Raw genomic sequence first — 72,089 nt, forward strand, 5'->3', positions numbered from 1 at the left:
TGCTGATGGCGGTTCCGCCGTGGGTTCCGGCTGTGGGTATTTTATACCCAACAATACCCATAGAGATCGGATACGTGTGCGGCTGCTGAGCATCATGAAGAACCAACTACCATAAATTTCAGATGTGATGATCTACTATCCATGCTCAAGTATATAGAGTTTTGAACTCAATTTATAATTTAGATATGATCTAATATAACAAAGATAAGATCTATATTTACTGAAATTTAGATTTCAAATTTACGTATATGCATATTAATTTATATTATAGATTCTGTATGATAGTTTTATATTTGATCTATACATGTATTGTAGATTAAATTATTTAATCTATGTATGTTCCACTGTAAAATTTTAAAAATACATGCACAAAACCATCACGCTTCCCTTTAGTGTGATAATGAAAAGAAGTTTTCATGAGATTCACGATTGAACTCAAGCTAATTAAGTCAGGTATACTACGGATGCTTAGGATTTGACGAGCTTTCATGACCTGCATCCTATCAGGACTCTCGATAGAAGAACTGAATCACACGTTAACTACATCTAGATATTCTACCTTCAATTCTGCTAAATTTTTACTATATATTGATAAATGTCACTGATAGATAACGAGAACTCACTTGGATTATTTTGAATCGATGATCCTTGATGGATGTGAGTTGGAATTGTTCCAACCCATTGAAAAGAGTTTCAATAATATTATAATGAAGATCATGATACGTTTCACTACCAGACAGAATTGAACCTATAGGATCACACACAAAAGGGGTTGATTAAGTTATTTGATTGGATCAAAATCAAATTATCAATTGGATTGATGATTTGGATTAATTTGTAAAAATTACAAATTTAGCAACTGCTAATTGTTGGCATTAGGGACTTAATTACAAATGTTGCAACATAAATTGGCCTAATTAAATTATGGATCAGGTTTTAATTAATTTAAATTAGATTTAATTTAATTAAATTTTACTTAATTTAAGGTTAATTAGGTTTAATAATCTAAGTTAGATTTAGATTTCAATCCTGATTAGATTAGGATTGACAGTCTTTTCGAATTAAATTCGAATCGAGTTCGAATTGGATTCAAACCAAACATAAATTGATCCTGAACCTCACCTAATTGGATTAGGTTAAGAGGATCTTAATTTGACTGAGATTCTCTCTCCTATTCAGCATGGGAAAGAGGAGGAGGCGGCACCCTTCTCCTAGCATGCGCAAAGAAGGAGGCACGCCAATAGTTGACACCCCCTCCATCCGAGTTTCTCTCTCTCTTTATTAATTTTGGAAAATAATCAATTCCCATCTGATTAAGAATCTGATTGAGAATTTTTTTCTAATGATTTTCTTTTTATTTTGGTGTGGAGATCGAGGAGGAATTGGATTCCTCCTAGGGTTTGGGCATGGGACTCCTTTGTGGCCGCCCACCCTTGCACCTATAAGAGGGGCATTCCACCTCTTGGATGCCCCAACCAACTATTCCATCAGGTTTCCATGGTAAAAAGGAGAGAAAATCAGAGAGAAATAAGAGAGAAAAAGGAAAAAAAAGAAAGAAGAGAAGAACAAGAGAAAGGGTTCTCTTCTAACATCTTCTTTGAGGTCCTGTGCGAAGGTGTTCGTGCAGTCTTCTTCTATGATGAGATTCAATCCTGAGGAATAGATCTGAAAGAGGCTAGCACCTCAGTGATCAAGAAAGCTTCAGACTCGTCTTAACTTTGTGTGGATATCTATAGAGACCAGACACGTCTGTGGCTACAAATAGAATCAGGATTTCATCCAAATCCAACTTGCAAGTGGATAGTGATCTCAATGTAAGATTTTTAATCCTCTTAATTTCTATTTTTAGATCTATAAATTTGATTTTATTATGCATGTTAGATCCTTTTTAGATGATATTAGATGTGATCTAGGGCATGCAATAGATTAAAATTTTAATCTATACCTTTCGTTGTATTTTCATGAGATGAAAAAAATTCTGCATATAAATCACCTAAATCCAACACAGATTTCAAATTGATATAGAATTCTCTTACTAGATTGGGATAGGTTAAAATGTCAAGTGAACACAAGAATTTCCAATCTAAATTTTTAATTTTTTACCCAAATGAGAAACCCTCTGTGTCCAAAAATTAAAAATCCACCTTTCTCCCTATGTGTACAACCCTTGATGAAGAAGTGAATCTAGAAAGGGTTACCTACGGGTGAGAAGGTGTTGAACGAGGCAGAGAGAGAGCTAGAACAAGCTGGAAAGGTTGGCCTAGATCATTTCTTCACTTAGAGTGTCGTTCATGGTCGGGAGGAGGAGATCGAGATGAGCTAGGGCTCGAGGGTTCTGCACGGGAGCCATGAAGATCAAATCCATCAAAAATTGAGTGAAAAATAGAGTGAAAAGAGTCGATTTAGGTGGAAGTAGGGTTTGAATGGATTTTTGGCTCGAAAGATAGAGGACAAAATGAATAGGACATTGAGTCATCTTAGGTTAAAAGTCCCATCCCCGATATAGGGTTCGACTCCAGTAAAACTGGGGTTGGCTCCTCACAAAACTGTTTCATTTTTTTATTGAGACCTCGAGTCGATTCTCCTATTTCAAGAGTCGACTCCTCGAAACAGAAAATAATTCAAAAAATTTCAAATCAGAAAAATTTGATCAAATTGAATGAAAATTAATTTGCAATCAAGTTGAGGATCGAGATTGACATTGAAATTAAGTTGGGGGATAAAAAATCAGTCAATTAGGGGCAAGATAATCAATTAAATTAGGGATATCAAATAAAAAAGAATCTAGATAATAGCTTTATAAATTTAGATTTAACTAGAGAGTTTTCAAATCCTTAGAGGTTCAAGATAGGATGTAATACAAACTAATTAACATAAGCATACAATCTTTTATGAAAGAATGTCTTATCTTGATATTTTTTTGAATCATGCTATTTTTATTATATTCCAATAGTTACATGTCTTATGAAAATGTCAAAGGTTGTTTAGTGAGATTTTTATTCAAATAGTTTCAGACACAAACAAACTTAACTAGATTCTTCAAATATTTCGCAAGATGTGGTGGATTAAAAGAATAATTGAACTTTAAGGTAAAGCTTATACTCGTAGTAATCAAAATAACATAAAGACTTATGAGAGCATAGAGATCAATATATTAAATAGTCAAGTTATAGAATGAAATCATAGCGAGCACTGAAAGGTCATCAAAATCAATGTAAAATTAATTTAGTAAATAATGATGGTATGATGTAGAGAAAAATTTAGCTTTTATTAAACATCATCATACATCCTTTTTCATTCCAAAACATCCATCTGTGAAGATTTTTCTCTTTTTATTTTATTGGATGCTTGGCATATCCGTAAAAATTATTTTATAATTTTTAATACCTAAGCCATCTTGGATTCATTGGAGTTAGTTGAAGAAACTTTTCCACTGCATGCATCGGATCCCGATCAAAATTTATTGCAGCAGAAGGGATCCGATTCGACATGCCCATGTATGAGATCGCATCTCATACATCTAGATCGGGATCATGATTTTAAGATCAAAATATGAAATATAAAAATAGAAAATAATATAATGATGAAGATCATATCTTCACCTTTGCATGGATAACAATTCACCATGATTGATGATCGTGATAAATCTTGAGTTTCTTCATAAAGCAGCACACGTATCCGACCTTTATAGATATCCATTTGGGATCGATCTGGAATTATCCTCTTCAATTTGATCTTTCATCTCCATGACAGATCTGCATGCACTTTGATTAACGATCAACTCTTGATCCTGATCATCTGGATCAACTGTTGATCCTGGATAATTGGATCAACACTTGATCCTAGATCTGATTTTTCTCTTCCCTTGCTTAGATCTGGATCTCCTCTTCCATGGTATAGATCTACATTAAGATGTAGATTAGCCCTCAACCCTTGAGATATGGAAGAGAGGACACCCAAGAACCTGGAAAGCCCAACTCGTTGGATGTGAGAACCAGATCTGCCCAACTCTTAGACATGTAAGAGAAAGAGAGAGAGAGAGAGAGAAAGAGAGAGAAAGAAGGAGGCCTTTAAGACATCTTGTGTGAGAGAGAAGGGGGGCACCAATCTTATTGGCGTGACATGGGGTGTTGAGACTTGGGATGGAATGAGAAAAGGGAGGCACCAATATTATTTGCATGAGATAATTTTTTCCCCATCATAAGAGATCTCATCTTTTAAGATTTAAATAGCTAAGGAGTCCTAGGGCTTTAAGGGTTTGACCAGTTAATTCCTTAAAGTAGAAGGACTCTGCTTCTCAAAATTAGGGTGCCACCTATTTTGTTTACATGCTAAAAATAAGAGCTAGTGCATGCCCCTTGGATCTTATCCAAAGGAGGCATGCGCCTCCTCCCTTTTGAAAAACCCTAATGCCCTTATCCAGTGGGTGTGCGCCCCTGGATCTCATCCAGAAGGGGGTGCATGCCTTTTCTCTTTTCTCCACGGTAATTTAAGGTGGGGTGCCAACTTTTGGCACCCCTACTTTCCAATTTATTCTACGCCCAAAAAGGTTATTTGCTTACCATGTATTCCACACCAAATAAGTCAAGGATAAGTCCTCATCCTTATCCAAAAGTGTATGCAATTGACTTGGTCAAAATCCCTGTCCAATAGGAAGTCCAAGTCCAAAGAGAAATTGGGTTTAATCATGTGCTAGCATGATTTCCTAAACCCAATAGGATTTCATCAAATCCAAATCCACTTGGAACTTTACAAGCCTAATTGATCAATCCTAGATCAAATCTCTTATTTGTGTGATCCCATAAGTTTAATTCTGTCGGATAGTGAGATATATTGTGATCTCTATCATCAATATCATTGAAACATCTTTCAATGAATTAGAACAATTTCAATTCAATCAATTAAAAATTATTGATCATCAAAATGATTCTTATTGGTTTCACAATCCACCAGTGACACCTAGTAGTATATAGTGACAATCCAGTAGAATTGAATAATGAATCTCTAGGTACAACTATCATGGGATTCGATCTTTCTGTCGTGAGTTTTGATAAGAAAGAAGTTATGGATAACTCATCAAATCTCATCACTTGTCAAATGTAATATTCAATCGATTTGAGTTTATATATAAAATCTTATGGAAACTCTTTTCCATCATTCACACTACCATGACCATGGATTTCTGAACTCAATCTCATAAATAATATAGGACTACTCCTTATCTATCAAGATCGATAGATCCCATCTAGGTACGCACCCTACTCCTACAGTGAACCTATTGCAGCCAACGTCTACTATAAAAATCGATATGGCTAAGGATCATATTTATATGTAGTCAAACTACAGCTTGTAGTCACCGTCCACTATAAGGATCGATATGGCTAGGGACCGTATTTATATATAGTCAAACTACAGCAACCCCACTGTGAGTAGTTGAGATACCGTAGCTCTGAAGACTGCTCATACCACTATAGCATCGAGTATATCACAACCAAGTAGATAGATATCCATGTGACTACTCGTGTTGGTCATGCTCGGTATTATTATTTTTTAACAATCACCTACACTCTCACTTCAGTGTCCACACACCGTAGATTCGAGACTCATCTATCCAGAGAAAAGTGATCTGTGCATCAATCTAATCGGATCAATCACCATCCTTGTGATAATCCATCGATTGAGAGTATTTAAAAATTAATCACCAATAACATATGTCTCAAATTCTCAACTCTTGAGAATAGTGTCATCATCTTATTAATTCATTGGACGATTCATAGACACATGTCAACATGAATGTAAAATTAGTTTAATTTTATTTATTCAATTATAAAATTATGTCATTAGAAAAATTATATGTGCCAGCCAACTTGGCTTCTAGAGCATACATCTAACATTAGTATACTTGATTTCTTTTAGAATCTAAATTTGTTTGATCAAAGTACGGCCAACTCTTTTAATATTATATTTAAAAATTTTATATCCTATTTTATTATATTTGAAGGAAACTATAAAATTATTTTTAGGTGAAGTCCTTGTACATATTTTTAACAAATTTTTATTTTCTCATTGAATTATAGCCTGACTTTATCGAAAATGACTTTTTGAGCATTCAAAATTAATTGAAGTTTTTGTGAATCATTTATGAATTTTTCAAGCATAGGCTTTAATATTTTAATCTTTTTTTTAAGATTATCATTTTCTTGCATAAGAGATTCTTCAGATTTAAAAAAAAAATTTCTCAATTAATACTTTTTTTTTAGTTCTTCTTTTTCCATCGATATTTTGTTCTTTTCTTTAGTAAAAAATATATTTCTTAATTTTTTTAGCCTTATCTTTTTATATTCATCCATCAAATCATTAAAGGCTTCAAATGACTCATCAAATATAAATTCAAAATAATTTTTATGATATACCTCATCATCTATGGCCATGAGACACAAATTTACCGTATCATCTTCCTTATCCAAACTAGAGATGTCACTATCTCTCCAAATGCCTAACATTGTATTCTTTTTGCTTCTTTTATGTTTCTTCTTGAGTAGAGGGCAATCCAGCTTGTAGTGTCTCCTTTTATAATACTTGTAGCAAGTGATATTTTTTTTTATTTTCTTTCTTTTTCAACCATTTCTTCATGAGAAACTTTTTGAATTTTCTTATAAGTAGCATCATGTCCTTATCTTCATCTTCACTCTCTTCTTCTTTATCATTTTTCTCTGACTCATCACTTTCTTCTATATTTGCCATTAACTTGAAGGTGATAGTCTTCTTCTTTTTTATCTCTTCCTCCTCCACCATTTGAGCCATGTTCAACTCATGAGTCATGAGTGAACCAATAAACTCCTTCATTGAAAGCTTAGTAAGATCCTTTGCTTTTTGTATGGCTATCATTTTTTATTTTTCATTCTTTTAGAAAACATCTCAAAACCTTGTAAACAAGTTTATGATTAGTATAGATTTTGTCAAGATCATTTAAAGTATTAATTATATCAATAAATTTGGTAAATATATCAGAAATTGACTCATGTTGTTCCATTTTAAATATTTCATACTTGTGAGCAAGCAAATTAATTTTGGACTCCTTAACTTGGCTTACTCCCTCATGAGTAATTTTTAATTTATCTCAAATTTTTTAACTGATATACAAGTTGATATTCTATTGAATTCTTATACATTCAATAAGCAATAAAGTACATTGATGACTAGCATTTAATTGAGCTATTTTTTTTATCACTTTTATCCCAATCTTTTTTTTGTTTAGAAAGAGACACTCCAATTACTTTAATAGTGGGTGTGTATAGTTCTCTAATTATGACTCTCCACATGTCATAATCTAAAGCTTGTATAAAAATTATCATTCTAACTTTTTAAAAAGTATAATTTGTGCCATTGAAGAATGGTGGTCTTGATGTAGATTGACCTTTGGTAAATGAGAAACCAATCAAAGTTTTCATGATCTTTCGCTTTAGACTATTAGGTCAACAACAAATAACAGAGTACCCACTCTAATACCAACTGTTGTCCAGATAGATAGCAATCTAAGAGGGGAGATGAATTGGATTCTTTAAAAATTTTAACTAAATCAAAGTCTAAACGCATATGTGCTTCAAATTAAGGCTATCTTAAGTGATTATCGGGTGTATACAATGAGTTGCATCAAAATTAAGATATAAATGAGATAATGCAAGAATAAGAATAATACAAAATAAGTATTAAAAGTAAGAAAATAAACACAATAATGCACCACATAAATATGGTAAAATTTATAGTGGCTTGATGCCATCCTGTATCTACATCCACTCTCCAAGAGCTCTTTAGAAATTTTACTATAATCCTCTTGATTGCAGTATTTTTGTTTTATCCAAGATCACAAGCAAATCTAGTTGATTTTTTAGGATCATCAATCATAACCTATATACAATTATTTTTTAGATTTACAATCAATCCAGTTAATTTTACGAGCTCACCAATCAAAATCTAACAAGTCTAATTCTAGACTTGGACAGGCCTAATCTTCAAGTTTCTTTTCTATAAAGAAATTTATAACGAAATCAAAATATAAAAATTAATTTTTAATTCAAAATAAAATAAAAAAATAAAATTATTTTATGTATGAAAAAGAGGTTGAAAGGTTGCTCTTTTGAGGCTTGATCACTCTTTTTTGAAGCTTGAGAGGATGTAGATGATATTGGAGAAGACCACTCTTTGAAAACTCTCAATTCTGTGTACTTAATCTTCTCTTTTGTTTTCTAATAGTATTCAATAACCTCACTTGGAATGGAGTGTTTCCCCTTTAATCTTCCTTAATCTTGCTTCCCAAATAATTCTCTAGCCTTTAATAGTCTTGGAGTTGGCTGGAGAATGAGTTCTAACAATTGAGAGGCTTGGACTGATCGTTGAAGATGTTACAGAAAACTAGCCGTTATACTATTCTTATGCTTGGGATTGACTCTAATTTCATTGGGGTTGACTTTATCTGCCTTCGAGTTGACTCGACCACTGCAGGAGTTGACTCGACTATAAAGACAGAAAAATAGCTTTCTGTCTTCTGAGAAAACCAACTCGTCCTATTCTCGAGTTGACTTGTCTGCGTGCCAATCCTATTCCAATATACCAAAGTCAATTCTTCTTCACCAGGAGTTCACTCCTCTTGGTTAAACTTGTGAAATCTTGATTTTTGAGGTACTTTGGTTGGGCAACTTGAGAGGATTTCTTTCAAAGTTGATTTTTTCAATATAAGTATTTAGAAAATCTTACATCCATTCTTGAAATATATGATTAGTATCATTTATATTCAATATTTTAGAATCATTAAAATCAATCATAGGGTCAATATTTGTGGCTGTTCACAATAGCTCAATAGATATTTCAAAACTCAACTACTCCTATCTAACTCTCATCCCAAAGAAACAAGACAATCTATTAGTGAGAGACTACAGACTAATTAGCCTCATCAATGGAGCTATCTAGATACTATCAAAGGCTCTAAGTTTTAGACTTTCTAAATACATCGATGATGTCATTTCTCAGTCGCAAACTATTTTCATCAAAGGAAGAAACATCTATGACAGCTATCTCATGGCCATTGAGATCTTAACCCAATGTAAGAAAAGAAAGCTTAAAGGTCTTATCTACAAATTAGATTATGAGAAGGCTTTTGATAGAATAGATTGGAATTTTCTCATATCCCTTTTGAAAGCTCACAATTTTGGCCTTCGATGGATCTCTTGGATTCAAAATTTCTTCAAATAAGCAAAACAGCTATTCTAATTAATGGAGAACCATCCAGATGGATCTAAATCCATAAAGGCCTCAAGCAGGGTGACCCTTTGTCCCCTTTCTCATTCATAATCATAATAGATATCTTGGCCCAACTGATAGAAAAGGCAAGTTCAAATCAATTGATTCAAGGAATTAGAACTGAAGACTATATGAGAAATATCCATTATCTTCAATATATAGACGACACCCTGATCTTCTGTAATGTGAAGAAGTCCTATGCTAACAATCTCAAATTCATCCTATACAACTTTGAAATTTTAACTAGAATGAAGATAAACTTTGACAAAAACACTCATATCAATGGAATTAGAAACAGACAGAAGCAAAGTATTTGTAAAATTAATGGGATATCAGCTAGCTAATCGTCTAATCAAGTATCTAAGTTTTCCACTCCAACACAGAAAATTAAAGAAATCTGATTAGTGCTTCCTAGAGGAAAGCGAAAAAATAGCTGGCTGGAAAGGTAAGTTTCTATCCATGGCAAGAAGAATAACATTGGTTAATGCTGCTTTTGGTGCTATCCCCTCATACTGGATGTCCACACTCGCGTTGCCTGGTAAAGTAATTAAAAGGATAGAGAGAAAAGGAAGAGAGTTCCTTTCATGAGGAGACAAGGTCTGTAAGGGTGGTCACTGTCTAGCAAAATAGTCTATAGTCTGCTAACAAAATCATTTGGTGGGCTTGGGGTGATCAACCTGCACCTCTTCAACAAGTGTATGCTCATGAAGTGGTGGTGGAGGTACTTCAATCAGCAACATAGATCATGGAGAAAATTGATCCAAGGTATTCATTACAAAAATTCAACACCAAGCCAAGTCTCTACATTGAATACCAGACTGTCAACTGTTTGAAAAAGTATTGAATCAACCAAACGATGGTTCTTCTAAAGTATCAACTTCAAACTAGGAAATGGTGAGCAAATTAGCTTCTATAATGACCTTTGGATCTCAAGCACTCCACTGGAAAAGCTCTTTTTATTGCTGTATTCACTGTCGATAACAAATGACACCATGATTGCCGACATCCTCCCCATGATAAAGCTACAAACTAGTAGCACTTTCTTTTGAGTCGAAGAGGAGTGGTGGAACTGGAACAATTAAAAGTGTCATGCAAAATATATCTCTTGTAGATACTGAAGATAGCATTACCTGGAAGTGGAACACTTCAAAAAGCTATCCAATTAAAAATAGCTATAGATTCTTCAGCCATGGTGGAGTGATATCCCACTTTGCTAGATTAAACTGGAAGTTGTTACTCTTTGAAATCAAAAGTGTTCAAGCGGTTATACATTTCATAATAAAATTCTAACAAAGGGGAACATGAGATGAAGAAAATGAAATATCTCGATGTTATGTGCTCTTTATGGAGTGGCTAAAGAAATAGTGGATTATATTTTCATCGTATGCCCATATGCACCAATAATATAGCAGGAAATATAAAAGCAACTATAAACAATATCACCCCCATGTTCTATGGTAGAGATGTGGAGCAATTGGAGACCATGGAAAAAGTCCATTACACCTGATGCTTGGGATGACTTTTGCACTACAATCACCTTGTCAATTTGAAAGGAAAGAAACAATAGTGTCTTCCGATGGGAAGCAAGTTCACCATGATATAGTCTTAGGAAGGTAGTACTCACAATCCAAAGTTGGATAGTAGTTTATAGTGGTGCACTGAAACTAGATATCAACAAACTGATACAAGCCTTTAGAGCTCCAACCGAACATCAACAGAGGAAGTGAGTTTCTAGAAGGATAAGTTCCTATTGTCAATAGATTCCCCACCTGTCGGTGTGATGCAGTAATAATCACAAATCGTAGCTGTTCCATTGGTTTCAATAAGGATGTCAAGTGTTCATAAGTTGCTGGAAAATTTCAAGTGAACACTTCCAGTAAGAGCATCGTCATCCCCAAGGGCCATCACCCTTGGTACTTGTAACATAATGTAAATAGTCTTCTAATAAATTTGAGGTGGTTGGATTCAACCTCCCAACATTTCCATCAAAAGAGAAAAATTACTATAGATATCCTTGGGCATTCACTTCGAAGCAACATGTGCTTAAGCTAATGTCTGTGATTTCAACGGATCTTCAACTAACTAATCTACCCCCTGTACTTCAATTTGGCCTCAAATTGGTCAATAACCCGACATAGTCTACCTTTAGTTGATCAATTGCATACTTATTGCACTCAATCAAATCCTATTTTATCAATCGACTAGTTTTCCTCAATTTCAACCCCAAACTTTCTCGTCTAATTAATCATATATCACTTTCCTCCAAAACACGGTTTGTTGTCTCACCAACCTAATTCTAACCTTAATTGAGCAAAATTCTCCCTAATTCCACTAACTTTTCTTGAATAGTCTAGCTCGAGTAACTCAATTTAGCCTAGTTTACTAACTCCTATCCAATTCTTCTAACATTGGCCTTCATTTCCAACTTCTCTCCATCATAATTAGAGTCCCACGAGCCCAATTAGACTTTATCTTATTCAATGTGATCAAAATCCTACACATGCAAGTATATTAGACCCAACCTGATTCAATCATGAGCCTAATTTAGGCTACTTTTGGAATAGCATCAAACGAACTTAGATTGGGCTCAAATTTAAACCATGATCTCCCCTCATGCTTAGGTCTCCTAGATTTTATGTCACAATTTTAAACATCTCTATCCTCTCAGTCAAAATCATCTTAAAAATCCTAAAAAATCTACTTGAAAATGCAAAAAGAGTGAAAATATTAAATAAATCTAAAATTTTAGACTCTCTCCCTTCAAAACTAAATTGGAAAGAAGAGTTCTTAACTCTCATATCTTGGAGAGAGCATCTAAACCATCCAACTTCAAAATTTTCAACACTTCGCCCATGACTCTTTATACACCAATCAATGATGCCACTTGGCATAATTTTAAATCCTTCTCCAAATTCAAAAATTCAAATTCCAGCCATTGATCCTCCTTTCACAATCTATGCGAATAGACCCCAAGAGAAGAGACTTGGATCCCATTCTTGGATCCTATTCTTTTCCTTTTCTCCTTAGCTTTAGTATCTCTACACTTTTCATTTTCCTCATTTTCTCTAGGTCTAGGGCTATTCAAAATTTAATGAAACATGTAATAATATGAAATTGAAAAATATATACATTTTAACCAAACATAGAGCAGGTTGTAGAATGTCTACAACAATAAACAGCTTTTTTTTTTTTTTTTTGGAGAAACCAGGAGAAAGAGAGGCTCTTTCTCTGAAAAAAAGTGCTATATATTAAAGTTGAAACAGAAGTAAATTAGGGCCTAGTGTGCATGCATAGAACTTAGACCCCGTTATATAGGCAAGTCCTATCAAACAGAAGATGGAAAGTAAGTAAAAAAAATTGAGGGACCCAAGGGGAGAAAGAGAGTGATTTCAAAGTTATGTTATATTCGACAGACAGCACAAAGAGATGCTTGGATTTTGCCTACCGAACGTGCCCCTATTGAAACGAATTTTCAAATGCAAACAGAGTAATAAAGATGAGTCAGCTGAAGCGCTAGTTGTTGCACCCTAGGATTTGAGGAAATGGATGTCCAGCTCCAGAAGGTAAATACTGTGAGTCGTGCTGTACCTAGGGGAATGGTAGCTTGGAAGTAGAAGATACGAAGATTACGCTCCTTCCATGAACACCAAGAAGCAGTGGCTAGTAAACATTCTATAGCCGAAAACCTGCTACTTATTGCCTTCTGATGTCGCCATGAATCCTAGCAAGCCTTGGTGTATTAGGGAGTGCTAGGAGGTTTAGGTTGGTGAAAATGATAGACCAAAAATCTTTAGTGAAATTGCATTGCAATAGAAGATGATCTGTAAACTCTTTGTTTTCACCACATAGTGGACATCTTCTTCCCACAAAGATGTCCTTTTTGCTAAGGTTAACTGCCGTCAGGATTTTATCATGGTAACAAACCATGCGAAAAGCTTAGCTTTTTCTGAAATCAGGAGCTTCCAAATAAAGTAGCTGAAGCGGAAAATCACACCACCATGCATAAAGAACTTATAGCATTGACTTACTTGATATGAACCACTGATATTTCATTTCCAAACCCATTCATCAAGTTCTGGTGAACGAGGCCCATAAAACAGTGAAGTGCTCTCCGAGCTAGGAAGCTCGTTAGGTATGTGAAGTTTGACTCAAGGTTACGCTAGAGAAACCCTGCAACTGAAATGTTCTGATTTTAGGCAAAGTAGAACAGGCTCGGATAGGAGATGTTTAAAGAGTTATCTCCAATCCAGTGATCACGCCAGAATAGAATGAGGCCTTCGTTGCGCAACCTCGACCGAAAGTATAGTTTAAACAGTCTGAATAAAGTAAGAATGCTTCTCCAAAATGGCGAGGCAATTCTAATCAGATAACTTGATGGCCCCAGGGGTAAATTTTTTAAGTAATAGATGGCAGTAATTAGCTTGCACCATGGCTTTTGGTGATCATTAAAGTATCTCCACCACCATTTAAGCAAGAGGGCCTAGTTGACAGTGGAGAGATCCTTGACACCCAAACCTCCATAATATTTTGGCCTACAGACCTGGTTCCAGTTAAGCAAGTGCCTGATGTTACTTTCTATATAGTGTGTGTCTCAAATGAATTTCCGACATAGATGATTAATCTCTCGAATGATCGTTGAGAGAAGTTTAAGCACCGACATCCAGAAGATTGGCATGGCATGTATCACTAAGTTGGTCAAGATTAGTCTACCTGCAAGGTTAAGGGTCTTCTGTTTCTACCCACACAGCTTCTTGGATATCTTTTTAGCAAGGAAAGATCAGTCTTGCTTGGTCAGTTTAGAGCGATGAAGAGGGATACCCAGATAACGAGTGGGAAACTTAGACTACAACATTAAACAGCTTGAAGCCTCTCATTGTATCTTCTAAGCCATATGAGAATATAACTATCTAAACTAGAAACCAAATTATGGGGTTTACTATACCCTTCATCCTTATGCAAATAACCATTGCCATAACCATCAGGTGTCATTCCAATTATTTGGTGGGCTCTATGAATCCTTCTGAACAATCCACTCAGATATAAGTACATATTCTCATACAAATAAACAAAAATAAACTGTAAGTCTTTGAATTTCAAATGCCAAAAGTAAGATTACGAAATTTTTCATGTCTGGATCTTAAAGAATTTAACATAACAATCTAATTGAACTATGGGTGAGGCTTCCAGTGGCCTAAATTAACAGAGAATGATACAGGGGATGGAATTCAGAGAATGTTTGCAAGTTGACAGCAAGAATAGTAGCAGGGAACTAAAGCTTTGAGTATTTGTTCTATGATTCAACTCGAGACACTAAGAAGATACAAACCAAGTAGTCAAGGGGAACCGACTTCCTTGGTGGTTCCTTATAATGATTCTCAATTTAATTTAGGATCCATCCATGTCTTATTGCTCTTGTTATGTTTATACTAGATGCTCTTCTTTTGGCAACAATCATTTTGATTTCTCTCCAGCCCTGTACACAAACCACCTTTGATCTCACATTGTTCCGGGGATAGCATTTCGATATAGGTCAAAATTCAAATTATTTGAACCAAGGTTCGGCATCGTAATACTAAATCTCGTATTAGTATCATATTAATATTATGCTATTATAATATCGATACACAATACAATATGGAACGGCAAGACATACTAAACATCGGTACAATATAAACCGACGAGACATATCAAATATTAGTATGATAGGAGATGGTATATCAATTCGATACCAATATGATATGATAATGCCTGATATAATATGGTACTGATCAGTACAAACCTTTATTTGAACTCTTTATGTGTGTTAGACTCTAATACTAAACTTTATTATCTCAGCTAATTGCGCATATGCTTCCATTCCTCGCTATATTTCTTTTAACAAGCAAAAGCATAGTGAGAAAGGAAAACTTGTCTAGAAATAACGAAGTATTACAGGAGAGTTGAAGTACTTCTATATATATATTGTTTCATTTTGCTTTATTCTTGTCCTGGGCAATGCTGAAGTCAGATCTTATCCGATGAAAAGGAATTCAGCGAGGCCTGTATCTCTTCTAATGTTCTCCCTTTAGTCTCTGGTACTAGCCTTTCCACAAATAGAACAGTAAGACCACAAATGCTTGCAAAAAGGAAGAAGGTACCTGTACAAGTTAAAATTTCCTATCAAAAATAATTTGGAGGCAAAAGATGTTGTTATTTTAGCTAATAAGTAATAGGCTGTTATCACCTGCTGAGCTCCAAGTTATGAGAAAGTTGAAAGTGTATGAGATAATCCAGGAACCAAGCCAATTAACTAAGGTCACAAGGCTTCCTGCAGAACCTTTCATATTGATTGGAAATATCTGAATCCAAAATCATTTGATCGTTAACCAAATAATTAGAGGTTTTTCTGAGGTAATTTTTCATTCAGTGATTTTTTTCATTTTTTTATTGTGATCACTTACCTCAGACATTATAACCCATGGTATTGCACCCAACCCCAAAGAGAAAGATCCCGTGAATACCTGATCTCAGATATAATACAAACTAAGATCAGCACTTTAGATGCATGCATGATCAGAAAAGTTTATCAACTAAGGATAATCCAAGTACTGGAATACCAGCATGCCTGTCAAAGCCAGCGCAATATTTATCTCCTTTGGCCATTCATGTTCCTTTACCACAAGAAATTAGCATAAGTTGATTAAGGTCTTTGCAACAAATATCCATGAATAATATCCACCTACCTGTAATGAGAACGACATTGCAACAAGGAAACAACCAACACATGTTCCTGCTGCAGAAACCTGGAATCAATAGCAGTTACCAACAATAACTTAAATTGTCAAATACTCAAAAAACATAACTTGTATTTTTCCTACCATTAGAATTGGTCTTCTTCCGGATTTATCCAAAAGAAAAACACCTAATGCAGTCATAGGAACCTGCAAGACAGCATATGTTTTATACTGGTATTTTTTGAAGAAACAAAATTCAATTATGAATTTAAAGCAATGACCTGAACTATGACCATTGCTATAGTTCCAGTGTTCCCCGATGAGAAACCTGATATAAATAACAACAATTGAGATTTTCATGAATAGTTTGAAAAAATTTAGGAAAATATACAGCCCACTACCTGCAGAAACAAATATTTGACTGGCATAAAAGCAAACTGCATTAACTCCAGTGAACTGCTGGAATACCATCAATCCAACTCCAACCTGGTGCCCAAATAAAATTATTTGTGGAGACGCTACATACAAGTAGTTGAAAAGCTAACCACTTTCATATTGAAGTTTAGGGATGCTTACAATAACAGAGTGAAGGTATTTCTTCTGAAACAAGTCCAGCATTCTGGCCTGTGGAAGGGATTGAAGGCTCTCTGTAAACTCCTGTATAAGTTATGTGAGGTCAGTCATATCATACATAAACTTTTGTCTTCATAGTTAATCAATTTATTCCTGGGGATGAGCATTCAGTACTTTGATCTCCTCTGCTTCTTGAGAAATATCAGTATCCTTCCCCCTGAGACTCTGCAGTGCTGCTTCAAACTTATCATGATGACCAACCTTAGCCTGAATGATGAATAAAGTTTAGGGTTCAACTTTATTTATTGTGTATTCAAAATATTGATATTGAATCTATCTCCTTTCTCTAACATACGGTTAACCGTGCTGATTCTGAAATCTTTCTATGGGGTTAGTTTTCGAATCAGATAATCAAAGGGATTAACAATGCCAAAATGTTATACCGAATTATCCATCCATAACCAGATATTCTTGTGGATGTGTTGATGGATGCAGGAGCATCTTGGCATATGTGGATGAATATTGATCACATGCTATGAAACAAATGTTGGAAGTTCAATGTTTTGAAATTGTTTGATTTTTTGGCATATTAGTGTCACTAACATGAAGGTACAAATCTTTATTCATTTTTAAAAAAAGGAGTCAAGGTCCATTGATCTATAAAATCTAGAATTGTCACATTCTAGAGGGATACAAGAGAGAAGTCTTATTGGTCAAAAGGTCAAACAATCATGCCAAATCATTAAAGAACAAAATGGTTTAGAATATTCCATGCTCCTTATAATGCTTTAAATCAGACTAAATTACCATTGTCCATAAGATTTAAACTTTCATGAATCTGATGCAAGAACTAAGGATCCATCTGAAACCTGTCTCAGAAGCCAAATGTAAAGCCCAGTTTATTAGCCAGGCTCAACAAGATAAATGTCACGTATGATTGATTCAATCATAATAAGAGGCTGACAGAAAAAGCAGAGCTGCAGAAGGGCCTAACCGAGGAAATAAATCTTGAAAGCTTGCTGACATGAGGCTGATATAATCCAGTGTGGCAAAAAATTGAAATATTTATAGTTAATGGAGAAAGCCCAGCATCTCCCGTTTAATAAGAAAAGCCTATGTGACTGGACTTCTTCAACCATAGATGAGTGCATTCTGTAGCTAGAGTTAAATTGTCCTTTATAGGCGACTTTTTAGACCCCCGATGCCACTGGAAAAAAAAGCTCCCTATGTGTATCCTTCACCACTCTTTCTCCATGTACGATGCATTGCTCAGCTTCCACATCTTTTCAGAATTAATCAAAGATGCCATCACATTCTAACCCATTGCAAGATTGAATCATGACAGGTTCAACTCCATCCCCCTCCCTAACATCCCCAAGGCCTCAATTCGCCCCAATATCATCCATTTCTATAATGACCCAAGACCTCGCCCCAAAAGCTAGTAGGAAGGTATTACTTAAATTGCTTGGCTCTATATAAGTATCCAAGATCTACTTAGTATATAACTAATGTGAGCCTAAACACATGCCTATATAGGTCCTTACATACTCCCTCTATTCAGGCCCTAGCATTTTCACCAATTTGAGGGTCCAAATCCGTCCAAATTTCATTCAAATCCAATTACAAGTGATGCGTAGTCGTTGATAGCACCAAAAATAACTCTACTCACTACGTAGGTAGGATGAGTCGAGATCGTATCCTCAGGGATCTTGGGCTAAGTTGAGATTGCAAGATAAAAGAAAGAAATGTTGTTTTTGATTTAGAAAATAAATTATCTTAAAATTAAGGTAATTAGAAAATAAAGAACTTGGGAGTTTTGAATCACTTTGCACTAGCAGAGTTGTATCTCTTTTTTTTTTTTTTTTTTAATTAAATGGATGCGATTAATCTTAGGAAAAATACCTATCTTTCCTCGGCACGCTCCGTACCCGTAGATCACGGCGCGTCTCCGGAAAGTATTGGGTAAATAACTCTTCTTTCCTCGGCACGCCCCGTATCCGTAGATCACGGCGCTTCTCCGGAAAGTAAAAGCTATTCCTAATATTAATCTAACAAGAAAGCATAAATAAAAACATATAAATGAGAGCAATTAAAGAACTCATGACAATTTAAATAAAAAACATAATCTTTATTGCATATAAAGAAATACAGGAAAGTTTAGAACAATAAACCATTTCTGTGTCGTTACAAAATTTCTTCTCCACTCCCGAGACTGCCAGCCTAGCTGCTCATGAAGTAGTCCCTTTCTATTCCTCTATGCAAGGCTCTAGAAGAATTTCTGGGCTCTCCTCTAATGGGAGTACAAAAGCCTTTTTATAGGTATTAGGAGGGAGGAGTTTTACATGGTTTTTCGATGTGGGACTAAAAAAAAAAAAATACAAATTTTTTTCACTTGAGGTATTTCCAAATAAAAAATTTTTCCTTTAATTTGCTCGCCACTGTATCTGCGGTGCGCGCCTGCTTGCGTCCTGCCCGCCCGTATCCACGCTCACCCGCACGCCCACGAGCTCACGCCGCGTCCATTCCTCACGCGTTCCACGTCCTGCCCGCGTCCTGCCCGCGTCTGCGTCCCGCGTCACCTTTCTTTTGTTTTGAATTCACGTGAAACCGCCCAGAGCCTTTGAATTCACGTGAAACCTTTTTTTGTATATTCCAAAAAGAAACAAAAGTTTCTTCATAATGACATCTATATCCTTTTTGGATTCCTTGCATAGTATCTTCATTTTCTATAATACCGGATGCGTCTTTCTTTTATTTTAATTTTATTTTAAGTCCAATTTTCTTCAAACTTGAGTCTTTTTGATCTATGAATCGGACTTTTTTTGTATCGGCGATCACCTTTCCTGTAAAACATAGAAAGAAACATCAAATTCTTAATAAATAAGATAAATTAAATATAATTTTTTAATTTAAAATACTTAAATTAAGTGTTTATCACACCCCCCAACTTGAATTTTGCTCGTCCTCGAGTAAAATAGATATATCAGCATTGTGTACCGACTTGATTTTGAATAAAAAGTAGGTTAGGCATCCCAAAAGGTAGATGATACTTGGTCAGACCATTAAAGAGATATTTCATTGGATTATCAATTTGACCCAATTAGTGGCTGAGTATTAACTAAAGAAATTTCAGAGCTTTTCTTTCACCAACTCTCCACTTTACTCTTTAAATCCTCTAACTTAATGGAAAAGAGGTTTATTATCTTCTTGCAATTTAGTCCCCTTAATATATATATATTTTATTATTATTATTATTATTATTTTATTTTTATTTTTTTTAACATTGCCTACCTTTTTACGCGAACCACAACGCTTACTTAGGCGAAAGAGCCCGGTTACTCAGTAGGAGACCAATGTTGTTTTTTCTTTCTTTTTTTTTTTTATATATATAAATTTTAAGGAGAATTTTTTTTGCATACCTCAATCTTTCCACCCAATTTCTCATGAAGCAGATTTTTTATTGAGATCAGTAAGAAGAAGGTTGTAAAATCACTCCTAAAATTTGATCTAGTTTAAACCCTACCATTCATTGGGTTTTCTTAATAATTTATTCCTCAGTATCTCTAAAATTATCTTGACCGTTAATCATTCATTTATTAGGATGCCTAATTGACTCTTAATCAAAATTTGAATACACAAAACTAATTATTTCTGACCATACTCGAGGATTTGATTAATTTTCCCCTCCCTCAACTTAATCTACATTGTCCTCAATGGAGTAGAAAAACAAAGAAAATAAAAGGAGAGAGTGCACCTGGGATAATTTTGCTTCGGAAGTTGAAGATAGCTTCATTGATTAATAGGCTCTTGTTCTAAATTCCTGCAGCTGCGATAAAGTAAAAAATATGAAATCGTTGGGTTGCCTCCCAACAAGCGCTAAGTTTTACGTCTTCAGCCAGACTAAATTGAGTATTATGGCAGTTTTGGATCCACTAAATCAACAGATTCAATTAATTCTCCATCACTAATTCCATCTATGTAAGATTTCAATCGCTGACCGTTCACTTTAAAAGTGTTCCCCTGTTTAGGATTTTTGAGTTCTATAGCTCCATGAGGAAATACCTGAGTTACAATGAAAGGTCCATCCCAACGTGAGCGAAGTTTTCCAGGAAACAGACGCAACCTAGAATTGAAGAGCCAAACTTTTTGATTGGGCTCGAACGTTTTTCGTGCAATAAATTTATCATGATATGCTTTAGTTCGAGCCTTATAAATTTTGACACTCTCATATGCTTCATTGCGTAGCTCTTCAAGTTCATTTAATTGGAGTCTCCTATTGGAACCTGTATTTTTCATATCAAAGTTAAATTGCCGTATGGCCCAAAATGCACGATGTTCCAATTCCACCGGCAAATGACAAGCTTTTCCGAATACAAGTCGATAGGGAGACATTCCTATGGGTGTTTTAAAAGCAGTACGGTAAGCCCATAATGCATCGTCTAAGCGAAGAGACCAATCCTTTCTATCGGGCCTAACCGTCTTTTCTAGGATATGTTTAATCTCCCTATTTGACACCTCTACCTGACCATTAGTTTGGGGGTGATATGGTGTGGCCACTTTGTGTGAAATATTATATTTTTTCATAAGTGCTTCAAAATGTTTATTCGTAAAATGAGTCCCCCCATCACTAATGATCACCCTTGGGAAGCCAAATCGACTAATGATGTTTCGTTGGATAAAACTAATTACAATTTTATTATCATTAGTCCGTGTAGATATTGCCTCCACCCATTTTGATACGTAATCAACTGCCACTAGAATACATTCAAATCCAAATGAGGCTGGAAAAGGTCCCATGAAATCAATCCCCCAAACATCGAAAATTTCTACTACTAAAATGGGGGTCAGCGGCATCATATCCTTCTTGGATAAATTTCCTGTTTGCTGACATCGCAGACAACTTCGGCCAAATTCATGTGCATCCTTGAAAAGCGTTGGCCAATAAAACCCACTCTGCAGTACTTTTGCTGCAGTTTTTCTTCCACTAAAATGTCCCCCACATGCCGAAGAATGGCAAAAAGTGAGAATGCTTTGGAATTCACTCTCGGGGACACAACGGCGAATAATTTGGTCAGGACAGTATTTGAATAGTTCAGGTTCTTCCGAGAAATAATGTTTAATTTGCGAGAAAAATCGATCCTTTTCTTGTTTTATCCAGTGAGAAGGTACTTGTCCTGTTGACAAGTAATTGACAATATGGACAAACCATGGAGGACGGCTAGAGGAGATTGCGAAAAATTGTTCGTCAGGAAATTTTTCTTTGACCTCATCTATGCCTATCGTGTGTTCAACTAAGATCCTGGAGATGTGATCAGCTACCACATTCTCAGAACCCTTCTTATCTCGGATTTTCAGATCAAATTCTTGTAAAAGAAGGATCCATCTGATCAAACGCGGTTTAGTATCTTTCTTTGAGAGGAGATGTTTCAGAGCCGCATGATCAGAGTAAACTAGAACCTTAGACCCTAACAGATATGAGCGAAATTTTTCAAGGGCGAACACTACTGCTAGTAGCTCTTTTTCTGTTATAGTGTAGTTTAATTGGGCATCGGAAAGAGTCTTGCTAGCATAATAGATCACATGTGGCTCCTTATTGATTTTTTGGCCTAAGACGGCACCTATTGCAAAGTCAGAGGCATCACACATAATCTCAAATGGAATGGACCAGTCAGGGGGTTTTATTATGGGTGCTGTTGTCAGGGCTGTTCGTAATGTGTTGAACGCTTTCAAACAGTCTTTATCAAAGACAAATGGTGTATCCTTGGCCAACAGATTGCACAAGGGTCTTGAAATCTTGCTAAAGTCTTTGATGAAGCGTCTATAAAATCCAGCATGACCTAAGAAAGATCGTATTTGTCGGACCGAAGTAGGGGGTGGTAGTTTTGAAATAACCTCAACTTTGGCTTTATCTACCTCGATCCCTTTTTCAGAAATAATATGTCCTAATACAATTCCTTTCCGCACCATGAAATGCCTCTTTTTCCAACTTAGGACAAGATTTGTCTCCATACACCGTTTAAGAACTTTGGAAAGATTATGGAGACAATCCTCAAAGGTGGTTCCAAACACAGAAAAATCATCCATAAAAACTTCAAGACATTTGTCCACCATATCCGAAAAAATGGCCAGTATGCACCGTTGAAATGTAGCGGGTGCATTGCAAAGCCCAAATGGCATACGTCGAAAAGCGAAGGTGCCATAGGGGCAGGTGAAGGTAGTCTTTTCTTGATCATCCGGAAATACAGGTACTTAATTGTACCCTGAATAACCATCAAGAAAACAATAGAAACTTTGTCCTGCTAATCGTTCTAGGATTTGATCGATGAAGGGCAATGGAAAATGATTCTTCCTAGTAACGGCATTCAGTTTTCTATAATCTATGCATACTCGCCATCCAGATGATATGCGAGTTGGAAGTAGTTCACCTTCTTCGTTCTTCACCACAGTAATACCAGATTTCTTAGGTACTACTTGAGTGGGACTGACCCATTTACTATTGGATATGGGGTAGATGATTCCAGCATCTAACCACTTTACCACCTCTTTCTTTACTACTTCACGCATGTTTGGGTTCAATCTCCTCTGCATATCTCGATGGGGTTTGGCATTTTCCTCAAAATGAATATGGTGCATGCAAATGGAGGGGTCAATTCCTTTTAAATCGGCAATGGACCAACCGATAGCCTCTTTATGTTCCTTCAGAATACCAACCAATTATGCTTCCTGATTAGGGGTCAAGTCTGATGCAATGATTGCCGGGAGGGTGTCATTGAGTCCTAGAAATACATACTTAAGCGTAGCAGGAAGAGGTTTCAATTCTAACGTAGGTGGTGATTCTAAAGATGGGACTATTGGTGTACTGGCTAATGTGGGCAATGGCTCATACTTGATTGTCCATGGAGGAGTGGTTTTATCATGTGGTGTATCTAACAAGATGTTAACTTCTTTCATATATTCCTCAAAGTCACACACTCCAAAGTGAGCCAAGCAAGTATCTAAGGGGTCTGGTGCTAGAATTATGGGTGTTGCATCTTCTATAATATCTTCTAGTGTATCTACTTCGAAGCAACTATCCATTGATGGTCCTTGGGAAGCACCAAACACATTCAGTCTTAGTTTCTTATTCCCAAACGATACGTCCATGACTCCTGTCCTACAATTAATGCATGCATTTGCCGTAGCTAGGAAGGGTCGTCCTAAGATAATGGGAATTTGTCTGGGGTTGCCACTTAATTCCATATCGAGAACCAGAAAATCAACTGGAAAGTAAAACTCATCTACCTTGACCAAGACATCCTCAAGCATTCCACGTGGTTCCTTAATTGATCTGTCGGCTAACTGCAGTGTGACTGATGTGGGTTTCAGTTCTCCAAATCCAAAAAGTTCATACACCGAACTAGGTAAAAGATTCACACTTACCCCTAAATCCAGAAGAGCTTTTTCAATGTGATAATCTCCTATAACACAGGAAATGATGGGGGCTCCTGGGTCCTTAAGCTTTGGAGGAGTGGCATGCTGGAAGACAGAACTAGCCTGTTCAGTGAGACGTACTTTCTTTGGGATTTGTGATCTAGATTTACGTTTTTGGGTGCACAAATCCTTCAAAAATTTGGCATAAGCAGGGACCTGTTTGATTGCGTCTAGAAGGGGAAGATTAATTTGGACTTGCTTAAACAATTCCAACATCTCATCGAGTTTTCCTCCCTTCTTATCTGCAGGAATAGGGACTTTCAGGACATCCGGAAATGGGGCTTTAGGCAAGTAAGATGATTCCGGTGCAGTTGGTTCCTTCTCTATTTTCAGGTCCTCCTTGTTCTTAGGTGATGTGGATTCGGTTAGAGGTTTAGGGTCGGTCTCATTGGTTTTACTAGTGTGTTCAATGACCTTCCCACTTCTCAGAGTCATGATTGATTTGGCATGTTCAGAAAAAGCTTCTGGGGTATTAGAACTCTCAATCATAAATTGCCCTCTTGGGTTGCTCTCGGGTTGGCTAGGTAATTTTCCTCCTTCCCTCCTACTAAATGCAGTTGCTAGTTGACCTATTTGGGTCTCTAGCTTAGCAATGGATTGTGTGTGGGAGTTAAGGGTCTGAGTGTTGACTTCTAATCGTTCTAGTGCTTTCAGGACTTTTTCCTCAAAAGCTGAGCTGTGACCAGTAGTAGACGGTTGAGGAATATTTTGGAATTGATGGTATGGTCCATGCCTATATGTTGGGTCTTGATATTGAGGTCGAGGTGTGGCAGGACCAACCACTGGTTGTGGTCTCCAGGAAAAATTTGGATGGTTTCTCCAGCCGGGGTTATAAGTGTTCGAATATGGATCGTTTCCTGGTCTGCGAGCTTGTTGGACTTGCTGAACCTACTTGTGCACAAACTCAGAAAATTGAGGTGCGGCTGGGCATTCACTAACAAAATGGTTCGGACTTGCACACAATGCACAAACTTCTTGGATTGAGTTAGGTGGAATCGGGGATTGTCCAGTATTTAGAAGACGATCTAATTTTTGGGACAGTTCATCTACCTTTTGATGGATATCTATGGCATTTCCTACTTCATATATTCCACCTCTTTTTTGGTTTAACATGGGTTTATCTCTAATAGAGGTAGACATATGATGTAATGAATTTTCACTTAAAATTTCAAACAGTTGCTATGCCTCATCCTCACTTTTCAGCATAAATGTCCCACCGCATGATGCATCGACCATTTGTCGATGTCTTTCAGAGAGCCCATCATAAAAACATTGGATTAACTGCCACTTGGGTACAGCATGGTGGGGACATTTTCTAATAAGGTCTTTTAATCTCTCCCATGTTTCATGAAACATTTCTCCATCTAATTGGGAAAAGCTAGTTATGGCTTTCCTTATTTGATTAGTTTTTCCTATGGGAAAATATTTCTTGAGAAACTCTCCTTGCAGCTGGTCCCAGGTTGATATAGTCATGGAATCCAAAGTATGTAGCCAGTATTTGGCTTTGTCCTTAAGTGAAAAAGAGAATAATTTCAACCTAAGAGCATCATCGGAGAAGTTATGAATTTTGATAGTTGAGCATATCTCAAGAAATTCTTCAAGATGTTTATAAGGGTCCTCATTACTAAGTCCATAAAATGAAGGTAACATTTGGATTATACTCGACTTAATTTCATATTGAGTGGCCTCCACAGGGGGTACTTGAATACAAGGAGAGTAGGTATATGTGGAAGGAGTAAAGTACTCCTTCAATTGTTTGGGTGGATCATTCTCCTGATTTCAGTCCATATTTTTACGTCTGTTGGCTCTAAAGGTTCTTTCTATTTCTGGATCAAAAGGTTGGATTTCTAATCGTAACGATCTACGGCCAAGCATACACCTTACAATTATACTGTAGAGCACACACAGAAAAATTTTTCTTTTTATAATATATATTTTTATAATAAAGTGAGAAAAGAATGAAGAAAATCTAAAGAGAAGAACCTAAGAATCTTAAATCTATGAAAAGGGAGAAATTAGTTAATGTTTAGATGTTAATTGCAATCAACTTAAACAATCATAGACTCTCTATCCTAGGGTTAACTTAGATCTAGACAGCTCCTAACTTTCAAGACCGCCTTTGAGCACTCCAAGCTCAAGACTGACTAACTGACTCGGCCAGGTAAGCGTAAGATGTGGGAGGTTCCCTGCTCGTTGCTTTCCTTAGACACCAACTAAGTTGGCCAGGTCAGTCAACGGAACCAATTGAAAACCACTTTCTTTAACCACTTGCCTTAGACACCGAGCAATTAACCAATCTGCACTCGGTTCAACTCTAGAGCTTTCTTTATCCTATTGAGCTCGAAATTCCTAGGACTGACGTCTAGTTGATTTTAAATTAAGGTCTAGGTTATGCAGATGCAAGGGAGTGATTTGTGGGCCAAGGAAGGGTGATCAAATCTCCACCTTATCTGGTTAATGGGTTATTACCCTTAAGATTGATTATGGAGATGCAATGCAAATAAACAAGGTGTCCAATCAAGTTAGAAATTTTTATATTTGAGGTTACGCTATTTTAGTTAAGTGTTATGAAATGTCAGTGGCTTCTTTTTTTTTTTAGTTTTGCAAGAAAATAAATTTAAGTGATTAAGTCTAAAAAGCAATAAATCACTGGGCTATAAAAAGTAGCAAATTATTCTAAGCAGAAAAATTTCTAAATAGTAAATTAGTTATGCAAGGTAATTATGTAATTATGCAAATAAGATTATCTAGCTAGAAAGCATTGAAAAAAAAATTTAAAACGAGAAATAAAAACTGAAAAGTATTTTTTTTTAAAAAAATTTTTTTTTTCAATTTTTTAATTCAACCGTACCAAGATCCCCGGCAACGGCGCCAAAATTTGATGCGTAGTCGTTGATAGTACCAAAAATAACTCTACTCACTACGTAGGTAGGATGAGTCGAGATCGTATCCTCAGGGACCTTGGGCTAAGTTGAGATTGCAAGATAAAAGAAAGAAACGTTGTTTTTGATTTAGAAAATAAATTATCTTAAAATTAAGGTAATTAGAAAATAAAGAACTTGGGAGTTTTGAATCACTTTGCACTAGCAGAGTTGTATCTCTTTTTTTTTTTTTTTAATTAAATGGATGCGATTAATCTTAGGAAAAATACCTATCTTTTCTCGGCACGCTCCGTATCCGTAGATCACGGCGCGTCTCCGGAAAGTAAAAACTATTCCTAATATTAATCTAACAAGAAAGCATAAATAAAAACATATAAATGAGAGCAATTAAAGAACTGATGACAATTTAAATAAAAAACATAATCTTTATTGCATATAAAGAAATACAGGAAAGTTTAGAACAATAAACCATTTCTGTGTCGTTACAAAATTTCTTCTCCACTCTCGAGACTGCCAGCCTAGTTGCTCATGAAGTAGTCCCTTTCTATTCCTCTATGCAAGGCTCTAGAAGAATTTCTGGGCTCTCCTCTAATGGGAGTACAAAAGCCTTTTTATAGGTATTAGGAGGGAGGAGTTTTACATGGTTTTTCGATGTGGGACTAAAAAAAAAAAAATACAAATTTTTTTCACTTGAGGTATTTCCAAATAAAAATTTTTTCCTTTAATTTGCTCGCCACTGTATCTGCGGTGCGCGCCTGCTTGCGTCCTGCCCGCCCGCATCCACGCTCACCCGCGCGCCCACAAGCTCACGACGCGTCCATTCCTCACGCGTTCCGTGTCCTGCCCGCGTCCTGCCCGTGTCTGCGTCCCGCGTCACCTTTCTTTTGTTTTGAATTCACGTGAAACCGCCCAGAGCCTTTAAATTCACGTGAAACCTTTTTTTGTATATTCCAAAAAGAAACAAAAGTTTCTTCATAATGACATCTATATCCTTTTTGGATTCCTTGCATAGTATCTTCATTTTCTATAATACCGGATGCGTCTTTCTTTTATTTTAATTTTATTTTAAGTCTAATTTTCTTCAAACTTGAGTCTTTTTGATCTATGAATCGGACTCTTTGTATCGACGATCACCTTTCCTGTAAAACATAGAAAGAAACATCAAATTCTTAATAAATAAGATAAATTAAATATAATTTTTTAATTTAAAATACTTAAATTAAGTGTTTATCAACAAGCAACACATATTTAATCACAAACACTATGATTAACCCATAGTCAATCTAAATGGGCCCATCCTATAGTGTCCCGTAGTCTACATGGGTGTATAATGACCCAGGACTTGACCCAGAAAAGGCTAGCTAGAAAGTGTTGTTAAGGTTTGTTGGCCCTGTATAAGTATCCAAAATCTATCTAGTGCATAGCTGATGTAGGACTAAATACACCCCACATATGTCCTTACAGCTTGTCTAAGAACTGCCATCCCTACACCATCTCCAAGCACATCTAGCCACCACCTCCATGGAGTCTTTGGGTCACGACCTTGATAGTGGCACTTACCATGCTAACCATGGCACCTTTGGCAACCTATGCCATGGCAGCCGCCTTTGCAAGATGTGCTGCTGCCTCTACCCTCACCACCTTTGCCTTCCCCTCCCTCTCCTTAGCCCACAGCCATCACATCAAGTCTCTAGACTCTTGATCCCTTGCACCCCTCTAGTCATAACCTGCCTCATGCATTTCCAGCCCTATTTTCACATGAGTGTAAACTACCACCAAATTTATTAATTTCAAAAGCAGCCTCTTGTTTCATGATTTTCACATCCCAAAAAGAGTGCATAATTGCTAGTGGTGCTAGTATCTGATTTTACCTTGTTGTATTGAGAAAGGAAGGTCAAATAAGTTTGAGAAAATTTTGTCCATGGTCAAAGCCAGTGCTTACAAAGCAAGAATTTAGTGCACACTAAAGAGGGCATCAATGCACAACCCTAAAAGTAGTGCATATAGGCCTAGAATGACAGCAACAAAAATATATCTCTTTCCTTTTTGTGTGTTAACAATGGGAATGCAAAATAAAGCACACAGACAATCAGTGATCACCAAGAAGCAAGAGGCCAAGATTTTACATGGAAGACCCTATTGAGGAAATATCATGGGACTGAGTCCAGGTTAACATCCACTATCTCCAAGAAATAATAGGATTACAAGTTTGTTTCTACTCTTGACTGAGCCAAGGATCACAAAATCAAAAGAACAACACCTCTTGGAACACAACCTCTATAAGACAAACTAGAGACAAATATGGATCAAGAAAGAGCAACTCTTGGTGTACAAAAAGCATTCTTTACTATACAACCTTGATTTGAATACACAAGGTACTGGAATGAACTAAACAACACAGATCTCTCAAAACACTTTGGGTAAACACTGATTTGGGACATTAAGAATAATGGCTTTGGACTTGCACATAGAGCTTCACAAATCCAATGCCACCTATTCCTTGTTGCCTTCTCGTACTAAAGTTATAGGGCTTCTAAGGTTTCTTCCTCTTTTCCTTTTTATATGAGGGGAGACCTCGAATGGGTTAGTTATGGGGTCTTCCATTCCAAACACAACCTACTATGACATGGGCTCTTCTCCTCATGAGGGTCAAATCCAAAAATATGGACCTTTTCCCCCTTCGTATGGTTTGAAAGGACAGAACCAAGCTACTTCCCAATAGGTGTGTGCCAACTGCCAACAACTGAGGGAGTTTTGACTTCTTTTTCCCTAGAGATAAGTTCTTAAAAATGCTTGATTTAAAAGGTGTCTAATTTACAATGAAGACATGTAAGTTTCCCAAATGCTGGTCAATGTAATGTTTTATTTACATTATGACCAATTAAGTACTCTATAGGCACATGCACATAGCAAACTGTAACTTAGAATCTATAATGATGATTTAAGGATTTAAGTGACTAACCAGCCATCTAGGAGATTCTGGAATGAACAGAAGGCCCAGTAGTTGAAGTAAACATGGAATAATTCCTGAAAAAGAAAACCTCAAGAATGCTCCATTGTCATACAATAGAAACACCAAGGAAATGACTTTAAAATTGAAAATTTTATACTTTATAATATGTTGGAGTTCTAGCCTTCTTAACATCAATAGTTACCATTGTTTACCAAGAAAAAAGGAAAATAACTGTATCTTTGGAGGGACAATTGCATACATACATACATATTCATATTGGTTCTTCAAAAGATCTGGTATCCAATATTCCAATTAACCCCACTTCTGTGCTGATATTAGTGATCCAAAGACCATATCAATATAAAGATTGAAATTTGCATGGTCGTGAAGTGAAACATAGGTCAGTAGGTCTCTGAACCACTGGTTATTATGATTGGTAGATTAGTTGCATTCAAAAATTGGTTCCAGTTTTTCTATTAGGAGTTCACTTTGACATCTCAAGAACTGCCATATCTAAAGTTTGTAATGGTAAAGTCCAAGCACTGTTGTGTTTGTTACTATTCATTGTTGTACAACCAAATCATCTACGAGAGCATCGAAAATTATATGCATAATATTGTGAATTGCAACATATCTATTTCTACAACCAAAAACCAGATCTTTACGTGTACAAAGAAAACAACATTGTACCTATCACTGCCAGAGGACGCCAAGTCAAAGCTGCTCCTAGCAAGAATGCAAGGGATACTCCACAGCATATCATAAGCTATGTGACAAGTAAAAGTCATTGGTATAGAAGTAATACCACTGAACAGAATCTGCAATTTTTTTTTTCTCTTACCTGATTGACCGATCCAAATCCACCTCTGATATTCTTTGGTGTTATCTCTGCTATGTACACAGGTACCTGTTTAGCCATTTGACTTGAATTATTCCATTATTGACACAAATACATCAAGTATAATGATTATTTTAGCACTTTTTGTCAGTGAAGTGTCACACTTTTCTATAGCTAGTGATATTTTAATCTCATGAATAGATTTTTTTTTTTTTTCTATTTGTGCATGTTCCTAATTTTACACACTATAGATTCTACAGTTTTTAGCCAAAGTGTCTAGTTGTATCATTGAATAGCTAAAAAAGAAATCTTTGTTGTGGCATATATATGTCAATATGTGTTTGGAGATTGGTATCTGCTTTTGGTCTTAATCTTGTCATGCTCACCACATAAGAAAGGAGACCGATTCCAAATCCAATTAAAAGTCTTCCAAGATCAAGCCACCACAATTCCTTCAGCATGGAAATGAATATATACTCAGTAGTCAAGTTAGAGAAGCAGAGAACATAATTGGTAAAACAATTATCTAAGAACATATAGTGTTCTTTGAACATGTAATACAAATATCTAGCTAAGTTTAACAGAAGTTCTACATGCCCCTGTTTATTCATCTTAATCTAATTGTTAGAATTTGAGAAGACCAATCTGAAATGGGGGAACAAAAACCTTTGTCAAGAATATAGAAAGCCATCCCACAATGCAGAAAAGATCTGATAGTGCCATTGCCTGCATTGCAATACCAACCAAGTAAAAGATCTTATCAGTCAATATTTTATGTCAAGATTTTTCTCAGATATTGTCTTCCTGCTGATCGAAAGAAAGAAATTAAAGTGCTCATGTTACTTACGTATTTTCTGCCCATTAGATCTGCAATGTGCCCACTCAATATGGCACCGACCATTGCTCCAATTGTCAGTATCGAGCCAAAAAGAGAGTACTGCACAACAAATTGTAACATAATGAGTATACATATTTTACCCTGCTATCATTCAAGAGACACACCTTGGTGTACAACATTATATAGTCTTGGCAAATGTGACGAGAAGGGGCAAACTTGAAAATGAAAGGGGTTGTAGAATGTGTAGCATAAAAGTTCATAGGGAAAAGCAAATAAAAGGATCAGTGTTTTGAGAAGAATGTGTAGGAGTTGAAGAATTTAGTGAAATTTTGTGCCATATATTTCTAAATAACTGCTAATTTATCTGGCTTTATACTTCTTAGTGGGATCAAAGAGGGATGTATAAAATGGAATGAGAATGTTGACAAATGCCAATGGACTGTTGCCACAAGGGCTGAAATCTGAATAAAAACTAGGGCCAAAATTGGATCAGGAATTGATATATCTATATTCATATCCATATTTTTTCTTTTTTATCAAAGAGAAATACCAATATGGATATTAAACAAAAACTAAAATAAGCGTCCATATATGTTGTCGATGAACGTGGATACCAATCAAATATTAAGCATATTCATATTTATTTTAAATGGTTATGGATACAAGTTGGATATCAGTCACTATATCCATATTTTTTCTACTTGAGTATGGATTTCGATCAGATATAAATTGGATTTTGAGAGGGGATCAACAATATTTTTAAAACGGGATCGAAAAGCGGATTGGTAAGTTCTCTGGTTCGCATTGACTGGTCAGACTGGTGACGTTAGAAAGACATCATTAATTATTAAGTCATAATTTTTTATTTTTGAAAAAAATTAAAAATTAAATGAAGTAGAGACGGAAACGCTCCTCTCCCACTTCTCTGTCCTTCTTCTCGCAAGCCATGCCCTCGATGACAAAAACTTCGATCTTGCAACAATCGAAGAACTTTTGGATCTCTCTTGGAGCAAGAGGCCTATGCATCCTGCTCATCCATCTAGGCCAAGCACCTTAGGGCAGCCCAAGATGCGATGACTTCCCTGAAAGAGACCGAGAACTACGTCGACTCCATTATGGTGGCTGCCATGGCCAAATATCAAATACTATGACACAGTTTTGAAGCCTTCAAAGGAAAAGCTATCGAGCCATGTTCATGCTGTGGATATTACCCAGAAGATGGGGCAGTCTCTTGGGGCCACAGCGACTGACACAACCCTTCGTCTATCCTCCAGTATTTTTCCACTTCAGCTACTTCCATCCTTCCATCTCGAGAAAGAATGCATAACCCACCCCTCCGTCGACCCCATGCATTCCCCTCCCTCATCGCCATCACCATCACTGTTAAGCTCCATTTCTTCACCCCGGCCCGAATGCTAGCTCCATTTTTGTACACCGCCTCTGCTTTCGCCTCCATGTTTGTCACCATTCGAAGCACCATCTTGCTCGAGGCACTGCTGCCCACCACCATCGTTCCATCGAACACCATCGAGATCGAGAGGTAGCTCGGATTTTCTACCGTCATCACTCCATTGGGCAGCTTGCCGACGTGCGGGGGTGATTACCTGGTCACATGCAGCCCATACACTGGGGCGCAGAGGAAAGCTCGAGAGGCACGGAGAGGAAAGCAAGGGGAAGTATGGGAGAGGCTGACTTCAATATTTTTTTTCAAAAGAAAGAGGGGGTCAAACCAGACCGAATCAACACTTCCGAAATCGACCGCATTTTGACCAAATAATCGGCCGGTCCAGTCCAATTTAAAAAATATTTACAATTCAATAATAAAAAATAAATAAATGGCATAATCATAAAGATTGAAAATGAAAGATTGCAAATGATGCATTATATCCGGATAATGTCTAAGATGTAGTTATTAAACTTGTACAGAGACCCATTTGACCAATAATTTGATCATTGATCCAACCATATTTATTTAAAAATCTATTAAAGCTTAAAAAGTATTTAAATAAAATAGATAATATAAAGTATTAAAAAGATTTTGTTAAATACAACTATTACTCTTTAATTGTATAATGAATTTAATTGTAGAATGAATAAAAAGAATCATGAACTATTTATTTTTTAAAAAATTTGCAAGAAAAATTACATAAGGAATATATTGCAATTATTGATATTTTTAAATATTTAAACAAAAAGGATTGAAAATATGATAAAGGATAAAATAAAGTTATTAGTATTTTTATAAAAGGATGAGAGTTGAGTTTTTATGAAAATAATTAATTATTAAATATGAAATATTAGATCATATTTGGAAAAAAAAAACTAAATTTTATAGTATGGATGCTATCATGGTGACTAACAATAATCTAAGAGACCTTGTACGAGTGTCTATAGAAGGTTTCCCCCCTAACGTAAGTTCTTATGGACTTTTTTACCTGATATCCAAATCTAGAAAAACCTTAAAATTTATATCCCTATCCGATATCGAACAAAATTATATGCATATAGGTAGATCTGAGGATACTAGGATTTCTATCCAAATCCAATTTGAAATGGATAGGAAAATGCATATGGTCGGATGATATCCAACCTATCTTCAACTCTAACAAAAACATTTTCATGTCTATTTTTGGATTCAATTTATTTCCCATGGGGCAAGGGGTGTTGAATACGATTTGGATAAAGGATGTCAAAGAAAATGCTATCAATGTATACCAATTCAATGACTTAAAATGATAGCCAGGGCATGCTCAAGTTTTATATGTAAACAAATTCTACTGCATTTGCAATGCAAGAAGACTAAAGAGATCAAGTTATGATACTGAAATTGATGCAGGAAGAAGGCATGGCAAATATGGATCTTTAGATTCGACAGAATTAAAGTAGAAAATGACCTCAATTTCACAACTTTCCTATTTAAATCTGAAATCACACTGAAGTTAATCTAGGGCGATAGAAACTTTTGGGGGAAGTTGTAGTAAAATTATGATACCTGAGTTGTTGATTAGGTTTGGAAGGGATCTAATGATGAGGGTTTACTGAAGTCTCAAGTCTTATCTAATTTATTTAGGAGAGATGTTTTAGCTTAACTGATATATCAATTGAAAAGAGAGAGTATGTGGTTGGGTAATGGTGAAATTATATGATACACAGTAGCAAAAATTGTCTATTGGTTAAAATATTAAAAAAATGGAAGAAAATGCTAACAAAATTACAAAGAAATATAAAAAGAATAGCAGACAGGTGGCATTGCACCACTAAATATCAAGCCATTGCGCCTGGGACTAAAAGAGTCAAATTATTCAGTGTGGATGACAGCATTTTAGAAGAAGGAAAAACCTATAGTTTTGGTCTCTATTTTTAATGCAAAGAGACATATGGGATCTCATAGCTTTTCAAGTCAACCAGACAAATTATCAACAATTCTATTAAAAGACAAACTATCAATTTCTAAAAAGACTTATGTAAAGGTGGAGGCTAAGAAGGGAATAACTTAAAAGACTTGTATCGTCATCAATTCCTCAAGTAGAACACCTAAGACTTTTTGAAACTTAAACTAATGATTTCAAGATTGGTCAACATAAACCATATCAATTTCAGTCCACATAATTCTGAAACTGCTGTTAGATTCTATGCTCCAAATGAAATTAACATGTGAGCCAAATATAATATATATTATATTGTTCTCATCTTTCTATATAAGGAAACATTATATATATATATATATATATATATATATATATATATATATATATATGATTGATAGATAGATAGATAGATATAATAGTTACTTTGGAATACTTCTTATAACATTTGGCTCAAAATGGTTCCTAATCAAAAACAATAAAGTACCTCACAAAATGAAAGGCATCACCATTGAATATGATTTATAATATTAAAATTGGTCAGAAACAAAAAAATCATACGTTTTTTTAATATCTTTTATGATGCATCAAATGAGAACAAAATTGACCATGGCAATGGTATGATATCATGTTTAGTTTGATCTACAGATTAGGGACATATAAATTAGCTGAAATTGATCTATATATGCTTTAACATATTTAGATCAAGAATAATATTTTAGAATAGCATTTTGTTTTTTAGCTATATATTTCCACTATTTGGAGCCAAGTACTCACAGAAGCATCTCCACCCAACTCTCTCTATATACATATATTTATATATGTAAACATATACATGTACATGTACATATACATATACATACATACATACATACATACATATATATATTTTTTTTATATATTTATATATATACATATGTATATATGCATACATACATATGTGTGTGTGTGTGTGTGTGTGTGTGTGTGTGTGTATACATACATACATACATACATAAAGAGAGAGAGAGAGAGAGAGCTGGACTTGGCTATATTCAACCGAATCTTCACTCGGATCCAATTAGATCTATATTACATAATAGAGATCCCATGTCGATGATATGAGCTGAGCCGTTGGATATGATCTATTACCTCTAAATTGTTTAGACACCAAAAATCATATAATTTTGCTATCCCTAGCTACATCAAGTGATAAAAAAAAATATACATAATTTAATATTGTTTAGATTGTCTATTTTGTAACCACTTGATGCATAAGCTGTATATCTCTAAATTACATCATTTTTGGTATATAAGTAATTTAGAGATAGTAGATTATATTTAATAGCTCGGATCAATGTGGGATCTCCATCATCCAATCTAGATTTGACCAACTGAGTGTAGCCATCTCTCTCTCTCTCTATGTGTGCGTGCGCACGTGCGCATAGAACACACACTTTCATAAATCACCAAAAGAAACATTTGACTGATTTAAACATCTACAGTTAATTAGAATTTAATATATTCTAATCTTTTAAGAATATTAATTAACCTTGTGTTTTCACATTCAAAAGATTCATAGCCATCTCTAGTTGTTGCTGTTAAAGGAACAAAATCTTGTTTCCACATCACTTTCTTGATATTGAACTCCCACAACCATTTTTCTTTGCTCTTATTTATCATTAATATTGTTATCATCATCTAACTTGACAATGACTCAATTTGTTTTGACAATGACTCAATCTAATTTTGCCAGGTTAAGGTCTTGGAAAACAAAATTAAGAACATGATGACCAATTTTTTTGGCTCGCCAATTCAACAATCATGAAAGACTTGGCAAGATTTGACCTGGTTTTACTCATTTTCAAATATTAGCCTATTCATCTTAGGTTTTGACTTGGTAGCCTTGGCTTTCGATTTGACTTAGTCAAGTCATGAGTTGACTCACCTAGTTTCCAAACTTGACATTATTTGCTTAAACTAGTTTCAGGTTAAAGGTTTTCATGCCACAAACTTCCTCTGTAAGTTTAATGACTTGTGAATATGAGATATAACGCATAACAACATTTTTGTGCAAGCATATCAAACTATGCCTATACATGTTTCGAGATGTACGAGAAACATGCTCTCCTTGATTCAACATTTTCATTTCTTGTTGCTAATATGTCTATTAATTTACTCTAGCATTCCATGTATGGAACTCCTTACAAAAAATGTCAGTTTAAAGATGGCCTTGGTTTGTAGAATTCATGTAAATCTTTAAAAGTAAACTCATGTTGTCGAGGTGAATTTAACTTGACAGAATAGCCCTTCCATTGTGTTGATGCTTTTTACATTTAATATGTATGATAAAAAGTGTCATCATGCTTATCTGCATAAGCTTCTTCCAAGACATCTATTCACATGTGCATGGCTGGTGATAACTCCCTAACAGCCAATCCCCTAAGAAGTTCTGATGCAGTTAGCAGACTTTGTCATGGTAAAGGTGGTCACAATTGTTACCACCAATGCATTTACTCTTTTAATAGCTGCAAGATCTGATCATAGGCATCACTAACCAACTATTTCCCCTAAAACACCCCAAACAATTCATTCCCTGTGGTTCTCCTACCCTTTCCCTCCAAGAGAATGGTGCCAAATGTTTTTTCTTCCCAAAGGATCCTGCTTCAGGTGAAAAGATTTGGACCATTATAAGAAGAATTATGAGAATGGTTTTATATGCTTCTCTTGTGCATTTTTAGGATGCATGCAAGGCCACTAATATCTTGTTTTTAGAAAATCCTTAAAGGATGACTCCCAGCAAGCCAGAGGTCAAGCAGCCCTTCACCCCTATCTCTACCAAAACTTTGCCAACTTCATCATGCTGACAAAGCCGGCATGGTCTGCACTACTGCCATAGTTGAGGCTCCATGTTTAATGGGAGTATGGTCTTGGATGCATTGCTTTAATTAGACCGTTACTTCACCTGGACCACCAGGAAGATTGGAGAAACTCACTTCATTGCCTTCCTACCCATTCAAAGAAGATGCTATTGCTCTCATGAGGGAAGGACTCTTTCCACCTGAGGGACTTCTCCTTCCAAGTGAGACCCCCACTGGGGGCGTTGTTGCTGCAACAATGTTTGGGCTACTCTTATCAATCTTTTTCTTCATGTTACCATGAGAATCTTGGGCAAATCAAGAATCCTACTCAGCATTACCATGAACTACAAACAACAGAGTAACTACCTATGATATCTTGATCTATTGTAACATTTTGTGTCGAACTTTTTCTGTTACAAAATGCATGACTGATATTAGAAATTACACCACATATGAATTTTGGTATTGTAGCTGACAAACATTTTTTAAAATGATATATAGAGATGAAGATTGGAAACAAACCTCAGGTAAAGAAAGGTTAAGGTCTTGTATAATTCCAGATTCTGCTGGTGAAGAATATCCCACCTAGAAGGCGAAAAAGAAAATGTGACAGTGATGTGGTAATGACATACTAGCAATGAGATGCCACTTTCAGGTGTAAAATTTCAAGCAAAAATTTACTAAAAAGTAGTCAGCATAGCCTACAAAATGTCATATTTATATAAGCACAGAGTGGATGCCCATTAGAAGTAACATCAAATGTCTAAATTCACTTTAAAATGAAAAGACACAAGCATGTTTCACTTTAGTCTCCTCTTTATAGAAGGAAAAATCTGTATCAGATGGAGATTCACAGATATATGTTTCTTTAGATTTTAGATAGCACAATGACTGATAATCAGGAACCTGAGCTTAATGAAGGGCCATGAGAGGTTCCTACTTGCTAATCTTCCCCATCACTCCATGCTTGTCTCTTCAACTACCAGTAGGAGATAAAGTGGATGCAACTTAAGAATGAAAAAGATAGGCAAAACTTTGTTATATTTACAAGTGTGTAATTGACAGTGAAAGAGGAAAAAGCAGAGAATGGCAGTTTTTCATATTCTCAACACTTTATCTTGGTTCAGTTCAGTGTCCTCTCATTTTTGGCTCTGACAAGAAGGAAATATGGCGCAGCAAATGTATCATGGAAGCTGTTTTTAGTCTACTAGATTAACTATCACTTCTAGTTCAAAAGATAATTGCTTGCATTCAGTCAAATTTTACAGGCATAGTAGATTAGACTTGCTCACATGTAGAAAATGGATTGCATTAGCAGTTTTGATTCTCTACAATACTAGACTCCTCCCTATAACTTCTTTGCATCACCACAAGTAGATAAGAGGAAGAATGAAATGCTCTAAATGATCCAGAAGGATCACGGGACAAGGTCCAGGAGTAAGATCCGCTATATTGGGAAGCCAATTCGCAAGATAAACTTTCGGACCATAACTTAATCATATGATGTCCGATTTCGATGATCCTTTTTTTTGGAATATGACAGTTTTTTTCGAGATCTACGATATGATGCCACCCCAATAAGAGATGGCACCGCTAGCGATTTGGGCAACATTTCTTCATTTGGACTCTAAAATGGGCCAATCAACTCAAAAATTTCTCTTTCAAATTAAGACTTTGACCAAGCATAGTTTTCAATCCGTGAAGAATTCGGTTGAGCAACAGAAGACAAGGTTGATGTGGAAGTCGAGATCTATCTTCTAAAAAATTTTAGATTTTTTTTTTGATGATTTCTACTAGATGCATCTATTTTAGAACTAAAAGAGGAATCCAACCCAATTTATGTTAGGACGGACCTTGGTATTATAAATAAAAGATATGTACCCCTCTTTAATCAATGAAAAAAAATGAAAGAGAAAGAAAAGGGACTTGATTCCTACTTTCAAAGTTTCTCTTCTTCTATCTTTTCTTTGAGAGATCCGAGTTGAGCATGTTGAAAGAATTTTTTTTTCTCTCCGATCAGATTACTGAATGAGTCCATAGGTTACTATCAAAGATATCCTATCATGAATGCTTCTAAAGGCTCACTAGTGTGAGTGTGTTTGTGAGGCTGCAACCTATGAGATTCAGTATCCAATAAATTTCAAGTGTTTTCATGACATGACAAAGGGCAGGTCTTTGTACTATATACAGTAAAGGTGGACGCCTGAACTCATTATTTATCCACATAGTTTGCAACCTAACAAGCATCCCAACTCAGCTAACAAAAAACTGTCCTATCTAGATCCTGAAGTTCTGAACAAGTCACATATCTGAGTCACTACAAATCTATTCTTCTCTCGGTTAAATCAACTCGGGCGGTAGCAGGTGTCACTTTATTCATCTTTAGGTGAACCCAATATAAATTCAACCTGTGCTGCATGGAAGTGGCAAAAAAGCAGGGGAAGGGGGAGGTTCTTCCTTACAGTCAAGGGATGCCAGTATAATGATAAAAATTACAAGGTTTATTAATCATATTTCACCATCATTTGTTTTGTGATATTATTAACTAAAGAGTTTATAAAAATGTTGAAATTTGGTAATATTATATTCGAAGATATTTCATAATTATCTAATGAAGAAATTTAAAACATTATATCTCATCTAATGCTTTTCTATCAATCAGATTGAAATTATGCTCTAGACCCTGAATCACCTGATGCCTCCAACCCATCCTAGGGTTTCTAGAAGTGGACCTAATACTATCTCATATTTGCAAACCTCTTGATATGAATTGATGCATTCTTCAATTTTAAGATGGAAGAACACTTCAATTCATGATAGGAGCCTGGCTCAAACATGCTAAGAGTATGCTCACGTTCACCTCAGGCTAAAACATGCTAGGGACAGTTTGAGCTTGACAAACTTGCAGGCAATACCTTAAAATGCAACTTGAGCTCAGTTTCTTTTAATGTTCTCCTGTACCGTACCTGCATCTTCCCGGTATTGAATGTTCCATATGGAATGTATCAGAATGCATAGAGTTCCAAACATGATTTGATCTTCACTCAAATTTACTATGTCCAAGGTTTCAAATACCGAGTCCCATATCATTTGTCATCAGAATGTACCAGTACAGTATTGGTATCAACCAGACTGATAGTTTCAAAATATAAAAATTGTACACGCCAACCATATGGTTAATATGAATCCACTGGTACAGACTGGTATAGACAATATGTATTAATACAGTTAGTGTTGGCATCTCGGCGCCTGTACTGATGCCAATTGCATTGGAATTGTCTGCCACTGCTTGTACCATCCTATTCCAATATATGATGAGGATATTCATATTTAGCTTGGGGGAAAATGGAGCTTATAAATACTTGAATTAGCTAATTTCTGAGCCAAGCCAAAGATAATTTTTTGTTTAAAGTTTAAACTGATGATTGTTTAGACAGAAACTATTTCTAAGATGAATCTTAAATTGTCGCTCGAGCTTAGTGTCTTGTTCTTACTTGAATAAGTACGAAAAGACCAAATCATATCCAATTTTAAAACCAAAGTTGAGATGTTAAAATATAGTTAAATTCATTTGCAACTCTTGTTCAATGTAACTCTACCATTCTCCTTATCATGCTTAATCTTCTCTCAATCCATTAATTAGAATGATCATATTGATGGAATACCATTTTAAGTTCAAAACTTCCCACCATGATCCTTGAAATCTCTTACTCGTATTTTTTATTAATTGCACAATTTATAACTTTTGCTTTGGAATTTTGTAGAAAGACTTTTCTTTCTTATTTGCCAAAAAGGGACTCGTTTACTTATTTACTTATTTTGGTAAATGGTCTATTTTGGACTTGACTAGACCAATATGCCACTTCAAATGAATTTACACATACACCTCAATTGATACAAACATATGTGTAATGGATGGGAACATGTGTATATTGATGTACATTTATTCGCATGACTGGTCATCAGGACAAAAGTATCATGGTCTAGTATAATCCAAAATTGGACTATGTCAAAGTGTTTTGTTTCAAGAATGAAAATAAAGTGGATTATCTTGCAAAATTCATTATTTACATTTATTAAATAATAAAATTATCTCTGGTTGATTATTTTCTAAATAAAAATGTATCACATGCAAGATAGTGATATAAGTAGATTGGATTGACCCACTTCTACTCTTGGATTTATCCAAAAAATAATCCAATCCAATTGAACTTATTTTGATAAGGTTTGGATTGAAAAATATGACCATTTCGATTATGGATAGGATTTGGATCGTTAATTTTCCTAATCCAAACCAAACCAGCATAAAACTATCCCAAACTAATAAGACTTGATAACCCACTTGAATTTAAGAAATTATTCTTTTCAATGGTAAATTTAATGTATTAAGTTTATAATTAGTAATGTCTAATTATTATAATTTGTATGAGACTACCAATCAAATTTTGTGTGAAATAGGTTGTTAATAATCTCTATAAGTTCTCACCAAAAAAAAAATCTCTATAAGTTGCTTATACTTATTCTATTGCATAATATATTAATGATATAATTAGAAAATCAATTTAAAAATGTTTATTATGGTTTTTGCTTGGACTATTCTTGAGCCAAGTGAATATGGGTTAGGCTTTAGTTTAACTTTTTTTGGCCTAATTCAGATATGATATCAATCCCTGATCCAACCTGACCTACTTGTGGCCTAATATAATTGATGCTCTATAATATTTTTTTTGTGATCTACCTTTTGATATATTCATATTTTCCATCTTGCTTTATTTAATTTATATTTTTAAATATTTTTGGAACTTATGTAGGAAGGGTATATTACTTTATACTGTTCTTATTTAAATGAGAAGTGCTTTAATAAGAAATTGTTAAAAAAAGAAATATTTCAAATATCTCTCCTTCTGCAAAGATATATTTTGTGCCTTATGTATCTTACCTATCACAGCTTGGTGTTTCTTTCTGAAAATGAAGAGTTTTATAGGCTTCTTCGCAAAGTTGTCATCATAGTGATAATATTCAAATAAATCAGCAACATTAATAATAGTGTTTTTAATTGAATTTTTACTATCAAATGCATCGCACTTGCTGGCATGCTAGCAGAAAATATTTAGGGCTTTAAATAGTACCCAATAACCTAAACCGAACACTAACAGATAATTGAGCTTGGATCCTAAAAATGATAATAAGCTTATTGGCTTTGGGTTTTATATGGATCGTATCTATACATGTCAAATAATCTAACAGTAACTTGCATATTTAAGTATAAAGATAAGTATGATGCACTAATATCATTCCCACCATCCTGCTCATAAGTAAAAAAAAAAAAGAGTATTATGCAACAATGGATATTACATATGCGATGCATGTGCATTTAAAGCATGTAGTTTTGTATGTAGTTTCATCTTTGCAGTCATATGAAAGCTTTTATTAAAAAAATAAAATCTCCATTTTGTACATATGGCCAACCACCGGTTGCTATTGGGTAAATAATACTTATTAATATCATAAAAATAGTCATTTGGCATAGCAAATATGAGGATTGTACTTATTAAACAAATAATGCTACTATTAAAAAAAATTGTCTTTCATCAAGAACATGAAAGCTGGATAAAGTTATAAATTATTATACAGTCATTAAATATTTCATATCAGAATTCAATCAGAACTCAACTCAAACTTGAGTGCAAAAATCCCCAATCCAAATGGGATGACTAGTCCAGCTGGCTTTTTTGTTTTAACCTGCAACTCTGGCTGGTTGGGCTGTTTTGAGTTGAGCGAGAAGTATGTTCGAGACGTGCTTTTTATTTGTGGGTTGGTAATTCTTTGGATTTAGGCCTTGTTATTTGGACTAATTCAGCTCTTCTACCTCTCTCTCTCTCTCTTTTATTTTTCTTTTTTCTACTTGTTTCTCTCTCTATTATTTTTGCACATTTTAATTTCTAATGAAATGTGTGGAACCGTTTTCTTCAAAAATAATCCATCTCCTATATCTTACTAGGTGTTTGGATCTTGCTTTAATGTAATCCAAATCTGACTCGTTTGGTTTGTCGAAAGAGGCAAAGAAAATATGGTCAATAAAAAAATTAAAAAAAAAACCTCCTATTTGATTGGAGTTTTCAAATAAGAGACAGAGAAAAATAGTTTTCCGATATAGGATTCTCATATTTCAGGAAAAAGAAAAATTCATATGGGATATGAAAAAATCCAATTCCTGTCTACTCGATATTATTTTTGAAAAATAACCTCAAGCTTTTAGATAGAATCTAATAAGATATTTCTTTTTATTAATGATATAACAGATATTTTATATAATTTTTTTGAAAAAATAAATTCTCAAACAAATATAAATTACTCTTGAATATGCTACGTTCTCGTAATCAATCAAACATACAAAATTATTTTTTCAGGTATCATATCGAGGCATCAGTTTCTTAGAAAAATATTCTAACGAGAAAAATTGTTTCCATGAAACTGGGAGGATATAAGCCTTCAGCCTATCCATCTCATTTCCCATTAAATAATGATCCACCATCACATATATTATATGGCATTTTCTAATTAAATATCAGAAGGAGACAACCATGTACATTATTTAATTTTAAAGAAGGGTAGTTAGATTGATCCTAGCTTAATGAGCCACCACTACCTAAAGCTCTACTTGCCTCCAGCTTTGTACTATACAAATAATTATTTTTTTAATATATTAAGGAGAAGCATCTTACTTCTTCCTATTTTCCTCAAAAAAAAAAAAAAAAAAAAAGAGGGATAGTTAGACAGTAACATCGCTCCACCTTCAAAAGATAGAACTACAGCTCCTCTCCACCACCCACTACGGTGGACCATAATAAAATAAATTACATCTCCCTCACATGCCCCGCACGTGACGAAGAGCAATTGTTTCTTTCTAACTGAACCAGAAAACAGAGGAAAAGGGGGGGGAAAAAAGTAAGACGGTCGGAAGAAGAAAGAAAGGTGAAGGCCACGTAGAGTAATAATTTTACGTACCGCGGAGCCGAATTCGAAGGAGCCGGAAACCGCGACGGCGGTGCTCGCCACCACCATCACCAACGACGAGAAGGACGAAGTGTGCTCCCTCCCTTCCATCAGAGGCCTCGCTATCTCCTCCTCTCCTACCGCCGCCGCCGCCGCATTCGCCGTCGCCGAATCCATAGCCACTCTCCCACAGTCTTCTCTGTTCTAATGGATGGAAGGATCGGTTGCCAGCAAGAAGGTAAGCAATATAGACATATAAAGAGCATGACCCTTCGTTCTCGTCCGGTTCTGCTGCCATTAATTTTTTTTCCCGTAATTTGTCATGTCATCGAAACAGCGGTCGATCTTGTCTTTATCTCTCTTTCTTGTGAGATTAATTAATTTTGAGATATAATGTATTTGTAGACTTTTTGGTCGGGTAGCAGTCACTACACCTTGAATACATAAAGGTTAGTGGACTGGACCATCATGCAAACATATTTATGTGTCTTGTTTTGGAATAAAAGAATCCTTCACTTGACCATGACCACCATGGTGGTTCCCACCGGCTATAATCTTATCCCTGTCTTGTCCGGGGTTTATGCGGAATAAGTTATGGTAACACCTGGTTTATCCTAGCTTATTATGTCCATCACCTTTTTGCAATCCTTTTTTATTCTCTACAGGGGCGAAAGGGACACTATTGAAAAAAAGTTGAAACTTCACACTACTGCACTAAAAAATTGGACACCTTTGTTCATTCTGAACTAACTTGGTTTAATCTGCATTAAGTTATTTTGCTACGTAACAGGGCCTTAGAGTCTTTTGGTGAATGTCAGGTAAGTATGAGAAAACGGATGCAAAGAAGAAGACTTTTGGACATGTTAGCTTATCTTGTAGCCTAGCAACATTGGCTTGTGGCTTATTGCATTGCTCAAACAGCATGATGGGCATGAAATGGTACTATGTAAAGGCTACAAGGTGCTTGTAGTTTTTTTTTAAGGACAAGTCAATGCTTTGTGCAAAAAAGTTGTATATTAGTGGACTTGATAGGCTATATCGTTGAGACATTGTCTGGATGTAGATCAAAAAATATGTCAGATCCACATCAGTTGTACACCGGATAAATTTTGGATACTCATATAGGTTAAGAAATCCAAGAATACCTTTCAACTAGCCTTTTTCTATGAGAAATTGGATCATTACAGGTGGTATCAAACTACACTTGTAGCTTATAGCATAGGTAGTTTGTAAGTTAGAGTTGGTGATACTATAGCGGTTTGTGAGTCAGGATCCTCTTTATTGCACCTTTTGCACCGTAGAGGGCTGTGTAACATTGAATAGATGTCACACCATCCATCTCAGAGATGAATGGCTGTCACTCTTCTCATGCATGCCATATTTGGCATTGAACATGATGTTTGAATTCCCAAGATGAGCAATAGTTGTCCATCTTTAAGATGAATGACATGGCAGCTATCCAAGACTGTATGGCCCGCTACGATGCAAAACATACACCATATGTCACGCCCCAAATCCGGGACATAACACGGCCATACTACTGAGGGATGGAGCCCACGATAACACGAAGCCAATCCATCATAATCATCTAAAATCCGTCAAATAAAAAAATTCAATTCTATTATTCATCAAATAATCGAACCAATATTGGTTCAGAGCATCTAAATCCAAAAGCAAGTACTAACCCGAATCTCAACATTCATAAATAACTACAAATTCATGATTATAAAATAAATTAAACTTCTGTTGTCAAATTTTTCAGCTTGCTATGCCGATCTTCAAGCTTGGATTCCTTTTGCCAATCCTAACCTTATTTCTCTGTTCAAACAAAAAGAAAACAAAAAAAATATGAGCTACACTAGCCCAGTAAGTAGAACTTGCGCTTCCTTATCGGATCAAACATAAGTTTTTCATGATAATGCAATATTTAGAAGATAACAGGTAATACAAAATAAAGCATTTCATAGAGCATATAACAAAACAAGTTATAAACTCATCATGCATGCATAAATCATGTATATTTCACAATCATGAATCGTAAATCATTTTCATCATGTATTCATGTCATGTTTCAAAATATTACTCACAGATATTCGTGCTAAGATCACTATTATACCCGTGACAGGGCCATATTTCTTAATCGACAGAGTTCTTAATTCATGTGCCAACTTTATACCCCCTGGCAGGACCATGTTTCGTGTGGATGCTAGCTCCGGATGTCGACCTTCCCGAAGGGATTCATTCATAGCCATCTGAGAGCCTTTGAAATCATTATATCTTTTTCTTAAAGCATACATATACATAGATGAAAAAATAATGAAATTCATACTTCATAATCATGCTATTTTCATAAGACATAATCATGAAATCAATGATCGTAATAAAACATACTTTTTCATATCACATATGCCGATCCTTATTTTATGAAAATTTATGATTTCATCAATGTCAATTCTTTGCATAAAAATATGATTATTTAAAAAAATAAATAAGGAGCATAAGATCTGCTTACCTCATTCATCTTAGATCTTCAGACTTCGTTAGAAGAATTAGCTAATCCTATTTAAAATATCAAATCATTATCAAATTTTATTCCATAAATATAATAAGATTAAATCATAAAGAAAGAAGACTGTTGACCGGATGTGTCGGACCATCCAGATACCAAGGCAATTCAGGGTCTCTGATCTGAGGGTCAGATTTAAGTGACTTGATCAAGAAATTGTGAAGCACAGATCGAATTAAGGTCAAGATCAATCAATAGGATTCTTTAATAATGGGTTTGAAAAATACTTGATATGGCCAAATGAAGTTGACATACAGCACGGATATCAAAGCAACTTCAGATCATCTTGTTAGAGTCAATATGAGCTTCTAAAAGATGAAGACATGACTCGATACAGGATTCATAGACTTTTTTTAGAGAGAGAAAGTCGGTCATGAGAGAGAAAGTAGAGAGAGAAAGTGGAGAGAGAATCTTCGTATCCTTCAAAAGTGGCAATCATAGTTGAGATCATCAAAGGTTATATCAGAATGACTTAATATGGATTAATCATGATCGATGTTATCAATTTCGAAGAAGGATCGGATCAAAATCTAATCTACTGCACGAATTTCGGAGCAGTCTCAGATCATCATATTTTTATCTCAAGTTTATCCTAGGGTCTGTGATGCAATCAGAGAGAGAATGACCCTAGAGAGACGAAATCCATAAAAAGAGATAAAAGGTCTAGAGAGAGAAAATAGGAAGAAAATCTAGAGAGAGAAAATATAGAGAGAAGGTAGAGAGAGAAAGTCCAATTTTAGAGAGAGAAAGACTTAAGAGAGAGGTGAGAAAAACTTTCTCTCACATGTATTTTTTTTTTTTATTATTATTATATATATACATTTTTTTTCTTTTTCTTTTCTTTTTAGAGAGAAAATAGAGAGAGAAAGAGAGAGAAGAGAGGGAAGAGAGGAGAGAGAAAATTCTCTCTCTTCTTTTTTTCCTTTTCTTTTTCTTTTTTTTCTTTATTTTTCTATTTTGCATTTTCTTTTCTTTTCTTTTTTCTTTTTCCTTTTCTTTTCTTTTCCTTTTCTTTTCTTTTTCTTTTTCCTTTTCTTTTCTTTTTCTTTTTCCCCCCGTGGCCTTCTTTGGCCGGAACAGGGGACCTAGAGGTCCCCGTTCCTTAAACCGGCCATTCACGGCCATGCCTTGCCCGACGGTGGCCGGCGGCAAGGGCGGTCTTCTCCCGAGTTCGGAGGGGCTCGTACCAGCGGTCGGTGGTGACCGTCTGTGCCAGAAAATCGGAGAAAAGAATCAGTCAGAACAGGGATTTTCTTTTTTCCAACAAAATCCGGCGACACCCGTCGCTGGCCATCGTGCCCACAGGCACGGGGAAGAAGGGAGAGAAGAGAGGGAGAGGAGAGAGACCTTACCACAACCTCCGGTGACCCCCACCGACGTGAAATCGCGGTGAGCACAAGTCGAGGGGCCGCGGCTTCAAACGAGAAAATCGGAGAAAAACTCCGACGATCGTCGGTGACTGCTGGATCTACACTTAGAGGAGAAGAGAGGGTTCTTATAGAGCTCATCCTAGGGTCTTTTAATGGCCCTAGGACTCCGATTTTTTATCGGAAATGGGGAAGAGGAAGACTCCGATCGGGAGTCTTCCTGCTCTGTTTTTTTTTTTTTTTTACTGGGCTTAGTGGGTCGGGTTTTCACATTCTACCCCCCTTAAAAAAAAATTTCATCCTCAAAATTTAACATACCTTCATTTTCAAATAAGTGTGGATATCTCGTCTTCATATCATCTTCAAGCTCCCATGTGGCCTCTATCTCTTCATAATTACTCCAATGAATCTTTACATACAGAATGATACGCCGTCTTATAACTTGCTCTTTTCGATCAATAATTCAGAGAGAAAATTCTTCATAGGTTAGATCTTCATGAACTTGCAATGGCTCATACTTTATCATACTGTTTGGATCAGGTACAAATTTTCTTAGTGGTGAAATATGAAAGACATTGTGCACTTTAGATAATTCTGGTGGTAAAGCTAGTTCGTAAGCAACATCTCCTACTCGGCTCAAAATTTTAAAAGGTCTAATAAATCGCGGACTCAACTTGCCATGTCTCCCAAACCTCATGACACTTTTTATAGGTGATACTTTTAGAAAATTATGATCACCAAAGTGAAATTTCAATTCTCTTCTTTTTCTATCTGTCCAACTCTTCTGTCTATCCTGTGCTGCTTTGAGTCTTTCCTTGATCAGATAGATTTTCTCTCTAGCATCTATCTATTATCAGTAAAATCCTTCCTTATTTACAACTAACGTATTTCATAATATCTTTTGATTTAAAGGATTAACATTTCTAATCAATTCAGACCATCACGCTTTTGCTACGCACTCTACCAAATTATCTAAGTTTATCAAAAATAAAAATATCTTTGTATATTAAATCAACCAAAGATAGATTCAACTTTCAGATTTCAAATACAATTTAGGGTAAAATTTAAGATTTTCTTGTCATTACTATCTCTTAGGCATAGCACATCAAAATTAAATCTTTATCCACCTTCTATGTTTGAACTTATTACATAAGCTTCACCACTCCTCAAGAATCTAATATGTCTAGAATTAATTTGAGTTAACCTTCGATTTACCTTACAATCATTTAGACAACTTCCAAACCAACTTTTCTTTACAAAAAAAAAATTAACATTAAAATCAGCAAAGTTATCATGTCCGTTATCCATATAGGTTTAGCATTCCAATGTCATCGAATATATCCAACATAATATATCAATACCTCCCACTTCATTCTAGGGTCAGCACTTCTCGTACTCAGGTCAACCTTGCTAATTGAAATCTATGATATAACTCGTCAATTCTATTATAGACCTCATATGCCACTTATGCATAAATTTCATCATAATACCTATTGATTCGAAATCAAATTATTGAATCCTTTCTTTTATATCTATCGTGTTCCTCATAATCTTAGCCTCAAGTTCAAATATCACTAAAGTCACAATCTCGAATAATGATAACCTTAAGCTCAAATACCATTTAAGTCATATTTTCTAGTGATCATAACCTAAACTTTATATCATTCTATCACGTCCTTAATGATCATAATCTTAAGCTCTGATATTATCCATTATACTCCACTCGATCACATCCTATTGATCATACATAAAGTTTTGATATCACTTTATAATCTCAATGATCTTAAACCTAAGCTCTGATATTATTCTATCATATCCTAATCATTCATATCATTTATATCATAATCCCCAATGATTATAACCTAAGCTCTGATACCATAAAATATCACGCCTCAAATCCGGGACATAACACGGCCATGCTACCGAGGGATGGAGCCCACGATAACACAAAGCCAATCCATCATAATCATCTAAAATCCGTCAAATAAAAAAATTTAATTCTATTATTCATCAAATAATCGAACCAATATTGGTTCAGAGCATCTAAATCCAAAAGCAAGTACTAACCCAAATCTCAACATTCATAAATAACTATAAATTCATGATTATAAAATAAATTAAACTTCTGTTGTCAAATTTTTCAGCTTGCTATGCCGATCTTCAAGTTTGGATTCCTTTTGCCAATCCTAACCTTATTTCTCTGTTCAAACAAAAAGAAAACAAAAAAAATATGAGCTACACTAGCCCAGTAAGTAGAACTTGCGCTTCCTTATCGGATCAAACATAAATTTTTCATGATAATGCAATATTTAGAAGATAACAGGTAATACAAAATAAAGCATTTCATAGAGCATATAACAAAACAAGTTATAAACTCATCATGCATGCATAAATCATGTATATTTCACAATCATGAATCGTAAATCATTTTCATCATGTATTCATGTCATGTTTCAAAACATTGCTCACAGATATTCGTGCTAAGGTCACTATTATATCCGTGACAGAGCCATGTTTCTTAATCGACAGAGTTCTTAATTCATGTGCCAACTTTATACCCACTGGCAGGGCCATATTTCGTGTGGATGCTAGCTCCGGATGTCGACCTTCCCGAAGGGATTCATTCATAGCCATCTGAGAACCTTTGAAATCATTATATCTTTTTCCTAAAGCATACATATACATAGATGGAAAAACAATGAAATTCATACTTCATAATCATGCTATTTTCATAAGACATAATCATGAAATCAATGATCGTAATAAAACATGCTTTTTCATATCACATATGCCGATCCTTATTTTATGAAAATTTATGATTTCATCAATATCAATTCTTTGCATAAAAATATGATCATTTAAAAAAATAAATAAGGAGCATAAGATCTACTTACCTCATTCATCTTAGATCTTCAGACTTCGTTAGAAGAATCAGCTAATCCTATTTAAAATATCAAATCATTATCAAATTCTATTCCATAAATATAATAAGATTAAATCATAAGGAAAGAAGACTGTTGACCGGATGTGTCGGACCATCCAGATACCAAGGCAATTCAGGGTCTCTGATCTGAGGGTCAGATTTAAGTGACTTGATCAAGAAATTGTGAAGCACAGATCGAATTAAGGTCAAGATCAATCAATAGGGTTCTTTAATAATGGGTTTGAAAAATACTTGATATGGCCAAATGAAGTTGACATACAGCACGGATATCAAAGCAACTTCAGATCATCTTGTTAGAGTCAATATGAGCTTCTAAAAGATGAAGGCATGACTCGATACAGGATTCATAGACCTTTTTTAGAGAGAGAAAGTCGGTCATGAGAGAGAAAGTAGAGAGAGAAAGTGGAGAGAGAATCTTCGTATCCTTCAAAAGTGGCAATCATAGTTGAGATCATCAGAGGTTATATCAGGATGACTTAATATGGATTAATCATGATCGATGTTATCAATTTCGAAGAAGGATCGGATCAGAATCTAATCTACTGCACGAATTTTGGAGCAGTCTCAGATCATCATATTTTCATCTCAAGTTTATCCTAGGGTCTGTGATGCAATCAGAGAGAGAATGACCCTAGAGAGATGAAATTCATAAAAAGAGATAAAAGGTATAGAGAGAGAAAATAGAAAGAAAATCTAGAGAGAGAAAATATAGAGAGAAGGTAGAGAGAGAAAGTTCGATTTTAGAGAGAGAAAGACTTAAGAGAGAGGTGAGAAAAACTTTCTCTCACATGTATTTTATTATTATTATTATTATATATATACATTTTTTTCTTTTTCTTTTTCTTTTCTTTTTAGAGAGAAAAAAGAGAGAAAGAGAGAGAAGAGAGGGGAGAGAGGAGAGAGAAAATTCTCTCTCTTCTTTTTTTTCCTTTTCTTTTTCTTTTTTTTTCTTTATTTTTTTATTTTGCATTTTCTTTTTTTTTCTTTTTTCTTTTTCCTTTTTCTTTTTCTTTTCCTTTTCTTTTCTTTTTCTTTTTCCTTTTCCTTTTCCTTTCTTTTTCTTTTTCCCCTGTGGCCTTCTTTGGCCGGAACAAGGGACCTAGAGGTCTCCGTTCCTTAAACCGGCCATTCACGGCCACGCCTTGCCCGACGGTGGCCGGCGGCAAGGGCGGTCTTCCCCCGAGTTCGGAGAGGCTCGTACCGGCGGTCGGTGGTGACCGTCGGTGTCGGAAAATCGGAGAAAAGAATCAGTCAAAACAGGGGTTTTATTTTTTCCAACAAAATCCGACAACACCCGTCGCCGGCCATCGTGCCCACAGGCACGGGAAAGAAGGGAGAGAAGATAGGGAGAGGAGAGAGACCTTACCACAACCTCCGGTGACCCCCACCGGCGTGAAATCGCGGCGAGCACAAGTCGAGGGGCCGCGGCTTCAAATGGAAAAATCGGAGAAAAACTCCGACGATCGTCGGTGACTGCTGGATCTACACTTAGAGGAGAAGAGGGGGTTCTTATAGAGCTCATCCTAGGGTCTTTTAATGGTCCTAGGACTCCGATTTTTGATCGAAAACGGGGAAGAGGAAGACTCCGATCGGGAGTCTTCCTGCTCTCTTTTTTTTTTTTTTTAAATTTTAAACTGGGCTTAGTGGGTCGGGTTTTCACACCATAGAGGATTCGAACTTGAGGTTTGTTGAACAAGAAAGCATTGTGAGCAAGTAAGCAAGATAGCAAATTGGTGGATTCATTGGTTGTTCATGTTAAGACGGCCATGAAGTTTGGCTATAAGAGGTATGTGATGTTGGAATTTGCTTTAGATAGCCAATATTAGATAATATTTAATTATTTAATAATTTTTTATTTTTGGCTAGAAAAGTTCGACTATAAAAGCCTTTACTTCTCAACTAGTTCAATAAACTATAATCCTACATTGAAAAAATTTAATGCTAAACTAGTTGCAACAAGTGGACTCCACTTAGATATTTGGGCCTTTGGACTAGTCTTGTAAATTTTAAATGCGATAGCCATCTTCTGCTCTATTTTCGCTGACAACACAAATAAAAAAACTCTCTGTGATAACCGTCTCTCTCTCTCTTTTCTTTCTTCACTCACCAACTATTTCCATAAATTTACTACAACCTTCCCATGTTTCGTAAACTTTCAAAATATTGATTTCCCACATTTTATATACTTTCAAGATATTGATTTTGGGCAATTAGGGGATTGCTCTCTTTTCTCTCTTCACTTGCCTTTTTCTACCACATTTACTACTATTTACCCATACTTTCAAAGTATTGATTTTGGGTAATTAAAGGAGTTGATCTGGTCAACCTTTCTACGTTCTCATATTGCACCAACAAAGAATCAATTGTGTTGGGGATCTATTGTACCTTGGGAGCGTTAGAACCATCTATCCTACATAAGAGAGTCCATAATGCTTTTAGGGCAATATCTAGCACACTTGTGATCTGGGTTCCCCTATTTCAAGTTGCTAGTTATAAATTATTTGTTTCAAATTTTATACAATATTTTAAACATATAAATTTTTATTTTTAATTTTACTAATATTTATGATTTGATTGGGAGAAGAAGGGATTCCTTCAAGTTGCTTAACTCGAATATTTAAGATAATAGAAAATAGAAAAAAATATAGCAAAGGAGAACCTAGGTCTCTTTTTCTTTTATTAATAATAAAAAAAAAAGCTAAGTTACATAGCTTTATGTATACTAGCAAAGTCTGCTCTTATATAATCCAAGCCAAATTCCTCTTCTAGCTAAAAGAGAATGCAAGTTCCCTAAAATAGACATGGCTAGTGTAACTACCAATAATAAAAAGCTAAAATCTTATAGGAGGTGGATTTTGACTTCTACATTGTCTTTATCTTTAGTTGTTTTGCCTAATTCTTCTTAGATTAGGAGATATGCCCAGGCAAAATCTTTTTCAAAAAGAAAATTTTTGCTTCGATTGGCTTGTTTCGAGGCTCAAATTATGGAAATTGATGCCAATCACTTGGTAGATCACACTCTTAACAGGTGGCTTTATGTTATATAGCTTGAAATGTTACGTGATTTTAAAAACAAAAAAAAAGGGTATCTCAATTGGACGTTGTGTAGGTAAGTTAGAGCTTTCGAAAGTTTGACATGTAATTTAGCTTTTGAATATGATGGATCTTGCTCTTAAACTCTATATAGTCATTTCATTTGTAACTAGAGTGGTCCATATTGAGTTCGGTAATTTTTCTGAACTAACTCACCATGAATTGCAAATAGGTATAGCAATATTGGCTATGCCGGTCTCAGTGCTCGAACCAGCAGACCAGTAGTACGATTTAGTACGCCTTCTAGCCAACCCATATCGGATCTGAACTAACACAGCATAGAGGGCGGAGAGAGAATGGGAGAGAGGAAAAGAGAAAGACAGGGGAGGGAAGGAGAGAGAGCCTTTGGAGGCCATCGAAGGGCAATCGATGCCGCTATTTGACCCCCATTTCAATCAAGAGGAGGGCGGAGCCAACCTCTCCTCCGGCTTTCTATCGGGCTTGACAGCGGTGTGGTGGCCTCAGCGACCCTCCTACGGTCTTTGGCAGTCTCTTCCCCTCTCTCTCTCATTCTTTTCCCCCTCACTTTCTTTTTCTCTCATTCCCTTCTCCCTCCTTCACCGGCTTCTCATTTTAGTTGCTGGAATCGTTTCGGTCTACTGCCAGTATGGCTTGATACGTCCTATATTGGATGGTTCAGGACGGCTTTGCAAACCATAGTTTAAAGTGGAAAAACATGTTGTTGACGTAATATGGTATGAGCTATAAAGGATTATTCTTTGATCTTTGATGAACTAACATTCTCAATAGAATTTTGCTAACTCAAACTTAGTGATGCATGCTAGGATCAAAAAGACCCATCCCCCACAGCAAATATCTAGTAACATGTAAGAAATTAAATCACTAAAAAGAATGACACAAAAAACTAATTGTGTAAGCTAAAAAAATTTTTGACCTTATGGATTATTTGAGCCAGCCGGATCCATGTATAACTTGGTCCTAATTTGAAAAATTTAGATCTAAATCAAATTCACATCATGTCCAGGTTTATATCAAAACTCTCGGCAAAAAACTAATATGCATTAGTACTACAAGAGCCTCCAAAATTATTATAATTGTCATAATTTTAAAGCTTTCCTGAAGCACGGCTAAAATTCTTCATGAGAAGTTATCACAAAAGAGTGATAAACAAGGGGGTCCAGCTCAAAACAGAATCCCGGACTCAAATAGAGGACAATATTTCCTACTTAATAGACTTGTAAACTGACAAAGACAACAACAAGCTTAATAATTAGCAAGTCAAGTTACCAAGCTCAATTAAATGATTGGGGATAGATTGGATCTGAGAAGTTAAAATGCCCGTTAGTTTTATTTAAACTTCTAATCATCTTGTAGCTTGGAAGATTATTAATGTGTTCTTGACGTGTCCGGTAACAACTTTTTCACAAAGAAGCACGATAAAAAAGAAAAAAAGCCCATGCAATGAGATAAAACTGGATCACATACCGAACAGCTAAATTCGAAGGAGCCGAACACGGCAACGGCGGTGCTTTGCCACCACCACCCACGACGACGAGGACAAAGAATCCTCCTTTTCTTCCATCAGACGCCTCTCTATCTCCACCTCTCCTTCCGCCGACGCCGAGGCCATATCTACTCTCCCACCGCCCTTCCCCGTTTTCCCTTTCCGCGCGAGCGAATATTCGTACAGTGGCAGCGAGAAGGTGAGTAATATAGACAGGAAGGGGGCATGAGCTCTCGCTGGTGTCCATTATCTTAATCGCGCGTTTTTTTTTTTTTTTTTGCTTAATTTGTCGTTCTGTACAACCAAAGCTTGGAAATACAAATAACAGTAGTCATCATATGCTGTGGTTATTACGCCTCAATTTTCTTTTTTTTTTTTTTTTTTTTTTGTTTGATTGGGAAGTGGCACCATCATGAAACCATTTGCCTTCTCTTTCTTCTGGAGCGAAGAAGACTTCACATGACCATCACGGCATCTCCAGTTTGAAAGGAGCGTTACTCCCGTAGTGGTTCCCACCTTCAAGTGCTTGATGTTTGATTCGGCAGTTCATGCAGAATAAACACCATTTTTGCAATTTTTTTAATTATTTTACTGGGGCATAAATAAGGAACCTTTGAGAAGTAATTAGGATAAACCAGCAAAAAACTACATCAGTAGGGAGTTGGAAAAACTAACTTCCAAGGATGGTTTTATTCCAAACTAAATTTTGGGGGTATTTGGTTCACAATGGGAATGGGAATGGGAATGGGAATGGGAATGGATTGAAATCGGAATCAGAATAGCCAAATCCCCCAAAGCATTTAGTTCGTGACTGAAATCAAAATCGAAATTGGAATAGAAATTTAAATCCTTAGGGGAGAGTAGGCATTGAGTTTTAGATAGATTAGGTCATTCCCATTCCGTCTCGGAATCATAATCAGAATTGTTGGGTATAAAATACCCCCAGCCGAAGTTCGTAAAAGGCCGACCCTCCCTGAGCTCTTTCGGCTTCCGACCTTGCGCGATGTCTTTCTGAACTCCTCCGACCGTCTGAGCTTCCACAATGCCATCCGGACTTCTCCAATAATGAGCTCCCCCATTCATCTACCGGGCTGCTCCAAACGCTTTCCGAACTTCTCCAACAGCAGGACGTCTACAGTAACCAGACTCCATCCAAATTTCTACGGCGGTCGACCGCCTTCCGGATTTCATCCGAGCTCTTGCGAGAGCCGGATCCCAGCCGAACTTCTACTGCGGATGGATTCCAGATGAATTTCTACAACGGATGGGCTCCACCAGCCGGATTTCTATTTCTGAACTTCTTCCGGACTTCGTCAATGACCGAGCTTCTTCAGCAGCAGGACTTCTACAGTAAGAAGTCTCCATCCTAGCTTCCACGGTAGCCGGTCTTCGTCCAAGCTTCTATAATAAGAAGTCTCCATCCGAGCTTCCACGACAACTGGTATTCGTCTGAGCTTCTACAATAAGCAGCCTCCTTTCAGACTTCTACAAAAGCCGGACTCCGTCCGAACTTCTACAGCAGAATTGAATCCCGAACTCCTTCAACGTTCGACCTTCCACAGTGTCCTCAAGACTCCTCCAGCGGACAAACCTCCACAATGCCATTCGAACTCCACTGTCGGACGACCCCCTGCCGGATTCCTCATGAAACTGGACCTCTCCGACGGACAATCTTCAGACGAGCTTCCACATCAAGTAAATCCCAGACGAACTTCTCTGACAATCGGACTTCTACCGAACTTCACTAATAGAAAGTCCCCGTCCGAGCTTCTACAGCAGATGACTCCCGCCTGTAGCATCAGCGCCCAAGGCATCTAACAACAGTAGACTTGTCAGCAACCTCAGAAACATCCGAGCTTCTCCTGGATTGCTGAGACAGAGAACCATTCTGCTCCATCAGACGTCTCAGCCGAGCTTCAGCCGTCAGGCCCAAACTCTCTGGCAAGTCACGACAATGGCTACTACCGTACTCCACTCTCTGTAACGGATTCCACGTAGCCCCACCACTCTCTGGCAAGTCGCGATAACGGACACCACTCCACTCTCCATAACAAACTCCACGTGACCCTGAACGGCCTCCTGACATCACTACTCTCCATAACAAACTCCGCGTGGCCCCAAACGGCCCACTACCAGACAGTTACAGACGTCTCTGTCAATCAATTACGCTCTCCGTCTATAAAAAGGGACCCCCAGATACGTTTTTCTCTAAGCTCTAAACTCTATCTCGAAACTCTGCTAAAATTCCATTTGAGTGCTCCATTTCTGTTGAGGCAGAGTACTGACTTGAGCGTCGGAGTGTCTTGCCGGAGCACCCCCAACTCCGGTTTAAACTTTCCTTGCAGGTCCCGACGGCGGACGCGATCCCCTCGACTCCAGCTTCTCTGGCGTCGACAGAATTCTGCACCAACAGGAATGAATGGGACTACTCCCAACCAAATAGTTGGAATGGAAATCACCTATTCTCATTCCGATTCTAGATCCCAACTCCTCCCAACCAAGCACCCCCTTCATAGATGACGAGAGGTGCTAGGGTTCGGAGAAAAGGGGAACCAGGGGACACCAGCTCCAATATTAAATGCCCTATGTTTCAGCTACTTTCTTAAAAGCACAAGAACAGAATAATAATACCTAACTAGGTTCCAAGTGTAACATAAGGCAATGCAGTCTAATCGGTCTTTCAATATCAGGGCTTAAGTTTCTTAACTTCTTTATATTCTACTAGAATGTATGAATGCCATCTGGAGTAAATTAGAGCCATATGAAATGCATTAAATTTTGAATCCGTTTAATGAACCAGGAATTCTTTAAGTTGTCATTTTCTTCTGATATTCATTTTTGTCAAATAGAACCATCTGATAAAAGTCCTCTGTTGCCTCAATTCACTTCTAGTGGAAAGCTTCTCTTTTGGTCATCATGTATTAGAGGTTTTTTACCCCTTCTCCTTCAAACCTTTGACTTCTATACTTGCATGGATTCTATGATTGGTGTACTTCTCACTAGTGAATATATATCAGAACTTGAATTTATCACCCGGTCAAGAATTCTCTTTTTTGAAAGGCACACACTCATTTCTAGTCCCTTAACTTTGCTCGAAATGTTATATCGTGCTTGCTTTTCTTCCTATTCACTATACTCATATTCCACAAGCAGGATAGATGTGCACCATGCACTAGTGCATCCTTGAATTCCTGCTCTTTACAATCAACTATATATGGAATATCATTGAAATGATTTGCATCGATAGTTTCTGTCTCCCAGTAACGAAGTTTATGCAGTGACAGTCTTTTGAGTCCTCAAAAACAATGGGCTGCAAAGTTTCCTATTTTGTTAACATTTCCTGATGATTGGTTCAAGCATCTGTTATTTGAGTATGAAAATGGAACTTATGGACACCTCTGAGCTAACTTCATGTTCATAACTTTTGAAGATAAAAGAGGCTTTTGTTATTGCCCTTAATATTAAGAGCCCATGATGATAAATGATTTGAGGAAGAAATCTTAGATAAATAATCAAAGTATTGTTATCCGACATAGAGTTGATTTATATGCTGATAGTTTTAATGTGAAGAAGTTCTCTGATCTTGCTATTATCCTACAGATTAATGATGAAGAGACATATTTCCTTTTATATGTCTCCTGCCTTTTCCCAAATTTTGCATTATGAAATTTTGATGATTTCAGATTATAAATGTCAAAATTCTGTCTTTTAGTTTATTAATTATGTAACTGTAAGTGGGTCCCTTATGGAGATGAATTGTAAGAAGTTGATATCATCACTTGTAATCCTGATCATTCTAATTTTCAATTCTTGCAAATTCAGGTAACTTCATCTCCATGTGGGAGCCTATGTATGCTTTTGTATCCTAGGAAGGATTAGAGTGACATGAGCATCTGTTGCCAGAAACCACCAGATGTTTCTTTAATCTGTTTTGATGGAGGAAAGATTTGACAATGAGTTCCTGTGACTTAGGATTTGTCCTTACTGAAGAATTTGTACGTAAGACATATATTTCCTTAGAGAAACAACTCTTAGATAGATTATCCTTTATGAAGTGGAAAGGAAATTCCTGTTGAACTTAATCCTGAATAGAGGTTTTCCACCCACTTTCTGTAGCTCATCAGCATTCTGTTCTGGGTTCTAGAAATTTGTGTCTATGCCATCTTGCAATTGCACCATCTTTTTTGGAAATATCAAATTGTCAACTTATTTGCTCCACTGGAATCCCAGTTACTCAAATTTGCAAAATTTTGAAGCCCATTCAACAGATTACAAAAATCCTTCATTTAAACACATGCGGGTGCCCTTGCCTAAGGGCTTATAGGATGTAGTGACAATGCAAAAGTAGAATGAAACCATAGACATCATGAAATCTCGAGAAGACGGTGATATGAGTGATTGCTTTTTCCCCTCATCTTTAACATCTATGAGACCCTACAGGCCTACACTATCTTAACTGCTTCACCAACAACAGTAACTCATTTTTGTTGTTCATCTTCATTTGTTTGGATTTAATGATGACTGAATTTCTTCCAATGTTCGACCTTTTGTTTCTGGTACCACCCTTGCCACAAAAAGAATAGTTGCTGCACTGGCTGCAGAGAAGATGAAAAAGGTACCTGAAAGGGGAGGAGAGAAAACATGTAACTATCTGGCTGAGACCTAAAAAAAACATGAATTGTTTTGATATATATATATTTCCTGTGGTTTCACTAGAAGCTTAGTTTATCCTATTTATATTTTTCTTATACTTGGACTGTTTTTAAAAACATGCCAAAAATCCATTCAAGGAACTCGAGTAAAACCAAACTAAAATGAAAAGATGTCGTAGAGCCTTTTTGGTTTTCCATACCAGTTGATAAGATATAAAGTCTTTTCAGGTGTCATATTTCTTTCTTTTCTTTTTTGTTGTGATACAGAAAGTAATGGATGTATATTCTGTAGAGGTGAATTTATGCTTTCATTAAAAAAGAAATCTCATGCAAAGAAGTTGCAAAGTGCTATGTGGCTGTCCTATTGCTCTCGAATCTGACAGCATCTAGGGTCCCAGTTGGAAAGGAGCAATAGGAGATGCATATTAGCTGTATATCATTTTTGTGTGAGAATATCTTTGTACAGTAGAACTGCTCTGAGGAAATTGACAACTTTCAAGATCCAGCATCTCCATGTTTCTGAGTCCATTGTTTCCTTATTCTTTAATGGTTCTTGAATTATATTCTGATATGGCAATTCATGGGATGTCAAATATATCTGAGAACCAGCTGTCGACTGTAGATATTAAAATGGTAGAGTCGCTACCTGCAGAGCTCCAGCTCATAAGAAAGTTGAAAGTGTAAGAAACTGCCCAGGAACCAAACCAGTTCACCAGGGTCACTAAGCCTCCAGCAATTCCTTTAATATTGATGGGAAATATCTGCAACCAAATGAATTTTGCTAAAACACGGAACTCATGAACTTTCAAGGAAAATTAAAAAACAATCTTATCAATAGAGAACTTTTGATCTTTCAAAGCTTCATACCTCTGACATAATAACCCAAGGAACAGCTCCCATTCCTATTGAGAATGACCCAATATAAACCTGTTCAAGGAAGTAACAGCAGAGGAAGATTTAGAGTACTGGGTAGATTACTGGTAGTCTGATCAGTTTTATTTATAGTATCCATGTAATGAACATATATAGGTTGTGAAGATGTCATCAAAAAACAATAAAATGGGCCCAGTTCTTTTCTAAAACATATTCAAAAAGTTGATAAGCATGATTGAATATGCAAAGGATTTTTAAGTAACCACAATGGTTTCAATGAACTTGAAATGTCATATAATCGTTCTGTAATTATGCTTATTGCAGTAAAATCTATTTCATATATAAAATAGAGTGTTTCTTAATAATATTGACCCTTACAATTATGCCAGCGAGAGCTAGTATTGGAACCCATTCCGCATGCATTCCTTGTCCCTGTTTAAGAGGTATTGTAGTATTAGAATGAGAAGAATGTAAATGTACTGAGTTCGTTAAAGCATTGGCTACTTGATGCTCACCTTCAAGTAGAATGATACCCCGGTTGCAAAGCAGCCTATTAATGTCCCTGTTGCGGAGACCTGAAATGCAGAAGCTCTCATTCTAAACTTCACCTTCAATGATATTTAATATCTGAAAGAAAAGGGGAAAAAAGGTCCACTTCACGTACCATGATAAGAGGTTTTCTGCCACTCCTATCCATTAAAAAAGCACCCAGAATTGTGATGGGTATCTGTAGTAAAAAGTTTATCAGTAACCATTTCAAAGAATTATTTATGCAACCAGAGGGAATTGAAAGAATTGAAACCTGAATAGAGCCAAACAAAATGGTTCCAAGTCTTCCTGAAGAAAATCCTGTGATTGCAGCATGAAGAGCAAGCTTATATCTTTAATGTGAAATATCATGATGAGCAACCTCATCCATAGTGCTTAAAAATCATTTTTCTACCTGCAGATATAAATATGTTACTCGCATAAAATCCGAACCCATTGATCCCTCCAAGTTGTTGAAACACCATTAGGCCAACACCAACCTGAACATTCCATTTTACTCGATCATGAGGACTGACTCTAAATGAGCTCCTATGTTTCATAATCTCAACAGATCAAAATGGTTGCTTACAATGACAGATCGAATATATTTACTCTGAAATAGGTCTTGAAACCTAGCCTTGGGAAGGATTTGAAGAGTTTCAATGTTTTCCTGGGAAAAAAAAATATTAATTTATAATCATTATTCATTTATTCTACTTTAAATGCTTTTATTTTATTAGACTTTATAATTTTTCAGGTATGAAACTAACTTGAATCTCTGCAGCCTCTTGGGAAATGTTAGCATCCTTTCCACGAAGCCTTTGCAATGCAACTTCAGAATCTCTCTGGCGTCCCACCTTTGCCTGACATTTTTATGTGCATGAGTGTGAGATATTCCCATGTTTCAGAGAATATGTTGTTGCTTGTCACAAACACTATCTTACCAGCCATCTTGGAGATTCTGGAATGAAAAAGAGACCAGCAAGTAGAACAAGGCATGGAATCAGTCCTGCATGAAACCAACAATGATCAGCCCCATGGTATCATTTTGGCATAGTATGGTTCTCGCTCTTTCTTTCCATTTGTGTTACTGTACTTTCTGGCATTCCATTATCTGGAATTATATATGTTGAAGGTTCATTTCTCAATTAAAACAAATATATATCAAATGTTCTGAAATTCAGCTTTGATTTTGGCCAGCCAAATGAGTTTAAGCCTGCCAGATTTAGCTGTTGCGTTGATCCCAACTCTACTTTCGGTTGACAATTATAAAGAACAAAAAGAGTGCTAATTATTAATAGGAGACATACTTGAAAAGTAAATTAAAACAATTCTGGAGAAAATACTGATTATCATTTAAAGTATCTTAGAGTGCGTCTTTTAAATGTTTTCACATTGAAACAATTAAAATTTACTTTTCAAAATATATAATGTTAATAGTTTATGTTTCTAGTGTAATATTATCATTCATTTTTTTTTTTTTATAATAATCTAAATACCCAGGAGATTTGACTTTTAGGAAAGCCAAGCTTATGTTGATAAATTTGTTTTCCTTTCTCGAGCCCAAGTTCGATCCCAAGGAATTGCTTCTTGATATTTAAACAAACAAAAAGAAAAGGCTCTTAATTTGGCACCACACGTTTGTTTGTTGAAACTATGAAACCAGCACCAGTTTCTGGGAATACTTCCAGTTGAAACTGGACATTTTGATTTCAGTTCCAAAATCTGGGTTGAATTTTTAAAGCATGCATATATTAAACACAACTGGAAGTTACCGATGAGCACGAGTGTGCGCCAGGTAACAAATGTACCAACGATGAAGGCAACTGCACTTCCAGCACAGATCAATAGCTGTAGAGTTGGCAAGTAAACTGTAAGTGATCAACAGGCATTCTCTTGCTTTCTATTTTAATGGGCATGTGCTGTTGCGCTTGAAAGTTTTTGAACCTGGTTCAGGGTTGTAAGGCCACCTCGTAGATTCTTCGGTGCTATTTCAGCTATGAACACAGGAACCTATCATACAGTAACCTCATCATCAGGAGTATAAGCATATTAATGTGCCCATGCTAACAAATTCCATTACTTACGGTAGGGCTGCCATCATGTTTCACAAGGACATTAGGCTCCTAATATGAAATGTTTTATACTTATAAGCATGATTTTCTGCACATCCTGAAGTTGTTATTATTCTACTGGTTGGAATAAGATTAATGGATCAGTCTTTCAGTAATGAAGATAAATGGAACTTGTTTTCCATTGATTACTACATACAGATTGGTTGTCAGTTTATTTTTCCCTATCTGAAGTGAGTGCCATTATGTTACTTTACTAGTTTTCTTACTGACATATTAACTTCTTGTGTTATAGATAATGCATGATTTTTTGGGGGAAAGCTTTAAATGTTTTAACCACTACCACTCAAGTAAGACTAATGGATCATTTTTTTTCTTTCCTTCCTTCTCTTTCTTCTTTTGTTATTTTGCATGTATTAATAAAAGATTTTGAACTTTTTATTGATAAGTGAAATCAAGGGGAAAAGGTTTTGAACTTATCAATTGTTAACTCTTGAAGTTACTTGATTTACTAGCTAGGCACATATTTTTGCCAGTCAAGAGAACAGAACATACCACATAAGAAAGAACTCCAATTCCATAGCCGGAGGAAAATCTTCCGAAGTAGAGCATGAGAGCATCCTTTTTTTAAGGTGAAGAGATTCACATCATGTTTAGAAATAATTTTGAAATAAAGATTCTGTAAAGAGATCTATTAAGTTTAGGCAACTAACTTTTGCAAAGTAAATGGCAAGCCATCCGACCATGCAGATAAGAGCTGATGTTCTCATAGCCTGCTTCCATGAAACAATCCAAGTGCGTGAAAACTAAAGATTACATGTGTTACTGCAATCCAAGAACATAGTGGTATGGTTCTTACTCCTTTACGACCAATAAGATCGGCAATACGTCCACTTGTAATCGCACCAATCATTGCACCAATTGTTAATATTGAACCAAAAACTGAGTACTGCAATTTGGATTGAAAGCATAAGTCAAGTTGTAGCGGAGATTAATTATTTTTAACCAGACATAGAACTCTTTATCTTGCTAAATTGCAGGTACCATGCTATAAGTTAGTCAAAGAACACAAAGTTAATTACTGATGCCAATACAATTTTTTTATAACTTGTGCAGTCATCTCTCTCTCTCTCTCTCTGTGTGTGTGTGTGCACGCACGTGCAAGAATGTGTACTTGTGTATACATGCATGCATGTACATATACAAGAATGTGGAACTTTGTTCTATAAGGTAGAATAAAAACAATCACATATGCTTAGATATTTATACTTGACTTTCAATTATGTTTATCTTTTCAATTTTTAGTCAATCGTTGTTATATGACTGACTGTTAAGTGCTTATTGTTTGGTCATAATTTAATTTTCAGATCATTTAATGATGTTTCATTGATAAACTTCTTGAAGCCTGAAATTTTTTGGAGACTCTGATCCGATCCACATCAGCCTGAATTTGGTGCAAACTAATTACAACACGGATCCTAACATACTCGGACCCGACTTGAAGATCCAATATATTTTTGTTACCTGAATCTGCATACAATCACATGATTCCATCCTCTGTCAGAATGGCTAAGGAACAAAATTTAAATCGGAACCCTAATCGGTTTCGGTTTGGATTTATTAAAACCTGGACCCGACCCGATAGTGCAACTAGATTTATAATGCGAAATGTCAACATTCTGTATATATATGCACCTCATCATTGAGATCTGGCCGACATTTGGGCAGTGATAATAATAGTTCATGCCTTACAGCTACTATAGATCTGTTTCCACCAGCGTCCTTGGACACACTAAAATGGTGGGTCCTATGGTTTGGTGTTGTTTAGCTGCTGTTTTTGTTGGAATTTGGAACCATCTGCGGCTGCGAGGGGACCATGTCCTACATCTAGTACTACCGGTGCACCACCATGGCCCATGACACGCTCCTGAAATCTCTCTGTCTCTCTCTCTCTCGCCCAAGATTCCCAATGGTATCGTTTTGCCTCGCGTGGGAAAAAATAGTCTTTTTTTGAAAGGACGCCACGATGTCTGGGACTCTCATAGCCCTCACCGTATATAACAAGGGTTTTGAAACGGCTCCATCGCATGATATTTTAATAAAAACTTTTGTTTGGTTTGTTAATTTATTGTAATGATTATTATACAATAATTACTGTTTTCAAAATTATATTTTCTAATCAAATACAAAAAAAAAAAAATGTTTTGAATTTAGATAATTGTATCAGCTTGAAAGAGTAGCTACTCATGCAATCAACAGTTAAAAAATAATTTTTTATTCAATCAATTGTGATTTGAATACAAGGTGTCATCCTTTTTTTTTTTAAGGCAAAAAAAAAAAAAAAAGACTTATCTTCCTAAATGAAAGCGGTGGCAAGCTGTTGACTTTTCCTGCGTCGCGGGCATAATTTTTGTACTGTAGCCATTCTTATCCTCCCATCAAAATATCTCCATAAAAAAAAATAATTTTGAGTATCAATTACATTGAGCCTTCTGATGTAGGCATGGTTTTGATATTTTTGTCGCACCCTTCCAAATGCTTTAGTGTAATTATGGAGCCATAAAATATCGGCACGTTGGATTATTTTTTATTCACTCACAACCTAGGTGGGCCAAAAACTTCCTTATTTTTAGGAGACAAAGAAGACATGTAATAAAATAAAACGTTCGACCCACCTTGTGACACATATCACCATTAAGAGCTCCCTAATTATTCCTCTTTCGACATTTTAGGTCCCATTTATAATTTACATGTCGAAAGCCTAAGTTGTCGGACCATCCTAGCAATTGTTTTCGTATCAAGTTTTTTGTATCTTATGGATATATTTGCATATCAGCATCAAAATGACTCATTATTTTTCCATGTGGAACTGAAATGGTTATGGCTTTGAGTAATATATATGGAAGTATATAGAAAGATGCTGTTTATTTATAGACTCAACTGAAGTAATTATTTTCTCCAAAATTAAAGAAATAAGAAATTAACCTGAGATAGAGTGAGGCCAATGTCATTTATGATTCCTGACTGAGTTGGTGCAGAATAGCCAACCTGCATAAAAAATCTCATTCACATTACAACCAAAATAATAATTTAAAGCTGAAAAATAGGCTTGAACTAATTGTTTGACTATTAGATGAGTTTGTTTGGCGCATTATGATGCTCTAGAGATGACCATGTATTCAGTTTTTTATTAGGCAGCTCCAGGAATAACTTGAATATTTTTATAATATACTGCCCAAGAATGGGAGCATGTCTGTTTAAGCTCAAGCAATGAATATAGTTTCGCAAAGTTAAAAATATTTTGATCTTATTTTACAAAACTTCCTTGTTCTAGCCCACAAGAACATGTTACCGAAAAAAATATTAGTAAAACCATTAAAGTCCGATAATTAAGTTTCATCTAGGTCCGAAATCTGAACTTGAAACATCATTTCCATAGGTTGCCACCAAAATTAGAGAAATCTTCCCCAAGATCATCAATTCTTGCCCTGAGAATAAAAACTTACACATGTTCCGAACTCGAAGGAACCACAAACCGCCACGGCGGTGCTAAACAAGACCACCCCTATGCACCCTTGGTTCTCATTGCAGGACTCTTGACATTTGGGCTCCTTCTTATGCTGAATGAGAGGCTTTTTCACCTCAATTTGCTTTGTGTTCAACCCACTCTCCACATCTTCCATGATGGCCATATCTTCCTTTCTTTCTTTCTTTCTCCTCCAACTAGGGACAGAGAGATAGAAAGAGAGATATAAATGACCAAAGTAAGAGAGGGAGGGATGCTTAGATGGAGTAGGCAAAGGAAATAGATGGGATTCTAACAGTGTAATGAAAGAGAGGAAACACTTCTCCTCGTTAGAGCCGTGTCTCAACTTAGCTCTATTTATATGGCAAATGGGGCGGTTCATGACAAAGAGGAGTCATGTGGGGCAGTAGCTGTCAATGGGGCCAAGGCCAACTCAACCTTAGATCAGAATGGGACCAACCCTAAAAATATCAAGATGTATGGGTTTGCTGATGAGCTATAAAAAATTGGATAGAGGCCAGATATCCACAGAGTAGTCATTTTTGATATAGTTGGATTAGAAATGATTGCTTTGGATTCTGACCATAAAGAAGTCCATTAAATCGTCTTCGGTTGGTTGAGCCATCACGGAACTTAGAATACAAGTCAGCTTCATACTGCTATGTGTAGTCAGCCTTAACCTCAACTTGAAAGCCATATCTCATCTATGTAGTGAATGTTATTACATTGTTGATATTTTTGAAGCTTATTCCTACTTGTGGTGTTCTCATGGTGCATCTTTCATCATTTTATCGCATCATTATCCAGGAAAGTGATGCCCAAGCGTGGCATTATGTTGGCAATTGAGGATGTATTCGAGGCTAAGGGGTGATGTAACTGCAGATTGACTTTATGTGCAAGATAAGTATGGTCATATTGCGGCGCAATTATCACATACAGTAGTCACATTTCTTGCACATCTACCACTACACATATAAATATTAATAATGAAACATGCTTCATGCACCACTAATTCAATAAATCAGCTCTCATTCGATTTGTGTCTCTCTAAATGTCATCCGAAAGAGAGTGTTTAGAGGGGTTGTAATAATTGAAAAAGTGGCTGTCTAAATGATTTTGGTGGATGATTATGACAAAAGAGCTCGTAAGATGTCCAAGATTGGATTCTTTTCATTAATGAATTTTAGTTATGTTTGGTGTTTGGGTATTTCTTTGTAATAATTTGAAACCTCATCTAAAAGATTAGCAAAAAAATATTATTTGGGTTCTATAGCTTCTATCTAATGCATAATCGATGTAGGACGACTAAACACGTTCCTGTATGAATCTTTACATGCTTTTTTTCCTGCTTAAATTCTAGCATCCTACCAGACTAAGGATCCATATATATTAAATATAGCCACAAATATTATAATGTAATTGCAAATACCATAATCAGCTTATGGTCAGTCTAAATGGACAGCAGTATTTTCTAGTCTATATGGGCCATGGGCTGAATTTGATTGGATATCATTTGCAGTGACCTAAGAACTTATTCGAAAAAAAGCTAGCCAAAAGATGTTATTTAGATTTCAAGACTCTTATAAGTATCCAAAATCTACCTGAGTATATAGCCAAAGTGGAATTAAACGTACATTTGCTCAGGTTCTCACACCCTCTTTAAATATTAGACAGATTTTAGAATAGTGTATAACTATTGAAAATGGATTATCAGCATATAATTTCAGGTTTGCAATCTCTATACCTAATCAGGTATTGATATCATGTGGGTATAGTATCGATATGCCTGGTATGGAGATTGGTTCAGCATACCAATACTTGGTTCACCATCTATACCAGATATTGATGTGATAGTGGTTCAATATAGTACATCTAGTTCAAGGGTCCAGTTCAAGGTGGCATCTGCTGGTAATGCTAATCTCTACAGAAGCTTTCAAGCTTTCACTGTTAGGAGACAATTTCACCAAAGCTCATGCATCATGCATGAGGCACTTGCTGCATGACAGTCCAAAATCAAGTTTCTACATCATATATAGACCTCAACTTGGCTATCCACCAATCTTGCCTTTCTTTTTCCCCCCCTTTTATTTCATTGATATACACCAGACCAACTCAAGCCCAAGGTCTAACTAACCGCACAAACAAAAGAAAAAAAGAAGAAGAAAAAAACCTGATCTTATCCTGCTTGGCCTATCTACATCTCTGGCAGTAATCCTTACAGTAGATTTTTTTTTTTTCCTTCTTTTTCTTTTTTTTTTCCCCTCCATCTAATTAAAACCATGGAATCTGACTATTTTCTGGGCTTGGATCGCAATCCTAATCACCAATGACATGGCATCTTGTCGTTGCATTCTGGTCTAGGGGCCACTTAGCTTAGATTGCCATCTCCAATCTATTTAGACTTATCTAAGAGCTCTGGGTTTTGCCTTCGGCCTTTGCTGCCCAACATTGAGCCTTTTAAAAGTCAACATTGCCATCATGATTAAGATAAACAAATATCTGAATTTATCATGGTCAAGATAGATGGAATTATTTTAGAAGGCATATAGTCAAGTAAAATTAATATCTTTACCATTATATGATATCCAAAATATCAAAACATGGGCTTAGTAAATCCTTGATTGAATTGTTATCTATATATATTTTTTTAAAAGCAAAGATTATGTTATTTACTAAAAGAAAAAAGTAGATATTATGTTCACCTAAAAGCTTATGAAAGATGGTAAAGTAAATAGAAAAAAAAATGGTAAAAAGAACATAAGGAGGAAAAAAAAAGGTATAGTATACTGCATGGCTGATCAAGTCATTTTGAACTGCAGAACATTTCTCTTTTTTTTTTTTTTTTTTTGCTGTTAGTTTCAAAAATAGAATCACAAAACCAAAAAAAAAATATGCATAGCTCATGAACAAATGATTTACAGTTTCTGGCATTAATTCCAATATTTCATAACAAATCTAGTATTAAAATGTATAGGAAAAGTAGCAGAACATATTCAGAGATATGTTAATCCAGAAATATATCACTATTATTGATGGCAATAATAGAAGTTGCTATTTAAAAGAAAGCTGATCATATTGGTAAGTTCCTGATCTTAAGACAAAGTTATCTTTGTGAAGATTGAAAGTCTTGGCTAATCATTAATCCACCGACAGCTGTTTCACTAGAATTTTTTTTTAGAAGTTTCGGTGGCCAACTATGACATATGGTCTTATGTGGCAACTGGTGGCCGTGTCGGCGGACGGTAGACCGAACATAAGAGCGGACCATGCCCTCGGGTTTTCACTTGGATACCTTCGGCGACGTGTCTTCTAATAAAAATATAAAGAGAGACGTGGAGACACGTAGGAATTGTCGCTTCCTTTTCTTATAAGATTTTGCGAATCCAAGTCCAGGCTATCAATCGTGGACCAAAAACTATCCACCTTGTTTGCACGCAAAATAAAATAAAAAAAAAGAAAACCCACGTTGCTAACGCGACGGTGATGGATATAATTATTTTTGTTTTGAAAAATTGAAATAATACTTGGGATGGACCATCCAAGATTTGAATCTAGAACTTTAATTGTTCAATTTGAAAAAAATGATCATTGAAATAAGCTCGAGTTCATACTGGAGTTGTTATACTCGTATAGTCATATATCTTAATTTCAAATATTTTTGATGATTAATTTTTAAATTGAATCGATGACTAAATAATATGTTATTAAAAAAATAATGAATCATTTCATTCTTATTTAATATTTGAAAATTTTATTTTATTGATGATGCTGTACGTAAGCTACAATATGAATTATTTTTGAATTCAAACTTGTCTATGATTTGCTCAAAAGAATTGATGCAAACAGAAGATAAACTTAGAAGTGCATAAGGGAATATGTTGATGAACAATAATGTGTAGAAGCAGATCTTAAATGGTGGTATAATGTGCAGAATGGTCCTTGAACAATAATCTCAAATTTGTGCATTTCTTTCGAGCAAGATCTTTCTATGTTCATTTATTTTAAAAGCAAAAGGACCTTGTCTACATGGTTAAGGTACTATCGAACTATTGTTCTCTTTAATGCAGGAATTGAATTCTAAACCTGTCACACCACTAGGGTTCCTTAAGTGGGAAAAACCGTTAGGAAATGATGATTCTGCAATTGAGGTACAAGACTGGCATGCTTTTCGGCTAAAATAATTTTTTGTCTCCTTCTAGCATGGCAGCTTATAACTCTAGATGATAAATTTATATGAT

General features: G+C 35.8%; 2 protein-coding genes and 1 non-coding gene across 7 annotated transcripts; 1 reads left to right on the forward strand and 2 right to left on the reverse strand.

The window, feature by feature from the left end:
- Nucleotides 1–14,997: 14,997 nt before the first annotated feature.
- On the reverse strand, nt 14,998–45,101 carry LOC105038107 (sugar transporter ERD6-like 5). Of its 5 annotated transcripts, none has more exons than XM_010913795.4 (18): nt 44,778–45,089; nt 38,292–38,354; nt 31,574–31,663; nt 31,393–31,452; nt 31,113–31,178; nt 30,730–30,795; nt 30,579–30,654; nt 29,898–29,962; nt 16,758–16,850; nt 16,587–16,667; nt 16,412–16,496; nt 16,292–16,338; nt 16,155–16,217; nt 16,020–16,079; nt 15,894–15,947; nt 15,738–15,797; nt 15,521–15,635; nt 14,998–15,434 (listed from the first exon to the last, which is right to left on the reverse strand). In XM_010913795.4, exons 1-18 carry the CDS (start codon nt 44,940–44,942, stop codon nt 15,301–15,303), a joined length of 1,443 nt encoding a protein of 480 aa, XP_010912097.1. In that variant the 5' UTR covers nt 44,943–45,089; the 3' UTR covers nt 14,998–15,300. The 5 variants fall into 5 exon arrangements, 2 of the variants coding, with proteins under 2 accessions (XP_010912097.1, XP_029118324.1); XR_002164004.3 differs by having other exon boundaries at nt 15,316–15,434; nt 16,020–16,066; nt 44,778–45,100; XR_830653.4 differs by having other exon boundaries at nt 15,411–15,434; nt 15,902–15,947; nt 44,778–45,100.
- Nucleotides 25,349–25,454, forward strand: LOC140855149 (small nucleolar RNA R71). The gene has a single exon (XR_012138180.1). It is a non-coding gene; the product is annotated as a small nucleolar RNA R71 (small nucleolar RNA).
- Nucleotides 45,102–60,430: 15,329 nt separating the features above from the next.
- Nucleotides 60,431–68,191, reverse strand: LOC105038105 (sugar transporter ERD6-like 16). The gene is made up of 18 exons (XM_010913794.4): nt 67,832–68,191; nt 67,311–67,373; nt 65,185–65,274; nt 65,039–65,098; nt 64,881–64,946; nt 64,201–64,266; nt 64,029–64,104; nt 63,198–63,262; nt 63,024–63,116; nt 62,843–62,923; nt 62,669–62,753; nt 62,528–62,574; nt 62,390–62,452; nt 62,241–62,300; nt 62,104–62,157; nt 61,720–61,779; nt 61,499–61,613; nt 60,431–60,819 (listed from the first exon to the last, which is right to left on the reverse strand). Exons 1-18 carry the CDS (start codon nt 68,015–68,017, stop codon nt 60,698–60,700), a joined length of 1,452 nt encoding a protein of 483 aa, XP_010912096.1. The 5' UTR covers nt 68,018–68,191; the 3' UTR covers nt 60,431–60,697.
- Between the last annotated feature and the right edge of the window lie 3,898 nt (nt 68,192–72,089).

Source organism: Elaeis guineensis, chromosome 1 (genome assembly GCF_000442705.2).
Source record: "Elaeis guineensis isolate ETL-2024a chromosome 1, EG11, whole genome shotgun sequence".
Classification (NCBI taxonomy): domain Eukaryota; kingdom Viridiplantae; phylum Streptophyta; class Magnoliopsida; order Arecales; family Arecaceae; genus Elaeis; species Elaeis guineensis.

What these genes read in the sequence shown, in the direction of transcription:
- LOC105038107 (XM_010913795.4), bottom strand. Translation starts at nt 44,942, where the DNA reads ATGGATTCGGCGACGGCGAATGCGGCGGCGGCGGCGGTAGGAGAGGAG. An exon ending in TCGGTCTCCTTTCTTATGTG is followed by an intron (nt 30,796 to 31,112) that starts GTGAGCATGACA and finishes ATGGCTAAACAG; the next exon opens with GTACCTGTGTACATAGCAGA. An exon ending in GCGTCCTCTGGCAGTGATAG is followed by an intron (nt 29,963 to 30,578) that starts GTACAATGTTGT and finishes TTTCTTTTTCAG; the next exon opens with GAATTATTCCATGTTTACTT.
- LOC105038105 (XM_010913794.4), bottom strand. Translation starts at nt 68,017, where the DNA reads ATGGCCATCATGGAAGATGTGGAGAGTGGGTTGAACACAAAGCAAATT. An exon ending in GGGTATCATTCTACTTGAAG is followed by an intron (nt 62,158 to 62,240) that starts GTGAGCATCAAG and finishes CCTCTTAAACAG; the next exon opens with GGACAAGGAATGCATGCGGA. An exon ending in TAGCTCTCGCTGGCATAATT is followed by an intron (nt 61,780 to 62,103) that starts GTAAGGGTCAAT and finishes TTCCTTGAACAG; the next exon opens with GTTTATATTGGGTCATTCTC.